General features: G+C 36.8%; 2 protein-coding genes across 3 annotated transcripts; one reads left to right on the top strand and one right to left on the bottom strand.

Annotated features, from left to right (window-relative positions):
• The first annotated feature begins 2,704 nt into the window (after positions 1 to 2,704).
• Positions 2,705 to 23,854, top strand: LOC131721977 (zinc finger protein 570-like). Of its 2 annotated transcripts, XM_059015431.1 has the most exons (3): positions 2,706 to 2,828; positions 17,344 to 17,412; positions 18,530 to 23,854. In XM_059015431.1, the coding sequence occupies exon 3, from the start codon at positions 18,560 to 18,562 to the stop codon at positions 19,532 to 19,534; it is 975 nt and encodes a 324-aa protein (XP_058871414.1). In that variant the 5' UTR covers positions 2,706 to 2,828; positions 17,344 to 17,412; positions 18,530 to 18,559; the 3' UTR covers positions 19,535 to 23,854. The 2 variants fall into 2 exon arrangements, with proteins under 2 accessions (XP_058871412.1, XP_058871414.1); XM_059015429.1 differs by lacking the exon at positions 17,344 to 17,412 and having other exon boundaries at positions 2,705 to 2,828.
• Positions 23,855 to 35,842: 11,988 nt separating this feature from the next.
• Positions 35,843 to 62,243, bottom strand: LOC117407817 (zinc finger protein 239-like). Its single transcript, XM_059015425.1, has 2 exons — positions 62,025 to 62,243; positions 35,843 to 37,459 (listed from the first exon to the last, which is right to left on the bottom strand). The coding sequence occupies exons 1-2, from the start codon at positions 62,134 to 62,136 to the stop codon at positions 36,417 to 36,419; spliced, it is 1,155 nt and encodes a 384-aa protein (XP_058871408.1). The 5' UTR covers positions 62,137 to 62,243; the 3' UTR covers positions 35,843 to 36,416.
• Positions 62,244 to 72,089: the final 9,846 nt, after the last annotated feature.

Consider the following 72,089-nt stretch of genomic DNA (forward strand, 5'->3'; position numbering starts at 1 on the left):
CATTTGTCTCTGCTTTCTTCAAATAGTTCTATTCTTGTATTACACCAATAAACATTTTTGACTTTCACTAATATTGTTTTTCAGTTTTCATCAATTTTTCCTCCCTACACGTCTTTACATTTAAAAAAGAAAACAATCCCTTGGATGTTGTTTTTCCATTAATGTCATGGTTAAACACACTGCAAATAAAAAAAAAAACAATGTTACTGTAAAATACATTGATAGATATGTAACATGTAGATATTCAAAACTATGCACGGCAAGTGTTTTTAATTCCATAGTAAGGGTCACATTAGGTGATGTACCCACATCTCTATATACATTATTCCAACAGGAAAGAGAGAATGGGGAAACATCACAAGAATGCATTAACTGCAATGGGGAATTAAAAAGGGACAATGTGTGGAATACTTCTCCCGACATTATTGTGGTATATGTCCCTCGAGCTCAGCCTAAAAATGTACTGCGCACCCGGGTTCTAGCTTCTGGTATTATTCATATAGTTTTAAGTGATGGAAAGAGAGAACATTATAATCTCAATTCAATAGTGTGTCACACAGGAGGGGCCGGAGCAGGTGGGCACTACTGGGCTTTGTTGATGATGGACAATAATTTAAAAACCAGTGATTTCAATATATCATATGACTCTCCAAATAGTAAGCAAGAGGAAAACTGCACGTTCATTTATTTTTTTGATAAATTAAAATGTTGTAAACTAACCAGTACAGCTGATATAGAACACAATGTTTCTGGTAATGGAGATGTTAATAAAGTAGCCGATGTTGACGCTGAATTACCGGGCATGCATAACATTAGAGACGATGAATATGTGCCTTTGCTAAAGTGTCTTAATTCCACAACAGTGTTTAAAGAATCTTATCACCGATTAATAATCGCAAACAAAACATTTGCATCTCGTCATTTCAAAGATGCCATTTCTAAATTAGAGAAAATTAATGCTCAGCATTTTTCAAAATCATCCTTGAACCATATCCCCTTTGATAAAATAAGTAGATTACACAGAATGTTTTGTAAATAACACCCTTTTGGCTAACTTTTTAGCTAGTGACTTGCTTCACTTAAACATGTTGTTTGCGTATAATTGTAAGAAATGTAAAGGGCAGCCCATTGCACACATTAAAGATAAATATTTACTTTTAATACAACCAAAAGAAATATCCGAAGATGGGATAAAAAATATTTATTATACCATGAACAAAAACATGGTACCTGCCAAAAATGTGGGAATGTAAATGTTGATCTTAAAACATTCCATGTATTGCATCTCCCAAAAACATTAATATTAACTCTTAATACAACCACTTCCAGACTACCTGCAAATATTTATTTTCTATTTTCAAAAAACAAACATACTTTATTTCAACTATTATGTCATGCTCTGTTAAATATCCGTTTGTTACGATATTTAAAACAGACCAGAAACAGGAATGGTACTGTAATAATATTGATAAATACAAAAGCATTGCACAACAAACGTTATGCATTCTTGTTCTATTCAATGCTAGAAAATTGTAAGATTTGATTTAAACCAACCTATTCCTCTTGAAATTAAAAACATACCATTTAATTTGACAAATGAGGATATAGAAATAATACGGAATGGAAATTGGTTAAACAACAACATTATAGATGCATACCTGTGCCTTTTAAGTAGTAATTTCACAGACAAAAGTGTGTTAACTACTCCTTCCACTTTTGTCAGTCAAAATTTGAATAGTCTCTATTGTGATTACATTGAAGTACTGCCAAAACCCTCTGAAAATGATAGGAATTGGTGGTGCTTCGAAACTGTTCTTGTTCCTGTTAATATAAAGTCATCCCACTGGATACTTATTGCAATCGATACGAGGCATGATGCAAACAAGGCGAAATGTACAGCATTAAAAATATATATATAATGGACTCATTAAAGACGTATGAAAAGGAAATTCAAAATATACTTCCCTCATTACAAAGATACGTCACCATGCAATATTTGGCACTATATGGTGTTGTTCCTAACATTGAACATTTTCAGTAGTAGTTGTGGAGTATATGTATGTTTGATTGCAAAAACATTGCTATTTAGTGGTAATCACACTGCACTGTGTTGCAATAAAATTAGGGAACTTTTAATATATGAGTTTGCCCTCCAAGGAATTATTCCTGTATAAATAAATTTTAAATTAATCAAAAAGTTATCTTCCTCTGTGTTCCATATCTCAAAATTAATATTTCAAGTGCTTAGTTTTTTCTAGTTCTCACAGTGTTTTGTTTTTTTATGACATCGTGGATCTTCTTCAGTGTTATACTGAATTTTAGAATGCCCTGAAGAAGGGGGCTGTTGAGAGCCGAGGACTTCTGGAGATTTCCTCAAATTAGAAATGAGATTTTTTCTCCCCCCAGTGCTGTTAACAGTAGTCTAGTTAGCTTAATGAAATTCACTTTACAAATGAAAGCACAGGTAATTCAATTTCAAAGTGTGGTGTCATCTTTATTTTCTGTACCCCCAGTGTGTCTACATTACATAAAAAGTAGTGTTGCTATTACAGTGACGTAAATCTTAAGCAAGTAACTTTATTTTCTGTACCCCCAGTGTGTCTACATTACATCGCACCCCACTTTCTATATGTATATAAACTATATTTTGGCTCTGGATAAGGACTTTTATTTTGATACCTTGCCTGCGCTGAGCCGTTTTGAAACCGGAAGTAATTGTCTTATTGTTATTGTTGCAAGCTTCACGGAACTTGCCAACTCAACCGGAACTTCCGTTGTTTGAGCTGTTTGGAGAAAAAAACAAGAGAAAGTAGGAGAGAAAGAGAGCGGTGAGTTATTGGAATTGAATTCACTACTCCCGCTAGAAACCCTGTGAGTGGTACAGGGGTGTGTAATGTGTTTATATTATATAGAGGACGGCAAGTTTGATGCGAGACTCGAGCAGACACTCTGAGTGCTCTTTGAAACAGACTGACTTCGGATCGTATTTGTATTCATGTTGGGTTAATCAGAGATGACTATCGGCGGCCCGTATGTAGCAATACATGAGATTTTAATTGCACTGTGTTCATACCGCTCTGTGCCAGTGGTGTCCCGTTTGAACTGTATTCTGTTAAACTGTCGGGTGTCCTGCATCGGCGTGTTTAATAATAATCACAACACAATGACCTCTGCTTTCTCATACGATCGCAATGTGCTGTGTGTCATGTAGCGTCACTAGATTTCCACACAGGTAGACTGTGACTTGTTTTCTTCAATTCATTGAGCTGTAGCGATCCTGAAGCTAAAATAACTGTAGGTCTATATAATAACACGAGCATCATTTAAAAGTTAAACATCTGGTGTATTTATTGCAGATCAAAACGACTAATAGTTTTCTTTCTGTTGTCATCTGACCAAAACGTGTTAAACAGTTTATAAGAAAAAGATCAGCGTTTACTATTTAAACACGTGATATAAGGTATAAGATATCCACTTGCCTTACTCACACTGACAATTATGAATAACCCAGGCTCCTATCTTAATATATGTGCTATATTAATTCTAACTCTATATTGCTATGGATTGCATTGTGTTCAAGTAAACTGGACTATTTAAATGCGTATGTATACAGTATGTTAATCTATATCATCTCCCATTCGCACAAAACACACACATACAAATGTAATATAACTTGTAGGATTTTGCTTTTATTTAACAGTGAACACAATCAATCAATTAGATATTAATAACCATTTCTGTTTCATGAAATCAAAGATAAAAATTAAAAGTAATTCAGTCCAAACATACTTGACAAAATTGAGCCCTTCTGATTTGTGTTTATGGCAAAACCAAAAATAAATAAATAAATACTGGTTTGCATTATTTCTATAACTTTAAATATATAATGTTTCTCATAATATCTACAGTAAATGTGTTATAAAGTTTCTCATAATATCTGCAGTAAATGTGTTATAATGTTTCTCATAATATCTGCAGTAAATGTGTTATTTTTTAGACATGACACAAAGGTGCTCCAAGTACTCAGACACAGAGTGCTTTTTAAACGTTAGTAAAATGTCAATACGCAAATATGTACCTTATATAAAGTGTCTGAGTCATAAGATGTGAAACACTGAAATGTGGGTTATTTTTCTCTATATTCTCTGTCAGTTGGCAGATTTTTATTTTTTACAATTAAAAATGAGCATCATATATGGTGTATATATGGCAGCATTAATGTAAGTTTGTGTTTAGGGTATTCTACATGCTGTGATATAAATTCCTAATGACTAGATGTTAAACACATGAAATGCATGAATGAATATTATATAGATCAGGACTCCAGACAAACTGCTTCCTTGGGAGCCAATGGGCCAACAATTGGTGCCAAATCCAATTATTATTATTATTATTATTATTATTTATTAGCAGACACCCTTATCCAGGGCGACTTACAATTGTTACAAGAGATCACATTATTTTTACACACAATTACCCATTTATTGGGTTTCTACTGGAGCAAACTAGGTAAAATAGCTTGCTCAAGGGTACAGCAGCAGTGTCTCCACCTGGAATTGAACCCATGACATTCTGGTTAAGAGTCCAGAGTCCTAACCACTACTCCACACTGCTGCTGCCCTCAATTGCTGGAGCCACTTAAGGAGCAAGTTGGTTGCCATCATATTCAACTGCTTAAAATACAACAACTTGCTCAGACACTAAAGTGATATAAAACAGTAACTTCATGTCTGTACTCACTTGTTTGTTGCCTCAATCTGCTGAATGGTTAATCTATGCATTTTTAACATCCATCTACAGAATGTATTATTATTATTATTATTATTATTATTATTATTATTATTATTATTATTATTATTATTATTATTAATAATAATAAACTCAGTACAAAAGTAGCAATATTTATATAACACAATATGGCAAGTTAAACTAATAAGTCACAAATTATACACCCAGGAGTGTACTGAAGTTAGATAGCTGCTTAAAAAAATACCAAGAGTGAGAGGATGGCTATTTAAATAACCACTCAATAGCCTATATTGAAATGGTTTAATTAGTCTTAGCAATTATTTTCCAACGTGTCCCAGTTTTGAGCTTTGGAAATCTGGTCACCCTATATATGTAATGCCAAAATATTCAATTAAATCTTTCTCAGATTTCACTTAGATTTCATGTAAAGTAAGCCAAGATATCTTTTTCTTCTAATCTCATTTTTCTCTAGTAAAAACCCAACTGTGTAAATGGGTAATTGTATGTAAAAATAATGTGATAACTTGGATAAGGGCGTCTGCTAAGAAATAAATAATAATAATAATAATATAGCCATCATACACAGACAGGTCTACACCCCTGTATGTAACACAGACAGACATATTAAAGTTAATGTTTCTTTTTTTTGCCATCACAAATATATTAGTCACTGTTTTTTTATGTGAATTAAGTGTGCTTTCAATTTATCTTTTGATCACATCAGCTCAGCTGCAGGAAAAGTAAAACGGCTGATTGGAGCATCTCGTTTGTCATGCACTGCCATTAGACATCAATTTTCATCTTGGCAAATGAGTAATAATTTACTAGGGATGTAAATCTCGTTTAGTAAAAAAAAATCCATATAAACTATTTGATTTCTGTCGGTTAACCGTTTAACCATATTTACCGTCCCAAGAAATACCCTTGAAATAAATACCCTTGAAATAAATACCCTTGAAATAAATACCCTTTCCACATACTGTATATTTAGTCTTTGTCATGCCTTGACATTTGTTTACTAAACATAAAAAGTGTCAACTTAAGAGCACAAATCCCCTTTAATTGCATCACGATTGTATCACATTGCTGATAGTATCTCCTTCATAGTTAAAATTGATCCACTGCAGGGGACACTGCACTGCACTGTGACCCCCTAGTTCTAGCAATAAAAATGACTGAGTAATATTTGTTACAGCCAACAGTAAAACAAAAAAAATCTAAATGCTGCACTGCCACGGTTTACGCAATCGTACCACAAGGACAGCTTCTTGATCCAGCTTTCGATTTAGTCAGTAAGAGAAAAGACAAATATATTTTGTCCTTGGAGTGATGTGTTAAGAATATTTAAGCGATCAAAAATATCTGCCAGGAAATCGTTTTGAACTCCCTTCACAACAAAAATCACAGCGACTACAGAAATGCATCCCGCTGACATGGCAAGTTGGTTGCTAGGTAACCAGTTCAGAACTTTCAGACAAAGGCATTATGGCAAGGGACTCATTGGGAGTACAATTGATTAAAAAGTGGCAATAATAATAATCAGGTCTTGAATTTCATTTTTGTGTGCTGGGGGGATTTCCCCCCTATGCTGCAGCCAACAGGGAGGATTCCAAAATTTTAGAGGAATGGCAAAAGAAAAGGCACTTCTGCATATAAAAAAAACTACATATATTTTACTGCATCATCATTCACACTGGTGTTGCTTTAAAATAAGCTGCTTTCAGGAGACCTAACAGCTGTTCATCACTGAGACAGAGCACTCTCCATTGCTTTGCCATTGCCTGACGTGAAGTTTTTGCAGTAGAAAAAAAGGTGCTTTTCTTTTTAACCAGTGCTCCATTTCTTTACTTTAACTTTTTCACTGTTTTCATTTCTGTACAGTATGTGTAACAAGGCGAGGAGTCCTGTACGTACGTATTTATTTGTTTATTTTTAGAACCGCGTTTCCCCCTGTCTAGCTGCTATGGAGCAATAGGCTCAAAACAAAACCTAAGCTGTGAACTCTGTCACATGTTGAGAGGCTCAACTTCAGGCGATCGTAGTTCCAGCTACGAATAAGTAATACACACAGTGAATACGTCTTTGGAAAGTCCAGTCTGTACTTCTAAACAAGCCATGTACTTCTAAACAAACCATGTAGGTGGATTGTACAGTGTCTGAGTAATAAGTGCGTAACCTTTGTTGCACTGGTGCCCCAAAATGAATGGGGCTGAGTTTTAAGAGTTAAAGCAAAACGACACCTAGATAGACTTAATATCGTCTTTTTTTAAACGGTTTACTTACTGCAGTGTACTGAGTTTCTATAATCCTAAAGATAGCGGCCGAGAATCACATACGAGAGAATAAAGTCTTGCGGTACTTAAATTTCCAGCACTACTTTTATTTATTTATTTATTTATTTATTTATTTATTTATTTATTTATTTGTTTATTTGTTTTAAACAGAACTGCTCAGACTGAGGGTCATAGTAGTCACTGACACTTCCTTATTGTTGAAGCTGACACCCTGGGATCCTTCAAGAAGCTGCTTGATGAGATTCTGGGATCAATAAGCTACTAACAACCAAATGAGGAAGATGGGCTGAATGGGTTCTCCTCTCGTTTGTAAACTTTCTTATGTTCTTATTGTTGTAGCATTTCAGGCATTTGAAATTTGGTGAAAATACATTAGCTTGGTGTCTTAAAATATCTCTGAGGGATTTTCCAGTACTGAAAGTTGCAGATATGCGGGAGCAACTTGGAAAATGCGCGATTCCAGCAATCCCGAAATTCAAGCCCTGATAATACATTAACGTACCTGCTGCTTCAACTAAAATATTTTTTTTTAAAAATTTTACATCACAGGTATTCAACACATAACTTTGTTTTGACCGCTCCATCTTTGCACTCCTGCCTTTTCAATTTTGACGACAACTGCTGTGCTCCCCAAATTAACACCGGAAATCGACAGCTTGAGACTAGTTTGATGGATGTTTTCAGTTAATTAATCATGCCTAACCGACATCATGTGTTGCCAATTAATAAAAAAAAAGTTCCAGGCAGAGGAGTTGCAGAGTTCAGAGGCAGTGCGTAACGAGCACGCGTTTTGTTGGATATTTACTTTTAAAACAATTTGTATTATATGTTAACTGTTACGTAAAAATGATATGCATTTGTTTATCGGTTAACTGTTTAACCTATTGCATCCCTGTTATTTTTTTTTAAAATGTAAAGGAAACCTGTTCTGCCTGCAAATAAAGCTGAGAAATTTAGTACATTTTTCTTGGTTGCTTGATACACATTGTTAAGATTTCAGTAAGATTTCGTCTTTTGACCTGTCCTTTTAAGGTTTAATATATGCTATGTTTACTTAAAACTTAAAACGTGTTAATTTAATTATGTTGTTTTATTAATATTTACTGGATATACTGAGCTACTTGAAATTTGCAAATCAATAACACCAATATACTGATAGCACATGCATTTCGAAAATGTTCATTATTTAAACATTTTAGTATCGTGTCAGTCCCAAAGCACGTAGTCACTGTGTAGGCTACATATATAGGCCTAATAGTCATATACCATAGTTAAGGGCATGGATTGTCAACATAGCTGTTCATGATAATAAGAACATAAGAACATAAGGAAGTTTACAAACGAGAGGAGGCCATTCAGCCCATCTTGCTCGTTTGGTTGTTAGTAGCTTATTGATCCCAGAATCTCATCAAGCAGCTTCTTGAAGGATCCCAGGGTGTCAGCTTCAACATCATTACTGGGGAGTTGGTTCCAGACCCTCACAATTCTCTGTGTAAAAAAGTGCCTCCTATCTTCTGTTCTGAATGCCCCTTTATCTAATCTCCATTTGTGACCCCTGGTCCTTGTTTCTTTTTTCAGGTCAAAAAAGTCCCCTGGGTCGACATTGTCTATACCTTTTAGGATTTTGAATGTTTGAATCAGATCGCCGTGTAGTCTTCTTTGTTCAAGACTCAAAGATAGATTCAATTCTTTTAGCCTGTCTGCATACGACATGCCTTTTAAACCCGGGATAATTCTGGTTGCTCTTCTTTGCACTCTTTCTAGAGCAGCAATATCCTTTTTGTAACGAGGTGACCAGAACTGACCACAATATTCTAGGTGAGGTCTTACTAATGCATTGTAAAGTTTTAACATTATAATAAATATTGGCATATTGCGATATTAGCTAGTATTTATCAGTAGCCTATAACTAAGTCTACATATAGATCTGGAGTTACCCGTAGGGTTGTTTCTTGTGGAGTGTCTTCCGCCCTTTGTTTTTGTTCTTCGTTCGAAAGTGCTTCAAATTCTGTCTTGTGTTTTGCCTGTAAATGTCTCCTTAAATTGCTGGTATTGCCATGATTGGTACTCACTTTATTGGAGCAAAATACTACAAAACGACACTTTTAGCCCTAGTTGAGGGAGGCGTTGTGTTAGGTGCACTGGCAGCCATTTTCGAGAATGACTTGACTGGAATTAAATATATGTATATATATGTATATATATATATATATATATAGATAGATAGATAGATAGATAGATATATATATATAGTTTAGGTGCGGTAAACCACACACCTCTCCCAGCAAAACAATATCTGTGTGGTGGAATAACCATGTGCACGAACGAGGGTGGATGATGCACACATTCATTTTAATCCAATCAATATTGATTAAGAAAAATAAACTAAATATGAATCAATGGAAAGACAAACAATGAAAACAAGTCAGGGATGCTGGGAAGTGAAAGGGGAGAAAACAACAGGCAAGTCTTCCAAAAGAGGCAGGTGATTTGGGTCATGGGAAAATTATAACTTAGAAAAGATGAACATTATAAAATTTGAGGCAAGTTTATTGCAATGATGGATTAGAAATTATATATATATATATATATATATATATATATATATTTATATATATATATATATATATATATTTACTGCTTTTTTATTTATTTTTGAATCAACAAACTTTAAATGAAACCTTATAATGTAACACACACAAGCAGCTTTGTTTAGATTATTGATGATTCATCAAACTGCCACTGTTCAATCTGTTTTGACCAAGTTAGTTAGCTGCATTTACTTACTCGGCCACAACGTGCTCCTGCAATACAAGCTTACTGTATGGAGTGTATTTTAATGATAAAAACGTGATTTAAGAGTATACTAGAATGTGCATACCTGAGCTTCGCTATACAGGGATGGGTGATACTCTCGTGGGTGGGTGAAGAGGTTGGATGTATTCCCACCTCTAGCTGTTTAACCCGAATCCTGCATGCTCTGCACACTGGTTTTCCGCCCTCAATTACAAATCGCTCTTCATTTTTTTTCATAGTCAAAATATCCGCAGATGGATAATTTTATCCGTTTTGCAGTGAAAGAGGTCACTTTCGTTACTTGTACGCGTTTGTTTACTATCCAACATTTTAGTTTTACATGTTTAGTATACACACAACTGTTTCCTCTGCTGAACAGTTTAAATGGAAAATTAAGTAGAGACAGAAACTCGTGAACTACTTTCGCATACCTTGGTAAATCGTGAACTCAGTAACCATGGTATAGAAAAATGGTTGCAGTTTCAAAAACGTGGCAATCTATACCACAGTATACCGTGACATCCCTAGCTGGAGATTACATTTTTAAGTTGTCTGTAAAACCTAAATAATAAATTACTCTGAAAAACCAATTTAAGGAAAACTAAAGGCTAGAAAAATGTAAATATGATTCCAAATAAGTTGTAGTTGCAAACCTTTTCTGATCTTTGATACATTTTAAATTGTTAGGTACAAATGTATTACCATGACAGCAGTTTTATTCTAAATTATTTTGTAAAACCATACTTAGTTACCCTAATGAATGTAATTAAAGGGAATTTATTTTGTACAAAATATTAAACATTTTAACGAAATATTCTTTGTCATGTGGTGTATACTGTTGTTCCACTAAATCACAAATAGCTGGAGATAGGGATGTCACGGTATTACATTTTGACAGAGTATACTGTTATTTCTCATTTACATTTTTTAAATTGTCTGTAAAAGCGAAATAATAAATCCCTCTGAAAAACAATTTAAGGAAAAATAAAGGCTTAGAGAAGGATGCATACGATTCAGGTAATGCATCTTTGACATTGTCTCGAGCACTTAAAATAAAAAGATTGCACAGCTCCAAAATATATGCACATATATGGTTCTTCATCTGAACGACAGCCACTTCACTGGGTGGCCCGCCTGGCTGAAAATGCCTGGGGAGAACCCTGGTCTGGAGCCCTGCTTAAGAAGCATCACATCTTGCATATTTTCTATGAATTTAAATCTATAATGTTTATCATAATTAATACAGTAAATGCGTTATTTTGCAGACACGGCACAAAGGTACTCTAGTGTTTTTTAAACGTTAAAATGGCAGTACATAAATATGTAACTTATTTAAAAAGTGTAGGATTCATAAGATGTGAAACACTGTTTGTATGTGCTAGACTTCCACAATACAGTTTTCAGGAACTTGCGTGACTCTGTAGAAATCTACCCGGAGTGTTTTTCTATCAACAGAGCTAACGTAGTGAGAGAAAAAACATTTATCAAAGTATAATGTAAAACTTGTTGTCCCGGACATCAGGCGATATGAATTGCACACCCATGAGAAGAGTTGCCAGATGTGTAAATGTAGACAACAGCACAAATGCTCCGCTCCATTTCTGATGGCAAAATGAAACCTTAATTGGCACAGAATGACCACCTTGAAGTAGAAACTGTCAGAATCTCCCAGTACTCTTTCTATTGATATACAGTGCCTTGCATAAGTATTCACCCCCCTTGGACTTTTCCACATTTTGTAGTGTTACAACCTGGAATTAAAATGGATTTAATTAGGATTTTTTGTCACTGATCTACACAAAATAGTCCATAATGTCGAAGTGGGGAAAAAAACTACATATTTTTCAAAATTATTTCCAAATAAAAAACTGAAAAGTCTTGATTGCATAAGTATTCACCCCCTTTGCTGTGACACCCCTAAATAAGCTCTGGTGCAACCAATTGCCTTCAGAAGTCACATAATTAGTTGAATGGAGATCCACCTGTGTGCCATTAAAGTGACACATGATCTCAGATTAAATACACCTGTTTCTGGAAGGCCCCAGAGTTTGTTAGAGAGCATATCTAAACAAACAGCATCATGAAGACCAAGGAGCTATCAAAACAAGTCCGGGATAAAGTTCTGGAGAAGCACCAATCAGGGTTGGGTTATAAAAAAATATCCCAATCTTTGAACATCCCCCGGAGCACCGTTAAATCCATTATTAAAAAATGGAAAGAATATGGCACAACTGCGACTCTGCCTAGAGAAGGCCGTCCACCAAAACTCAGTGACCAGGTAAGGAGGGCATTAGTCAGAGAAGCAACCAAGAGGTCAATGGCAACTCTGAAGGAGCTGGAGAGATCCACAGCTGAGATGGGAGAAACCGTCCATGGGACAACTATAACCCGGACGCTTCACAAAGCTGGGCTTTATGGAAGAGTTGCGAGAAGAAAGCCATTGCTGAAAAAACCCATATCATATCCTGTTTGGATTTTGCCAAAAGGCACGTGGGAGACACAGCAAACCTGTGGAAAAAGGTTCTCTGGTCTGATGAGACCAAAATTGAACTTTTTGGCCTTAGCGCAAAACACTATGTGTGGCGCAAAGCCAACACTGCTCATCACCCTGAGAACACCATCCCCACGGTGAAGCATGATGGTGGCAGCATCATGTTATGGGGATGCTTTTTATCAGCAGGGACTGGGAAACTGGTCAAGATTGAGGGCAAGATGGACAGAGCCAAATACAGGGAAATTCTAGAGGAAAACCTGTTTCAGTCTGCAAGAGACCAGGGACTGGGGCGGAGGTTCACCTTCCAGCAGGACAATGACCCTAAACATACAGCCAAAGTTACACTGGAGTGGTTTAAAAACAAGAACCTGAATGTCTTAGAATGTCCCAGTCAAAGCCCAGACATCAATCTGATTGAGAATCTGTGGCAAGATTTGAAAATTGCTGTTCACCAACGGTCCCCATGCCAAGAAGAATGGGCAGAAATTGCAGGATCCAGATGTGCAAAGCTGGTAGAGCCAAAAAGACTCACAGCTATAATTGCTGCCAAGGGTGCTTCTACCAAGTATTGACTCAGGGGTGAATACTTATGCAACCTACAAATGTCTTTTTTTGTTTAATTAAATTTTGTGTCACAATAAAAAATATTTTGCACCTTCAAAGTGTTAAGTATGTTGTGTAAATCAAATTTATTTAGTATATATATATATATATATATATATATATATACTACCGGTCAAAAGTTTTAGAACACCTCCATTTTTCCAGTTTTTATTGAAATGCTTCATGGCCCAGGCAAGCCTCTTTTTCTTATTTTGCCATCTTAGCAATGGCTTTCTTACTGCCACTCGACCTGTCAAACCTGCAGCTCGAAGTCTTCTCTTCACAGTTGAAACTGAGACTTGCTTACTTCGACCAGTGTTAAGCTGTGCTTGAAGCTGTTGTCCTGTGAGCTGCCTATCACGCAAGTTGTTGACTCTCAGAAACTTGTCTTCTGATTCTGTTGTGGCTTTGGGTCTGCCAGACCTCTTCCTGTCAGAGTTTCCTCCAGTTTCCAAGTGCCTTTTGATGGTGTAGGAAACTGTACTCGCTGACACCTTGGCTTTCTTTGCAATTTCTCTAAAGGAAAGACCTACACTTTTAAGAGTTATAATGGTCTGTCTGTCTTCCTTTGTTAATTGCCTTTTTCTCGCCATTATGAGAGCAATATACTACTTCCTGCAGTACAATACTGTCCAAATAATACTTAAGAAGGTGTAGTAACACAGTCTGTTCCAACACTGCTTTTATACAGACAGAGGGTTTGTAAGTAATCAACAAAAGTTGGGACACCTGTAGGAATTGTTAGCATCAACTTTCAAGGCTTAATTTACTTCCATTGCTGCAGAACAGCTGTAAGTTGTTAACCCATTACTTGTTCCCTGAAAAAGGCCTTTTTGTATGACTCTGAAATGTACATTATTTTTCAGTTTTTGTTAACCTAAACTTTTTTTTTTAACCTCTGGCAGTTTACCGCTTACCTTTGTACCATTTCAGGTTATTCACTGGACTTGAACTGCTTAAATTTCAATACAACCTGGAAAAATGGGGGTGTTCTAAAACTTTTGACCGGTAGTGTGTGTGTGTGTATATATATATATATATATATATATATATATATATATATATATATATATATATATATATATATATATATTATATATGTACTCTGAGCACACTCTTAAATGCAGGGGAGACGTTTAAGGAGGACAGAGATGTTTTAAACTCCTGTAAGTGGTTTTGCTCATGCACTGGGCATGCTATGTGTCCAGACAACTTTTTAATATTCAAGAAAATCACACAGAATCATTTCATTTGAAGTTTTAACGAGTAGTAGTAATGCCCTTTCGGTTTTTGCTTGTGTTAAAAATTTGATTGCTTGGTTGCGCAGACCACCGTAATTAATAATTATTTAATTAATTAACAGCATTAATACTTCAATACAGTAATACAGATATGGTTAATTATATGCCTAGCCCTTAGGCTATGCATGCATAAAGCTAAAAACACCCACAGCTAATTTCTAGAACATTCAATATATCACTCTCTACAGCTAAAATATAAATCTTATACCTTATAGCAATGCATTCAAACCAAAAGAGATATGAAATTCAAATATATGCTTACCTTCCAGTATATGGAAGAGTAGTGTAGGATATATGGAAAATAGGAACTGTCTTCAACAGGCAGAGGCTTCTGAACAGCAATCAGTTTTTCAGAGACCCTCAGAGCACGGACCATGTCAGCTTGCAAGATCAAGATCAATGGTATTGAATGGGGTCTTGCTCTGAGCTTATATAGGATTTTCCCTCCATTGAATACATCAGGAGTCCCAATTAAATCTGATCATCAATCTGCCTTGACAGTTCCTATCTTTCACTCAATGATACATTCTAGAAGGATCCGGTCAACTCCCCTCAAAACTAATTGGAGACGATTTCGTTCAAAAAATATTGGAACGTGATTTGGCTCCCTTTTTCTTAACCCCTCCTTTCTCTAAAAAGTCAGGTGAAACAAAGTTCACAGGATCCCTACAATACAATGCAATACAATACACGTTTATATGTGTATTAAGACATGTTGTTTTTTATATATCTAACATCACCTTTCTGTGTGATTATATTAACCGGAGCCTACTATATTCCTTCTGAGTAACATATCTCATCACCTTTTCAGTTTGGTTTACTTTCATATACAGATATGTTAACAAAGTGTGGAACAAAAATACTGTAGGGGTTTATGACAAGCCTTTGAATAAGCATACAGGAGTTAGTTCAGTCATTTCTATTTGAATTTAAGCTATATAGAAACCTGTTAAATAAAATAGCGTTATATTAACTTGTACCATGCTTGGTCTAAAACTGACCTCTCTTTGTTTCTAAAAGTTGCCTGCTTAAGCAGGTTTCCACACACCTTGTTTACTTGCCAAGCCTAGTGTTTTTAATTAATAGGAAACTCCACTGTAAGCACTTTTCCAAATTCACTGCATTGTCATTTTTGGCTCGTAAACATTATCCTAATTAAAATGACTACCTATGTGATAAGGACTGATACCGTAGATGACTTTTCTATTTTAATCAAATACTCATTCGGCTGCCAAGTATTCATTCATTTCTATGATGTCATGAAGAGGGTTAACTTTGGAAAGACCTTGGATTCAAAATTGCTGACAACCAGTGAATCTCATTTTTTAACGAGCCAACACAGAATCCTGCTTTGAGGTGCCAAAGGCCAAGCCTTATCATTTGAAGGTCTAATGCCCTTCCGGAATTATACTGTGTGTCTGAGACAAACATTTACAGAAAAAATGCAGACCTTAATATTATTTATTTCGCTCTTAAACTCTACAGCTTTCCCTGCAAACAAGTACCTCTGTTTATTACTGCAGTACAATCTTTATATAAACTAAACATGTGTATTCTTTGGTTTAATTGATAATGTTCAACCAAACAAAAAGTCTTTTGGACATTCCAAATATTGGTTTAATTGAGATTGCAATATCCAAAAGACCCTCTGCGTAGCTGGAGAAACTGAACTAATTCTTAAATTGATTAAATGAAATTAACATTATTGCAAACGTGTCAACAATATGGCTGCAATAATGTCAACGCCATGCTTCTGTTATGATAAACTTTTACTATGTTCTTTCAACAGTTTATCTTTAAATGGCTTTCAAAAAATACTTCAGTATAACAGTTACTCCTAGAAATTGTAATATTATTTTACTCCATTGATAAATCTTTCAAGATTTTAATGGAAGCTCCAGTTATTTATATCTAAATACAGGTTAGCATTAATATACCAGCATGCCATGGTGCTACAGCGACAACTAAGTCTGACCTTCTTCACTGTTCATGCAAAATCCAGTCAAAGCCTGTTTTAAGACAACCGTTTCGCCAATTTTAAGGTTGATTAATATGAAACACTATCGTAAGCATTTTTCAATACTCATCATTTCAAACCAATATCTAACTTAACGTATTAACACGTCCTACGCTTTCCATCTCTTCCTGCCAGGTTCTAATTCATTTCTGTTATAGATAGAAAATGATTATTGTAAGATAAACTCCTGTCCTATAAATACCGAAAGGTATTTCTGTTCGTTAATATTAATGAGATCACTCATTATAGAGAGGATCTTAAAGAAAAAGGGCTTGTAACCAGGAGGTCCCCGGTTCAAATTCCACCTCAGCCACTGACTCATTGTGTGACCCTGAGCAAGTCACTTAACCTCCTTATGCTCCGTCTTTCGGGTGAGACATAATTGTAAGTGACTCTGCAGCTGATGCATAGTTCACACACCCTAGTCTCTGTAAGTCGCCTTGGATAAAGGCGTCTGCTAAATAAACAAATAATAATAATCTTAGCTGTTAAATTGCTGACCATCAGAAAAAATCCCTGCTTCATCGGCCAACACCAATGAATCATCTTCAACACTGCCTGTACCACAAGCAGGTGAGAACAAGGTTACAACATTAGTTTGTATTCCTTTAGTAAGTTTACTGTTAGAGTTACAGTCTATACTATTTTTTATTTTATTGTTTTGCTCTTTTAAATACAACATTCTAATAGCTGTAATTTAAGATTTACTTCTAATTCAGGGGTTCCTTTTAGATCAAGTCTTTATACTTTTTCCAAATAAGATACATGACTGCCCATTTATTTAAACTATACCTTTGTTTAGCTCTCAGAAAGAGCAGCAGTTTTAAGACTTTAAATTGTTGATTCAAGTATTCTGTTTTCGTTACTTTAGAATACTTGCTTTTAAAATCAGAGACTGTCTTTAAGTCAGGCTCACTCCTTTCTTTAAATAAGACACTTGACTGTGAGTATGCTCTCACTGGTTATCCTGTATACTCATTTTCTTTTTTCCATTACAAGTTTTTTTATTACTTTTCTACTTTAAACATCTACACTAACAGAACATGTATATGTTTATTTCAAAGTATGTTTTTTTCTTTTTTTACTCAGCTCAGCAGTTTTATCCAGAAAGTTAGATACCAAGGTCTGGCACCTAAATCAAAAAGTTGCCTACTTCTGGTAAGGGCCTGCCAAAAGCTGGTCAGACCGACCTTTCTCTGCATGCTTTTTCACACTGTACATAAATAACTGCTACTTAATATTTTCTACCGAGTATACAGGTCTATTTGAAACAAACTACATACAGTATTACTATGATTATTGACCTAAGAGTATATCGTATTCCTTCAATCAATACTTATTTGTTTAGCCCATTCAATTAATGTCTAACAAATCAGCCCGTTCCCAGCAAAATTCGAGCTCTGCGCTAGGCTCAGCTCAGATCGGTTCTGCAAACACCACAACAGGCCTTTTCATCCAATTCTTCACATCGCAGGTGTGGGCCACCAGGGTCTTAACTTGATACCTGCAAGACACTTGTATACGTTTGGCAGGAACACCTTCTTCACATTCTAGCTTACCCAAATGAACCCATGTGACTGGATGACCACTGTCACAACCAACACATTCAATTCTCTTTACATCCTGTGGGTCTACATTCAAGTATGAAAATGACATGCCTTCAGGACTATTACATTCAAACAGAATTCAACAGTGTCTGACTAAGTGACTAGAGGCTGGGCAAGATTTGGACAATGGTCCTGGCTCTATCACTGTTCTCCTGATACATTTCATGTTGCTCACAGAGGGTAATTTTAGGAGGCACTCCCTCCATCCAAAATACAGGAGTGGGCCAGAATTCACTATTGTTCATATAATTTGGTTTCCAAACTAGTTTCTCTTGCACATTATCAGTGGCTCCATAAAATAACCATTTACCCTGGCAACTGAGGCCTGCCATGCAACGGGTCCCAGTGATTTATAGCACAAAAGATCTGACACAAATGACAGGCTTGCTGTTGATTTAAACACTTCCGCCTCTGTGTTCTGGGAGGGGAAATGTCTTCACACAAGGGGTGGTTGATATGATGTCATCGGGCACGCACTGCAGTTCAGGGTGCTATGCACGCACATACAGGGCCACAGCCAGCCTAGGACTGTGCTCAAGTGTAAACGGGCTCAAATGATAAGAATCTTTGAATCTGATTGAACCTAAGCTAGTTCAGGTCCGAGTTGTAAGTGTAAACACACCAATAGAGAACAGATCACAATACTTAATTTAATTTTCTGTTTTCAGGTCTGCCTTGGTGAAAGTCAAGGAACAAAGATGGAGGCTGTTTACATTAAACAAGAAGAGGTTCTGGAATTGATACCTGTCTGCATTAAACAGATGCCTGAACTGGAGCCTGTCCACATTAAAGAAGAGACTGAACTGCAGCTTGTCCACATTAAACAAGAGGAGACTGAACTGGAGCCTGTCCACATTAAACAAGAGACTGAACTGGAGCCTGTCCACATTAAACAAGAGACTGAACTGGAGCCTGTCAACATTAAAGAAGAGACTGAACTGCAGCTTGTCCACATTAAACAAGAGGAGACTGAACTGGAGCCTGTCCACATTAAACAAGAGACTGAACTGGAGCCTGTCCACATTAAACAAGAGACTGAACTGGAGCGTGTCCACATTAAAGAGGAAGAGACTGAACTGGAGCCTGTCTACATTAAAGAGGAAGAGACTGAACTGGAGCCTGTCCACATTAATGAGGAGTCTACTGACTTGTTGTTTAAGGATTCAGAAAACATATTGTGGCCAAAGACATCACATCACTGTACTGAATGTGGGAAGAACTTCAGTCAGTTAGGAAACCTAAAAACACACCAGCGAATTCACACTGGAGAAAAGCCGTATCACTGTACTGAATGTGGGGAGAGCTTCAGTCGTTTAGGAAGCCTAAAAACACACAAGCGAATTCACACTGGAGAGAAGCCATATCACTGTACTGAATGTGAGAAGAGCTTCACTCACTTACAAAACCTAAAAAGACACCAGAGAATTCACACTGGAGAGGAGCCGTATCGCTGTACTGAATGTGGGAAAAGCTTCAGTCAGTCAGGAAACCTAAAAACACACCAACGAATTCACACTGGAGAGAAGCCGTATCACTGTATTGAATGTGGGGAGAGGTTCAGTGTGTCAGGAAACCTAAAAACACACCAACAAATTCACACTGGAGCCAGCTTCCCTCCCTCCCAGTCCCTCGCCTCTCCACCCTGTTTGTTTGTGTGTGTGGTGATAATTTAATGATACAATAATTGTAACATTAAACTCTAAGCTGTTTCATGACAAGTAAACATGTATTTGGATCTTAAGACACGCCTTTAGCTTTGTATAAATAATATTTTACAATAAGTGATCTAGGGTGTTACCACATTCATATTCAAGTGCAATCAAATATTACACTGAACATATGAATATATATGTTACAGTAATCATCGAATTCTGGCTATAAATATGATTGATTCATTCAGCATATGATTTAAGGTTTAGACAATATTCAACTTTGATTCAAGTCAGTGTTATCTCATATCAGTGCTTGTGTTAACATACAAAAACAAAGTGACAAATCTCATTGAAAGCAATTACCTTCTTTTGTTTAAAAAGTTAAGTAGATTGTGTTAGATTTGTAACAGTTTGTTATAGGTGTATATTATGCTCGATTTAGACAGAATTAATCCTACAATCGATTTATGTACCATGGAAATTCATGTTATTTATTTACCAGTCCTTTATAGGTGGAGAAAGTTGAAAGAGTCTCACAGTGAGGAATTACTGTATATAATGTTCTCCTCGTGGTTAAGTTCAATTTAGAAACCTGAGATCTGAAGTGCAGTCCTTTCCATTCAGGAGTTTTTGATGAAAAGCAAGGTGGCTTTTTCTTCAGGACTCCATATCCCACGATGGAACAAAGCCACTCATCAAATGGTTTCCTCTTCCTGTGTTCTTCAATGAGGTTTGTTCCCAGTGATGCAGCAAGAAAGCGCTAACGAGAACAGATTTAAAAAGCATGTAGTAAAGGGAGAGTCTCTGCTGTAATGTGGAGAATTCCTTATAAAGATATCTTTGAATATTTAGTATAACAAAAGATTTATTAATATCGAAGAGCTGCTGACCAGTATAAAGTAATTGTATATAAAGAAGGTAGAGTCTCTACAGTAATACAAAAGTAAAAATGTCTTTGAGCAAAACATTCAGTTTTAATGGCTTACCAAAACAGTTTACATACTTGACTACTGCTCATTTGAAGTCATCAAAAAAATCTCTATTTGTTTAAAAACATGGTCATAAGACAGACAAACAAACAAACAACGTGTTCTGACACAAAACGTGTCTTCATCAGGTTCACATTAATTGTGAATTAGAGGTTGGCTTTACATTTATATGAATCAATTTAACAATTAGTTAAATATGTTAAGCATGTCTAAATGAGAATTTACTTAGTCAATAAAACATTTAATAATCATATATAGACGTGCTCAAATTTGTTGGTACCCCTCCACAAAAAACGAAGAATGCACAATTTTCTCTGAAATAACTTGAAACTGACAAAAGTAATTGGCATCCACCATTGTTTATTCCATATTTAAGAAATCAGACTTTGCTTTTGATTTTTTATTCAACATAATATTGTAAATAATAAAACAAATGAAAATGGCATGGACAAAAATGATGGGACAAATAACCTAATATTTTGTTGCACAATCACTGCAATCAAACGTTTTCTGTAGCTCTCAATGAGACTTCTGCATCTGTTAACAGATAGTTTGGCCCACTCTTCCTGAGCAAACTGCTCCAGCTGTCTCAGGTTTGATGGGTGCCTTCTCCAGGCTGCAAGTTTGGCTCTTTCCATAGATGTTCGATAGGATTCAGATCAGGACTCATAGAAGGCCACTTCAGAATAGTCCAATGTTTTGTTGTTATCCATTCTTGGGTGCTTTTAGCTGTGTGTTTTGGGTCATTATCCTGTTGGAGGACCCATGACCTGTGACTGAGACAGAGCTTTCTGACACTGGGCAGTACGTTTCACTCCAGAATGCCTTGATAGTCTTAAGATTTCATTGTGCCCTGCACAGATTCAAGGCACTCTGTGCCAGGCGCAGCAAAGCAGCCCCAAAACATAACTGAGCCTCCTCCATGTTTCACTGTAGGTATGGTGTTCTTTTCTTTGAAAGCTTCATTTTTTCGTCTGTGAACATAGAGCTGATGTGACTTGCCAAAAAGCTCCAGTTTTGACTCATCTGTCCAAAGGACATTCTCCCAGAAGGATTGTGGCTTATCAATATGCATTTTAGCAAATTCCAGTCTGGCTTTTTTATGTTTCTCTTTCTGGAAGAAGTGGGTCTTCTTCCATGGAGCCCACTTTCGCTCAAAAAGCAACGGATGGTGCGATCAGAAACTGACGTACCTTCACCATGGAGTTCAGCTTGTATCTCTTTGGCAGTTATCCTTTGTTCTTTTTCTACCATTCGCACTATCCTTCTGTTCAATCTGGGGTCGATTTTCCTTTTGCGGCCGCGCCCAGTGAGGTTGGCTACAGTTCCATGGACCTTAAACTTCTTAATAATATTTGCAACTGTTGTCACAGGAACATCAAGCTGCTTGGAGATGGTCTTGTAGTCTTTACCTTTACCATGCTTGTCTATTATTTTCTTTCTGATCTCCTCAGACAACTCTCTCCTTTGCTTTCTCTGGTCCATGTTCAGTGTGGTGCACACAATGATACCAAATAGCACAGTGACTACTTTTCTCCATTTAAATAGGCTAAATGACTGATTACAAGATTGGAGACGTGTGATACTAATTAAATAAACTAATTAGTTTGAAATATCACTATAATCCAATTATTTATTATCTTTTCTAAGGGGTACCAACAAATGTTTCCAGGCCATTTTAGAATATCTTTGTAGAATAAGCAATAATTCATCTCTTTTCACAGCTTCTTTGCTTTATTCTATGACATACCAAAGGCATGCAAGTATACATGATAAAATAGCTTTTAATTTCATCACTTTTCAGGAGGAATGAAGCATTATTTCAATGAGCTGTAAGGGTACCAACAAATTTGAGCACGTCTGTATATATATATATATATATATATATATAAATGATATAAAACATCAATCAACAATTTCAATGTTAACAAGTTAATTGCACTTTAACAATCAAATGACAAGTCGTCTTTAATAATTTAAGCGATTACACATCTTTTACAGTATACCGATCAGTTAGGCAATCAATTAATCTAGTTATTTCAGAAGCAATTAAAAAAAATTATATGAAGAGTATACTATTTAATTAGACAAACTTGTTATTAATAGGTTCATCATCCCAAACTTCACAGATAACTTGTCATTTGTATAGTCAATCATGTGTGGTCTACAACCATCAATGTAGAAATGGAATACTGACATAAACCCTTTGCGGTCCATTTATTCAGTGTGTCTCAGGCACGTTGGTTCCAATTTATTTTCACACGCTCAGTTTATTTTAGACACGCTGTTTAAAAGTATTTTTTTCACAGTAAAACAGGTTTAAAAGGCACTGCATATCAACAGGACACCAGTCTCCAGCCCCGCCCTATCCTTTGTTCTCTGTATTTTTCACATACCTCTTCAAAGTCGTGCATACCGATAAATCATCTAGTTTTATCACCAAAGTCATTATTTTATTACTATAAACATCTCAAAAAGCTCTGCAAATGTCTGTGATATTCTTTGAGCGCTGGATGCAGAAGCAGCTATCTTGTTTGTTTATGTCCGTGTTATCTCTGAGGTGCCGGGGCTTGTGTATTGCTCAAATCTGCCCCTTTTTTTTGGCTTCTCTCAGCTCCTGTCTGTCTCACTCAACCATTGAATGGTTTTCTCTGCTTTTTCCAGAGAAAAACGACTAGAGACCTGTGTTTTACGTCTTTTTTTATGGTGTCAGATGGGGTCCGGCATCAGACCGGAAAGGGAAAATTGTAATGTCGGACCTGGTCCGACATAGGACCACAAAAGGTTAACAACAGTAACATTAGCAAGAGGTCACCAAATATATGAACAGTTCACATTATCAGTAATCGTACCAAAACTCAATTCATTTTATACATTAATCAATTTCAATTAACAGTTATACATTAAACACTCCTATAAATAAACAACTATAACTACTTTAATTTAGTTCAAGATCTTCTTAGTGATGATTTCGAGATAAGGAACTGAGATCCAGGGTTTCGTTTAACCCATATGGTTCCATTGATTTTAAGGCAAAAACCCAAAAAAGACTTCTCAAAAGATGTTTAATTATGTTACCTCCTCTTTAAGGGATTGTTTCTTTTGATTCCATTTTTTATAATGTTGAGCTATGGTGTAATCCATGTTATTGTGTCGAATTGCAGCTTTATGTTCACCAATCTGTATTTTCAAATTCCTTTTTGTTTGTTCTATATAGGCCAATTCGCACAGGCATATGTAAATAACAGCATGTAAATAACATCAGTAGTATTACAGTTAATGAATCCTTTAATGGTGCATTTTTTACCTGAATGTGGATGATTAAAATGTTTGTGTTTATATGTATTTGAACGAGCACTTTGGTTTTAAGTAACTTCTGTATTATTTTGTTTATTTCTTTGTGTATTTTAGCATACTTTCAGATTTAGTACCAGCAAAGTCTTTTTATTCGTTTGAAATAAGATTTTTTCTTCAAGATGTCGTTTTCTTGTTGTCCAGTAGCTGTGTTTTAGTTCCATAAAGTTGAAATGTTACAGCAATGTTGTTGAGCCTTTTCAGTCCAATTGTACACACTTAAATGTTTTTGTGTAGCTTTTCCAAGAGACAGTTTCTTTCTTAAGACATTTTCATTTTCTGAGTCAGATTTTCTTTTGAGAGAGTTTTTCATTTGAGAGTATGAAATACCATCATGCAGGTATTTTTATAACACTGCACATGGGCAGGACATGGTCAAAATGATCATATCACGGAATAGTTCTTATTAGCATATTTCTCAAAATCATTTCAATAATTGGCTGTTTTGGATGTTGTCAGCATTACATCATAAATTCACTCCCATCTTCATTTGGACAAAGAGTCATAAATCTTACAAAATGCATTCTGTTAAAAAATACTTAATCACATTTCTATTTTCCTGATGTGTTTTCACACAATGCAGTACCAAAATAAGTTATGTACGTACAATAATTACACTATGTAACACAATTTTTGTTCCTGGGTAGTAAGTGTTATTTCCTAATTGCTTATGCCTCAAAAGTATAGAAAATGGCTATTATTCCCCACAAACTTTGCTTTTGTGACCAGGACAGTGATATTTTGAAATTTACCTATTTCCAATGAGAAAACGGGCGAATTTGTGTCTTTTCGTTCACATAAAGTCAGAAAAAAACAACATATGAATCCAAATTAACATGTATTTATACTAAAATAGTACAAAAATGACTACAAAAGATTTAGAAGTGAGTAGTTTTTCGAGATTTACGATTATACTGTAAATCACTTTCACAAATCAGCCCCCAAATGTAGTCTCCCATCATGTTCTCGTTATACTGTCCTTGGTAGCGGCGTTCAAAGTCCAGTATATACTGGTGGAAGCGCTCGCCTTGCTCCTCCGAGTATGCTCCAAGCTGCCATTTTGTTTTTTATTAGTTACAAAACCACTGCCAAAAAATGAGTGACATTCCACCTATTTCCTTTAGTATATTTGGGGATGAAACTCCAGATAACTGGCACAACACCAACTTTCTGAGTGAAGACAGCAGCCCATCTGAAAAAAATAAATAAATAAAATAAATGCACCAGCAAGAGTAGACACATCACAGTAGATGAGGAACAGCCAAACGAAATAGAAGAAAACAAAGATTGAAAAAACACACAAAAAACTACATCCTGGGCTGGTTAATGGACATTCATTTTATGGAAATAAGTCAAAAAATCTCAACAACATTAAGAGAATTTTATGCTAGTGCAAGAAGTTCAACTAAGGACCAGTATTCAGTCTCCAGTTTTATAACGCTGAGCTGGACTAAATACATATTTTAACAATAGGTGTTTGAACATCTTTGCTGACAGTGAGTTTAAAACCAGCAGTAATGTATTCCTGTCAGTCAGGAAAACACTTAGAAAAGCAGGTGAAGACAAGGCCAGACACCACCCCCTGAATTACCGGCCTGGATTTGAAGTGTCTGCAGGAAACTGAGGTACTGTCCCCTGACACCATGGTCGACTTGACGCATTACATCTGGTTCGATCGTCAACTTAATCTGGCACGACTTGGATGCGAGCGTGTCCGACAACTAACAAGAACATATTTTGAGATCCAAAAGGATGAAAACGTACTAGAGTATGTGTGCCTCGCATATAACGAGTTTACAATCTCACTTCAAGATCCGGCTTCAGTCTCCATTGCAGCTGCTCCCTTCACTCCTAGTGTCATTTGAATCTCCGACCATCATTACTGCTTGTGCTCAGTCCTCTAGTTTCTAGTGAGATGGCGCTTTCGATGCAGAAATTCACAATAAACAAACACGTGCAATTTATTTTTTAATAAGCGAACAATTAATATTATTATTATTTATTTCTTAGCAGGCGACCTTATCCAGGGTGACTTACAATTGTTACAAGATATCACATCATTTTTACATACAATTACCCATTTATACTGTTGAGTTTTTACTGGAGCAATCTAGGTAAAGTACCTTGCTCAAGGGTACAGTAGCAGTGTCCCGATGATATGTACCACTTCTGTCGTGGTATATCATGGGAACCACATGGCCCATCGTTTATACCTTACACACACACACACACATACAGTGCCTATAGAAAGTCTACACCCCCTTGAACTTTTTTCACAATTTGTTGTGTCAGTGCCTCAGAGTTTCATGCATTTAAATGAGGATTTATTTTCACTTATCTGCATACCATAATCCACATTGTTAAGGGGAAAAAAGTTTTTATTGAGAAAAAAATATATATTAAAAATACAAAACTGAAAGATCATAATTGGATAAGTCTCCACCCACCTGAGTTAATACTTGGTGGGAGCACCTTTGGTAGAAATTACAGCTGTGAGTCTGTTGGGATAGGTCTCTACCAACTTTGCACACCTAGATTTGGCAATATTTGACCATTCTTCTTTACAAAACTCTGTCAAGTTCCTTGGGGAGTGTTGATGGACAGCAATCTTCAAGTCATGCCGCAAATTTTCGATTGGATTTAGGTCGGGGCTCTGATTGGGCCACTCAAGGACAATTACCTTTTTGTTCCTTAGCCACTCCAGTGTAGATTTGGCTGTGTGCTTTGGGTCGCTGTCATGCTGAAAGGTGAACTTCCGTCCCAGTTTTAGCTTTCTTGCAGAGGGCAGCAGGTTTTCCTCAAGGTCTTCTCTGTACTTTGCTCCTTTCATTTTCCCTTTTATACTGACAAGTGCCCCAGTCCCTGCCGATGATAAACATCCCCATAACATGATGCTGCCACCACAATGCTTCACAGTAGGGATGGTGTTCTTTGGGTGATGCACTGTGTTGGGTTTGCGTCAAACATAAAATTTTGCATTTAGACCAAAAAGTTCAATTTTAGTTTCGTCAGACCACAAAACTTTTTGCCACATGGCTACAGAAGTGTTTTTGCATACTTCAAACGGGATTCAAGGTGGTCTTTCATGAGTAAAATACAGGCCAGATTAGTGGAGTACTTGGGATATTGTTGTCACATGCACACTTTGACCAGTCTTGGCCATAAAAGCCTGTACCTCTTGCAAAGTTGCTATTGGCCTCTTGGTAGCCTCTCTGATCAGTCTCCTTCATGCTCGGTCATGCAGTTTGGAGGGATGGCCTGATCTGGGCAGGGTCTTGGTGTTGCCATATACCTTCCACTTCTTAATAATCATCTTGACCATGCTCCAAGGGAAATTCAAGGCCTATAATATTTTGTTATACCCATCCCCTGATCTGTGCCTTTCAACAACTTTGTCCCGGAGTTCTTTTGAAAGCGCCTTGGTGCTCATGGTTGAGTCTTTGCTTTGAAATGCACTACCCAGCAGAGGAAACCTACAGGAACTGCTGAATTTACCCTGAAATCATGTGAATCACTACAATTTAACACAGGTGGAGGCCACTTGACTTGGTGTGTGATTTTGAAGGTGATTGGTTACACCTGAGCTAATTTAGGATTGCTATTACAAGGGGGGTGGACACTTATCCAACCAAGCTATTTCAGTTTTTATTTTTAATTAATTTTCTACAAATTTCTAGAATATTTTTTTTCACTTAGAAGTTGTGGGGTAGGATGTGTAGATCAATGAAAAAAAAAATATTTTAATGCATTTTAATTCCAGGCTATAAGGCTATAATGCATTTAAATTCCAGTCTATAAGGCAACAAAAGGTGAACATTTTGAAAGGGTGTGTAGACTTTCTATAGGCACTGTATGTATGTATATATATATATATATATATATATATATATATATATATATATATATAATTTCAGAGAAGGTGGAACTGCACTGTACAATAATGAAGGTTGATAAGAAGCAAAAATATTTTAAAAATAACATTTTAATAAAAATAATGTACACAAAAAGTTTACATTTTTTGTGTACATTATTTTCATTTTTATTTTATTTTTTTATATATATATACACACACACACACTGATGCACAAAATAAATGCAACACTCGGGTCTAATGGATTTAATGAAATATTTTAAACAGAGATGTCAAACCAAATCACAGAAAATGTGAACAAAAATACAGATGAAAGAATCATAGGTTTTCAGTATAAAACGTGACACAGTGTCAAAATGAAAACATTACAAAGTTAGTGTCGGGTATGACCTCCCTGAGCATTCACACAATCCTGGCAGCGTTGACGCATAGACTCTGGATAGACTGCTATGGGATGTTCCACCGCGCTTCCTGTGCAGCTGCAATTGGGGCAACCTTGGCCCCCACCACTTTGACAGTTGTGCCTATTTGCTTGGTGCTGGCCAAGGTTACCCTAATGACTTCTTGAAACTTGGCTTGTGTTTTTGATATCTGTACTTAAATGGCTGTGCACTTTTGATAACTTGGCATTTTTTCACATTTCCAATGTTTTTTTGTTAACATATTGAATGACACACTGCTTTGTACTTTTCCAAATACCTAACGAAAAACTGACAACATTTGAAAAATATTATTTAATATTTCAAAATCTAACATGAACTATTTTATTAATATTAATGTTTCCGGTCGACTTGCAATATCATTTTGTAGTTTCTTTGATTAGATGATGGTAAATAAAATACATAAATTATGTTCATATGTGTTCTTTTTTATTATGTCTCAATCCTAGATAAAACAGAGCTGCCTTTGTGTTGCTGTTTTAATTGGTGTTGAGGTAAAGCCCACTACAGGGTGCTTCATGTGGACAGCCTCTGGAAACACATTTAGAAGCACACTGCTGGAGTTTGATTACTATATTTTTTGTAATCACACCACGTACCGTACATTACTAAGAAAAAGGGGACAAGTGAAATAAATATAAAAAATAATAAATATTTACACTTCAAGGTTTTTATTCTAAATATTTGAGCTGATCCAGGAGCATCTGTTCAAACCAACTTTAATTTAAAGAAGAACAGTTGTGAATTACTTTACACGTGAATCTATAATCTAATAATATGTGAAAAACAAAGCAGATCACATATGCGCACACACTTAGCCTGACATGCGTAAAATGGCTTGATATCCCCAACCATTTGTTTTTTCACAAATTATTATTAGGATTCATATGTAAAACAGAGACTGTGAAAGAATTCACTATTGCTATTCTTTACATTAAAGTTGGCTTGAACACTGTAGGTGCTGTGGTTAGGGAGATAAAGCCATTTCAGTATCATCCATAAATATCATATGGGAGTGTGACGAAGTGCCCGCCCCTGTGTGTATTTTCTGTTATATGTTGCGTGGGGTGTGTTAAATGTTGGTGTATAGTCATTGGTACACGGGATATAAACGGGTCTGTGTAACACAAGAGTTTAAAATGTATATTTATATTTAGGCACGAGGATGGCACAGCACTTCACATGCAAGTAAAATGTAATATGTGAGCACGGGGAATTGCACTTTATTGATTCACGTGCAGTTGTACCACGACAACAATTGAATGATTGATTAGCAGTCAAGTCTCGGTACAACTGCATAAAAGCAGCATGTTTTCACTCACTCGGGATTGGGTGTTCGAGAGTGGAGAACGGGAGAGAGAGAGGAGTTAAAATAAGTAATAATAATAACAAGTGTTTTGTACTCACCATGTTTGGTTGTCTCCGTGCACCGTTTGTTAAGTGTTTAGTACGTTTTGTTTGTCTGTTTATTTTGGCTACAAGTGCCGTGTCCTGTTTTGTGTTTAAAACCTTTTATTTTCTGTTCTGTTTAATTATTAAATGCTGAGCGCGATCATGCGCTCAGCTTCACCAAAACCCCAAGTCTCGGTTGTTTGTTTCCTGGATCTGGTCTGACGCCACCCACTCCGGCCGTCTTTGTGACAGGGAGATACTGAACTTGAAGAAGGAATCTATGAAAAAGACCTAGGAGTTGACTCGGAAATGTCTTCATCTAGACAATGTGGGGAAGCTATAAAAAAGGCCAACAAGATGCTCGGATATATTGTGAGAAGGATTGAATTTAAATCAAGGGAAGTAATGTTAAAACTTTACAATGCATTAGTAAGACCTCACCTAGAATATTGTGTTCAGTTCTGGTCACCTCGTTACAAAAAGGATATTGCTGCTCTAGAAAGAGTGCAAAGAAGAGCAACCAGAATTATCCAGGGTTTAAAAGGCATGTCATATGCAGACAGGCTAAAAGAATTGAATCTATTCAGTCTTGAACAATGAAGACTACTCGGTGATCTGATTCAAGCATTCAAAATTCTAAAAGGTATAGACAATGTCGACAAAGGGGACTTTTTTGACCTGAAAAAAGAAACAAGGACCAGGGATCACAGATGGAGATTAGATAAAGGAGCATTCAGAACAGAAAATAGGAGGTCATTTTTTACACAAAGAATTGTGAGGGTCGGGAACCAACTCCCCAGTAATGTTGTTAAAACTGACACCCAGGGATCCTTCAAGAAGCTGCTTGATGAGATTCTGGGATCAATAAGCTACTAACAACCAAACGAGCAAGATGGGCCAAATGGCCTCCTCTCCTTTGTAAACGTTCTTATGTTCTTATGTCCTTATGTAATGACTTTGACAGACTCACTGAGAGCAAAAACTGACCCAAGACTGTGACAGCTACTGGAAGCAGGCTGATCTTTAGGATGCAAATTGAACATTTGTGAAACTGCATGTGTGTTAAAATGTTGTAATACTCTGTTTTAAAGAATACAAAGCCAACAGAAATACTAAACACACTGTTAAAACACACTGTTCATTCAAAAAGTTATAATATGCTCTGCATTAAACTAAAGTTATGTTAGAGCATTATATTTTCCTGTTTATTCTGTTATGAAATGAGCTAAGCTTGTTTTTGTCTGAGCTACTGGTGCCAAGGTTTATAACCTTGAGGAGAAATGCAGAAATGAGAATCTCATTTAATTAACTCAACTGTTCACAGTCAAGTCTATTATTTAAAGAAATAAGCTTGATATGAAAGTAGTGTTTAACCCTTTGCAGTCCATTTATTAAGTGCGTGTCAGGCACGTCAGGTCCAATTTATTTTCACACGCGCAGTTAATTTTAGACGCGCTGTTTAAAAGTATTTTTTTTTCACAGTCAAACGGGTTTAAAAGGCACTGCATATCAACAAAGCACTCACTAGGCATCTCCAGCCCCGCCCCACCCTTTCGTTCGCTATAGTTTTCACATATGCTAATAAATAAATAATAATAATAATAATAGTCGTACATACCGATCATTCATCTCCTGATCACTCGTTTTATCACCAAACTCCTCAATAATGCAATCCAAGTCATTATTTTATTACTATAACATCTCAAAAAAGCTCTGCAAATGTCTGTGATAGTCTCTGTGCGCTGATGCAGTATCAGCCAGCTTGTTTCCTTATGACCGCCCCGTTATCTGATGCCAGGGGCAAGTATGACTAATCGTGAGATACGCCCTTTTTTTTTGTTTAGTTTTTTTCAACTTGTCTCGGCTCCTGTCGCTCCCACCCGGCCATTGAATGGTTTTCTCGGCTTTTTCTGGAGAAAAAACAACTAGAAACCCGTTTCTTGCATTTTTTTTTATGTCAGACAGGGTCCGACAATGGACCCGATAGGAATAATTGCAATGTCGGACCAGGTCCGACATAGGACTGCAAAGGGTTAAGCTAAACACAGGCATTGTAGAATAATTCAAACAGAATATTAGTGTAAATGTTTTATTTTAACAGAAGAACTGTTAAGTTTGAAAATAAGGGACTATAGTGTAGAGATTAACTTAAAGGAAAAATTCAGTTAAAGCATTAATTTGTTAACCTTGTCTTTGCTTGTTTGCTTGCTTGCTTGCTTGCAGACCCGGGGGGGGGGGGGGGGGGGGGGTAATTGAAAGAAATAACTTTTTGGCAACTATTGCAAGCTTCAATGTTTGGGTGGTTTGAAATCCAAGGTTTCTACAATGATTGACCTTTTACATATAAGAAATACCTCCTGGTACAGGAAAGGGGAATCAGTGGTGAACTATATCTGGCATCATTAAATTACAGAAATTAATGGAGACCTGATAAAAACAAGTGAGGGGCAGCAATAGCATAGGACCATGTTATGCCATACGTCTGAGAAAATGCTTACAAAAGACTCTTCTATTAATGATGGCTAATTGATCTTATAGGTGTTGCCGGGTGTTTTGAAAATGTTATTAACTTGATGGACAGGAGCTCTATTTTGGTCTCATGAAACCATAGAATCTTCTTCCACTTGGTCTCAGAGTCTCCCACATGCCTTCTGGAAAACTCTATCCGAGATTTGATGAGTTTTTTTCAACAATCGCTTTCTTTTTGCTACTCACCCATAAAGGCCAGTTTTGTGAAGCACCCGGGCTGTTGTTGCCATATGCAGTGTCTCCCAGCTCAGCCGTGGAAGACTGTGCCCTTCTCGCCCGGATACTTAGTTTTTGAGGATGGCCTGTTCTAGACAGATTCACAGTTGTGCCATATTCTTTCCATTTCTTAATAATGGACTTTACTGTCCTCCGGGGGATATTCAATGCCTTTGAAATGTTCTTATATCCTACCCCTGATTGGTGCTTTTGAAGAACCTTATTCCGGATTTGCTTTGAATGTTCCTTCGTCTTCATGATGTAGTTTTTGTTAGGAAATGTACTAACCAACTGTGGGAGGTGTATTTAACCTGAAATCATGTGAAACACCTTAATTGCACACAGGTGGACTCCATTCAACTAATTATGTGACTTCTAAAGACAATTGGTTGCACCAGAGCTTATTTATGTGTGTCATAGCAAAGTGGGTGAATACTTATGCAATCAATTATTTTCTGTTTTACATTTCTATTTAATTTAGAACAATTTGTAGATTTTATTTTTCACTTTGACATTATGGACTTTTTTGTGCTGATCAGTGGCAAAAACTCCCAATTAAATCCATTTTGATTCCATGTTGTAACACAATAAAATGTGGAAAAGTCCAAGGGGGTGAATACTTTTGAGAGCAACTGTAAGAATATTTAATAAAAATCAAAAAATGTTGCCCTAAAAATTACTTTTGCTTTTTTCAAATCTAGTTCGACCTCGATTATAAATTCAACAAGGCCCTTCACGATGCCTGTATTCGTGTAATATCCAGACTTCTTGGGGGTTGGAGGCACTCAACTTCATCTCGTGCCGCACAACACATGGAGGCATCCGTCTATTCGACATATACGGACACCCTGTCGGGCTTTATTGTATACTTATACCATAAGCCTGGCGATATCTGGTATACATGTTTGTTATCCCACTTGAGTCATAACATGCTTACCAGGACTGCTTCCAATGTGTCTTTGCTTCCATTCGAATCCAGTGGTGTGCTGCTGAAATTCAGGACGGAGCTGTGTTTCAGTATTCAAATAATATTGCCACCGATGTGTTTTATAACAACTTTAAAATGTCTTAAATAATTTCTGATTTCAATTGTTGCTTTGATTTGAACCCCGAATTCCTTCTCGACTCTTGACCGGAGGGTCGTGGGTTCAATCCCAGGTGGGGGACACTGCTGCTGTACCCTTGAGCAAGGTACTTTACCTAGATTGCTCCAGTAAAAACCCAACTGTATAAATGGGTAATTGTATGTAAAAATAATATAATTGCATGTTAAAATAAATAAATAATGTGATATCTTGTAACAATTGTAAGTCGCCCTGGATAAGGGCATCTGCTAATAAATAAATAATAATAATACCGATCAGCCTGTGGGCCCTTCATTAACACCGGTAACTGTAGGAAAAAATACAGACCTGGCTAATGAAAATGAACCATCACAATCAGTAGATTGACTAAGTTTCCTCAGACACTGAAAACAAAAACAAAAAACACAGAAAACAAAACAAAAAATGACGTCCCTCTTAATCTATGGAAGAAGACTTTTACGAAGAGCCCATACACAGGGTTCGAAATTCATCCTTGTCTAAGCATAGTCTGTTGACAATGAAAGGAAATATCCGCAAGGTCAAATAATCCCTTAATTCATTGATTTAAAATTAATGTGCACATGTTCTTGCTATGTATTTTAAATACACTTATTAGGAATCAACAAAACTATTTTTTTAACCCTGAGTAGTAAGAACGTACGAGTACGTTCACTGCTCTCTGGTCCCCAGGGAGTAAGAACGTACCGGTATGTTCTGCAACTTTGAACTTGAATTACTGAGCGTACAAAACTTCTGCTAACAAGATATTGTAACACTAGGTTTCTGTAACCTTTTATTGGTCTCTTGTGCCCTCTGCTAGATATTGACTGGATTACATACAATAAACCACCAGAAAAATGACAGCGATGTCTATAAACTGGCAAAAATTGCTCAATGAGAAAGAAGTATTAGAAATAATACTGAATTCAGATTCCGATTTAAATACATACAATTCTTCCACTGAATTGGATGTCAGCGAGTGTGTCAGTGAAGAATATTTATCATCAACATCACGCGACAGCAAAGAGGCAGTGCCAAGCTCTGTGCGTTGCTCCATGCTTCAAGGAGTATCATACACTGAAGCATTAAACACTCTCACTCCCTCCACCCCAACAACCTGTTTACCAAGATATGATTTATTCATGTCTCTCTCTCGCTCGCTCTCGCCCTCTAGTTTTTTTTGTTAGGACATGTTATGGCTGTTCCACCCAGTTGTTTATTGTTTATTGTCTACCTGTATTTTTTTTTGTCAAAACCTTTCCTTATGACAAAATAAAACATTATATTTGTTTTATTTACGGTAAAAATTATTTGTCTGTATTTTGTCAGTGTTTATTACATACACATAAACATATAGCTTTCAGCTTGTTTGTATTCTGTACTCGTAATATTAAAGTGCACGCAATAGATAACAAAAAAATAGAAAATCACTCCTGTAGGACCAGCAGTGCATTTTAGAAATCACTACTCAAAGGGTTAAATAATGCAAGTCATTTATAGAAAACAAATCTATCATTACACATGTTAATAATAATAACAGTTAGCTTGTCTTGTTCTTAAAATACAACTGCATTAAAAGATAATACAAATATGTATGTGTTGTTCTCTCTGCCTCGCTTCTCCCACGCAACTCCACTACTCCGCTCACTCCACTGGCTACCGATCACCGCTCGCATCCAGTTCAAGACTCTTGTACTAGCCTACAGATGCCTTGACCAGACTGCACCCAGCTATCTCCACTCGACCTCTCCGCCTGCACTAGAAAACTGGCTCTACCTCCTCTACGCTCCCCTGCCTCCAGAGCCCGCTCCTTCTCCACCCTCGCTCCTTAAGACTCACCTCTTCAGACAGCACCTGTAGAACTCCTGTTTTTCCCCCTGGGACACTATCACCCTTCCTTAAATGCGCTTTATTTGCTCTTATCTGCCCCTATTTTACTGCATTTAATCCTGTACTTCAGAATACTGTAATTTGCCAAGTGTTTAATCTGTAGTATTTTGTATTTAATCATATCCTGATGTAACTATCACTGTCACTGTTATCTGCTGTATTATTGAATTGTATTTTGTCACACTTATATTTCGCTTGAACCAAAGTCATTGTATTTATCTTGATCTTATTGTATTACTTGTATTGTAACACTTGAAATGTATTTGCTGGATAAGGGCGTCTGCTAAGAAATAAATAATAATAATAATAATTATTTTTATTATTTATTTCTTAGCAGACACCCTTATCTAGGGCGACTTACAATTGTTACAAGATATCACATTATTTTTTGCATACAATTACCCATTTATACACTGGAGCAATCTAGGTGAAGTACCTTGCTCAAGGGTACAGCACCAGTGTCCCCCACCTGGGATTGAACCTACGACCTTCCGGTCAAGAGTCCAGAGCCCTAACCACTACTCCACACTGCTGCTTAATAATGAAGGTAAGAGTACAAAATCAACAGAAGAAGATTGTTTTTATTGAAAACACAATGATTACATAGTTTACTATTTTTCACACCGTTAAAAAAAAAATCAACATACTTTTATCAAATACATTTGAGGATTAAAATACAAGCAAACATTTGACAGCTGCTTTGGCACACACTCATTCTGTCATGTAGACTAAAGCATAATTACATCCCCTTAGGTAGGCACAGAAACGGGTTTCTTTAAAAACATTATCACTGGAGCATCACACAGGTTTGATTGGTATAGAGCAGTGGCCCTCACTTCCAATGAGGTCCTGAATGATTTATAAGAAGGTTGATTCATTAATTTACAATCTGGTTGAAACAAAGACCTGGACTGGAGGGGCCGAAAACAAAGACTGTTGTAATACTGCTGAATATTGATTTCTGTCAGTTTCAACTGCATTTTAAAAACTGGCATTTACACTTTTTCAATGGACTGGTGTAAGCAAATGTCTTGCAACAATTTGTACAGTGATACGGCTTCTCTCCAGTGTGAATTTGCTGATGTTTTTAGGCTTCCTGACTGACTGAAGCTCCCTACATTCCGAACAGTGATATGGCTATTCTCCAGTGTGAATTCGCTGGTGTGTTTTCAGGCTTCCTAACTGACCGAAGCTCTCCCTACATTCAGTACAGTGATACGGCTTCTCTCCAGAGTGCATTCGCTGGTGTATTTTTAGGCTACCTAGCTGACTGAAACTCTTCCCACATTTCTTACAGTGATATGGCTTCTCTCCGGTGTGAATTCGCTGGTGTATATTTAGGTTTGCTGACACACTGAAACTCTCCCCACATTCAGTACAGTGATACGGCTTCTCTCCAGTGTGAATTCGCTTGTGTATTTTTAGGCTTCCTAGCTGACTGAAACTCCTCCCACATTCAGTACAGTGATACGGCTTCTCTCCAGTGTGAATTCGCTGGTGTATGTTTAGGTTTGCTAACACATTGAAACTTTCCCCACATTCAGAACAGAGATACGGCTTCTCTCCAGTGTGCATTCGCTGATGTATTTTGAGGCTTTCTAGATGACTGAAATGCTTTCCACATTCAGTACAGTGATGCGGCTTCTCTCCAGTGTGAATTCGCTGGTGTCTTTTTAGACTTCCTAACCGACTGAAGCTCTTCCCACATTCAATGCAATGATGTGGCTTCTCTCCAGTGTGAATTAGCTGGTGTCTTTTTAGGGTTCCTAACTGACTGAAACGCTCCCCACATACAATACAGTTATGCAGCTTCTCTCCAGTATGAATTCTCTGGTGTGTTTTTAGGTTTCCTAACTGACTGAAGCTCTTCCCACATTCAGTACATTTATGTGATAACTTCGGTTGGGATATGTTTTTGGAATCCTTAAACAAGTCAATAGACTCCTTTTCTTTAATGTGGACAGGCTCCAGTTCAGTCTCTTCTTCATTGTGGACAGGCTCCTGTTCAGTCTCTTCTTCTTTAATGTGAACAGGCTCCAGTTCAGTCTCTTCTTTCATGTGGACAGGCTCCAGTTCAGTCTCTTCTTTAATGTGGAAAGGATCGAATTCCAGAACCTCCTCCTGTTTAATGTAAACAGAATCCATCTTCGTTCCTTGGCTTTCACAAAGATAAGGCAGTCCTGAAAACAGAAAATGAAATGAAGTATTACGATCTGTTCTCTATCAGTGTGTTTACACTTACAACTCGGTCCTGAACTGGCTTAGGTTAGATCAGATTAAATAATTCTTATCATCTGAGCCCCCAGTTTACATGAGCACAGACCTAGGTTGGCTTGGCCCCGTATGCGCGCGCATAGCCCCTGAGCTGCAGTGCGTGCCCGATGACGTCATATAGACCAGCCCTTGCGTGAAGATATTTCCCCTCCCAAAACACAGAGGTGGAAGTATTTAAAACAACAACAACTGTAATTTGTGTCACTTGTGCGTTTCTACTTCAAGGTCGTCATTCTGTGCCAATTAACCTTTGCGGTCCTATGTCGGACCTGGTCCGACATTGCAATTTTCCCTTTTCTGACCCTGTCCGACATCATCAAAAAGACGCAAAAACCAGGTCTCTAGTCATTTTTTCTACGGAAAAAAGCTGAGAAAACCATTCAATGGCCGAGTGAGATCGATAGGAGCCGAAAGAAGCCTGAAAAAAAGGGGTGTATCTCATGAATACAGATAGCCCCGGCATCACATAGATGACACGGACATAAACAAACAAGATAGCTGCTTCTGCATCCAGCGCTCAAAAGAATATCAGACATTTGCAGCGCTTTTTTTAGATGATATAGTAATAAAATAATGACTGGATGGCATTATTGAGGAGTTTGGTGATGAAATGAGTGATCAGGAGATGATTTATCGGTATGCACTACTATGTAGAGGTATGTGAAAAATACAGCGAACAAGGGGTGTGGTGGGGCTGGAGATGCAGTACTGAGTGTCCTGTTGATCTGCAGTGCCTTTTAAACCTGTTTTACTGTGAAAAATACTTTTAAACAGCACATCTAAAATAAACTGAGCGTGTGAAAATAAATTGGACCTGACCCGACTGAGGCGCGCTGAATAAATGGACCGCAAAGGGTTAAGATTTCATTTTGCCATCATAAATGGAGCGGAGCATAGAAAATGTGCGGGACATTTCAAGAAACAGGTGTTATTGTCTACATTTACACATCAGGCAAACAACTCTTTTCTCAAATGGAAATGTAAACAATAACTCCCATTTATTTTCTTACTCATGACAAGTATTCCATGGATACAAAGAAAGAAGGCAGGTGGCAGAGCATTCAGTTTTAGAGTCCCACAGTTGAATCGTTGCGACGAAAAAACATATATCTCCAATTTTATAAAAAATGAGTTAAGGATTTATTCTGATTGCCAGACAGTCTCTACCCGTATACACCATCGTTTGGTTTTCTGACGCTACTGCAGTTTGCTACATAGCAACAGAAATGTGTGTAATGTGGAATAACCGTGTATGTGAAGGACAAACATGGCGGACCGACACATTCATTTACTATCGCAGACAAAAACAAACTTAGTATTCGGGGAAAAAAAGAACCGAAAAATGAATTGGTGGAAAGACAAGGAAAGAAAGCAAACTCAGGGATGCTGGGAAGCCTTACCTCAGCAGAAACAACAAGAGGAAAACAGGCAAAGGTTTTCCAAAATAGATACGAGTTAGTTTGTGGAAGAAACATATATGTGCAAAACAAAATGTATTACCATGACAACAGTTTATTCTGAATTATTTTGTAAAACTGTTTTTATTGTTGCTCTAATGAATGAAATGAAAAATCAGGCTATAGTTCGGAAAAATATTAAATATTTGGATTAAATCTTCATTGTCATGTGATATATAGGCCTACTGTTCTTCCACTGATCACAAATAGCTGAAGATGCACTGTTCTTCCACATTACATTTTTTAAATTGTAAAACGTACATTTTATATCCCACTGAAATAATTTAAGGAAACTCAAAGGCCTACAGGAAGATACATTTAATTCAGGTTATGCATTTTAGGACACTGTCTCAAGCATGCAAACAAAAACTCAGGAGATTCTGTATGTGGCAAAAAGTTTTGTGGTCTGACAAAACTAAAATTGAACTTTTTGGCTTAAATGCAAAGCGTTATGTTTGGCACAAACCCAACACAGTGCACCACCCAAAGCACACCACCCCTACTGTGAAGCATGGTGGTGGCAGCATCATGTTATGGGGATGTTTCTCATCGGCAGGGACTGGGGCACTTGTCAGGATAGAAGGGAAAATGAATGGAGTAAAGTACAGAGAAGTCTTTGAGGAAATCCTGCTGCCCTCTGCAAGAAAGCTGAATCTGGGACGGAAGTTCACCTTTCAGCATGACAACAACCCAAAGCACACAGCCAAAGCTACACTGGTGGCTAAGGAACAAAAAGGTAAATGTCCTTGAGTGGCCCAGTCAGAGCCCTGACCTAAATCCAACCGAATATTTGTGGCATGACTTGAAGATTGCTGTCCATCAACGCTCCCCAAGGAACTTGACAGAGTTTTGTAAAGAAGAATGGTCAAATATTGCCAAATCTAGGTGTGCAAAGTTGGTAGAGACCTATCCAAACAGACACAGCTGTAAGGTGCTTTCACCAAGTATTAACTCAGGGGAGTGGAGACTTATCCAATTATGATCTTTCAGTTTTGTATTTTTAATATATCATTTTTTATAAAATTTTTCAATAAAAACTTTTTTCCCCTTAACAGTGTAGAGTATGGTGTGTAGATAAGTGGGGAAAAATCCTCATTTAAATGCATGAAACTCTGAGGCACAACAAAATGTGAAAAAAGTTCAAGGGGGTGTAGACTTTCTATAGGCACTGTATATGGTTCTTTGTCTGCATGATTCAGTTATGGAATGACCTGCCAAGATTTGGAAGGGAGGCACCATCTCTTGCTGCTTTTTTTTTAAATTTAGGATATGTATTTTAAAAGGGAACATTTTAACATTCTATTTTATACTACCTATTTGTATTTATTTTTACGGAACTGGCATTTATCACTGCTTTTTAAAGTAAATATTAAATTATTAAACTATTTACTGTATGTAATGTAAGGGGGTATTTTGTCATCTTATCTTACTATTTCTCCTAATTGTTTTGTATGTTATTAACTGTTATTTTTAGTTTGGAGGCGATTTATCATTAAAGGCGCTATATAAGAAATAAAGATTGATTGATTGATTGCACGCACAGACTGGTGTAGCAGATATTTACTACAGGTTAGGTTAGTATATAAATTAATTCTAGCATTGCAAATTAAACTATTATCTAACTCTTAAAAGGTCAGTTATTGTTTAAATAAAAAGTTAGTCACTGAACCATGTAATGGAGCAAACCACTATAAACAGGGCTTGAATTTCATTTTTGTGTGCTGGGGGGATTTCCCCTGCTATGCTGCAGCCAATGGGGGGATTCCAAGATTTTAGGGGAGAATGGCAAAAAAAAGTACTTTGGCATGTAAAAAACTACATATATATATATATATATATATATATATATATATATATATATATATATATATATATATATATATATATATATATATATATATAAACTGCATCATCGTTCACACTGGTGTTGCTTTAAAATAAGCTGCTTTCAGGAGACCTAACAGTTATTCATCCCTGTGACACAGAGCACTCTCCATTGCCTGACGTGAAGTTTTTGCTGCAGCAGAAGAAAAAGGTGCTTTTCTTTTAAACCAGAGCTCCATTTCTTTTATTTAACTCTTTACACTCAGCCCTATTTCTGCCTGTTTTTCACTGTTTTCATTTGTGTATGTTTAACTGCTGGTAACTTATATAATGAAAGGCCACAACATTACCTTTCATATTATGTAAGTTGCAACAGGATCAGGCATACTATATGTGGTAAAGATGAGAATATCCCAAATATTTTCCAAAAATAAACATGTTTGGTCACTGCTATATATATTATAATCATAGATGGCTAATAAAAAATTGCACCTTGAACCTCAATATGAAGCTGAGCTTCTAAGCTTTCCAACGATACCACCCCTTTCAGTCTAGCTGCTACAATGACGGAGCAATAGACTCAAAACTTAGGACTATATAAAGAAGGATAGGACAGTCAATCCTGTGATGCTGTTCGGTACTCAATTACAGGCGCCATTTGTGGATCCCACTCAGTACTGAATACATTGCGACAATGCTGTGTTGCAGCGCCAGGATATACCCGTATTTAAATAATACAAAATATCGTTACTATAAAAAGTGACACATGCGAATTAATGCTTGATTATATCAAGAAACATTTTGCCAGGGCAAACGAATAGGTTAAAAGCATTGCAAGTGCACTGTTAAAGTGCTCTACGGGCTCCAGAAATGCTCCACTGTTTACTAACTCTGCCCACTTGTGACATCATTTTCCTATCATTCTTTATGTAGTCCTAGCTCAAAACAAAACACCGTGAACTCTGTCACATGATGAGAGGCTTCACTTCAGGCAGTCGTAGTTCCGGCTAGGAGTACCGCATAAACACACTGAATACGTCTTTGGAAAGCCCAGTCTGTACTTTTAAACATAAAGCAATAAAGTGATGAAAGTGACCTGTAGTTTTCCATATTATTCTATTTTACATATTTAAAATAATCATGTGCAACCGTATACCAGGCATCTAGTAATTTAGCAGTCATTTATTAGTTTAAATTGGAGGGCAGTTTGTATGGACATTTTGAATACTTCAATCTGCAGTCAAGTTACAGTAACATGGAAAAGTTGGCAAGCATATTCTAGTTTATTGTGATAAATGTTCATTCAAAGTTTCATCATGTGATGCACTATAATGGAAACATTGTCAGTGAGAACTACTTTCAGCACATGGTTATTTACACACATTAAAAGGTGAATGGAGACGGTATTCTTCTCCGCTACCAGTGGTAAATGCACCAATTAGCAGTACAATGCTCCCCGGGCGGCGCTCGGCCAATTATGTGCAGCCCCCGGGAGCCCCTGTCTACGGTCAGCAATAGAATAGCCTGGACTTGAACCGGCAACGTCCAGGCTATAGGGAAGATCCTGCACTCCACGCGGAGTGCCTTTACCAGATGTGCCACTCGGGAGCCCCTGGGAGGTTTTTTTTTTTAATGTTCTGACAGCTCACTGGGCAGAAAGATGCTTATTTGACTACTGTCAAAGTGAGTTCCCGTATAACACACGAGTACATCTAGTCTGCAGGATCGCTGCAAGCACACGAATCTTGCCAAGTATGATAATACAGTACAACGTTGCATATCCAACCCCCTGTGGACTGGGGTATAGGCGGATCTGTGAAAAAAACAAAAACAACATGCAAACTGCTTTAAACATGGGGACATTATTTGCTTTAACCCTTTGCGGTCCATTGTCGGACCTGGTCCGACATTGCAATTATTCCTATCAGGTCCATTGTCGGACCCTACCGACATCATTATAGAAACGCAATAAACGGGTTTCTAGTCGTTTTTTCTCCGGAAAAAGCCGAGAAAACCATTCAATGGTCGAGTGGGAGCGACAGGAGCCGAGACAAGTCGAAAAAAAAATAAAAAATAAAAAAAAGGTGTATCTCATGATTAGTCATACATGGCCCTGGTGTCAGATAACGGGGCGGTCATAAGTAAACAAGCTGGCTGATAGTGCGTCAGCGCACAGAGAACACGGACATTTGCAGAGCTTTTTTGAGACGTTATAGTAATAAAATAATGACTTGGATCGCATTATTGAGGAGTCTGGTGATAAAATGAGTGATCAGGAGATGATTGATCGGTATGTACGACTATTATTATTATTATTATTTATTTATTACATAGGTGAAAGCTATAGCGAACGAAAGGGTGGGGCGGGGCTGGAGATGCCTAGTGAGTGCTTTGTTGTTATGCAGGGCCTTTTAAACCCGTTTGACTCTGGAAAAAAATACTTTTAAACAGCACGTCTAAAATTAACTGCGCGTGTGAAAATAAATTAGACCTGGCGTGCCTGACGCGCATTTAATAAATGGACTGCAAAGGGTTAAAAGTAAGCCAACGTAAACGAGATTAATTAGGCTACAAATACACAGTGCTGCTGTTATAAGCCATCTCCACGCTAAAGCTTTAAAAAAAAAAAAATACAAAACAAAAACGGTAAATGTACAGTAACCTGCAAATGATTGATTCTTTAACTCTAGAAGTCCCTGCCTCCCTGGTTCTGCTTTCTTAATATCTCGGTTACGGTACTTTGCGCTCTTTCTTGATATTGCCAACAGCCAATAAGAAGCTCGGCTTAAATATTGCTTCGGCTATTTTAAACAAACGGCCGGTAAGCATTGCGTTTATGAAGCTTGCTTTGTTTAATTTAAATACATTTAAAAGTTACAACAACACGCTGCCAATATCTGCAAGCGTGCGATCCATCATATAAACACATTGCACAAAAAAAGCTTTCTCGACTGGTGTACTGAAACGTCACTGCTACACGCAGCTGACAGACACGTGCACACAGCCCGCCTCTCTTAAAGGGGAACCAAAAGGCTGATTGCTAGAACGCTTTCTTTCTGTTTCTATTGCAGAAGCTGCATGTGCTGCCAATGCCATTACTCTCATAATTGAATTGCTTAATTCAAAAACAGTATTTTAAAATATGAATACAACAAACCATATATAGTATAGGGCTGTATTTTTGTAAATAGTTTTTAAACAGTTTTTTCTTTCAAGTTTTACTTTGCAAAAACCATTACATTTGGTGTTATTTGAAAGAATGATTTGACCTGTTTAAAATAAAAATAAAAAAAAACTTGTAATTATTGATTTTTCATGGTCTTTGAGTTGTTTATTTGATAAGACACAGGCAAAAATTTCGAGAAATCTACAGAAGGGTTCTATAATTATTGTGCAGTCTAAATGGTTAAAAACTAATTTTATTTCAGTCCACAATCACATTTAAAAATAGATATCTTCTTCTAATACAGCACTAATTCTAGTGCTGTATTAGAAGGTTTGAAGGTTTGTTCGCTAGCCAGGAATTCGAAGATTGTTTTACACCTTTGAAGGTTCGTCAGACGCCATTCACACTTTGTATGTTTTTTTTGTTTTGTTTCTGTTAACAGAATCATTTGACAGTGTGTGGATACCATAAATAACACATTAGATGTCACTTGCATGCACAATTCAATCTTTTTATTTGTATAATGCTTATTACTTAAACAAAAGTTGTTGTATTAAAATCCAACCAAATTGTTATACGTAGCAGCTCTATAGCAGGGTATGTACCTGGGGCAGTACCTCTAGCGGTTGTAGTGCTTCATTAAAATATGTACTGAATACCTGGTGTACAAGACAGTGTAAGAGAAGTGCTATGGTATGATATGTTTGAAACATACAAAATATATAGTAACACTAAATTTTAATTTCGAAAAAACTGAGCAGCGTCCGTCCCACCCCACTCCAGCTCGTGTTAACCAGAGGCAAATTTCTTCATTCTCCATCTCGACAGCAAAGCGCTGTATAACGTAAGCTGTATTGAAAGAAATGTCTCGAAACCCCTCTGCTGTTTGGGATTTTTTTTGTTAAATGCCCAGACAACCAAAAAAAAAAGTTGAATGCAAACTGTCCAAGCGACTGTTGATGTATCGTGGAGGCACATCCAATCTCTGGGGTCACTTTACAATCGTACATTCATATTATTATTATTATTAGTAGTAGTAGTAGTAAAATATGACCGATAACCTGCTTGGAACGGTGACTGTTAAATTAAGTTTGTTTTGCCTCAGTCCGCTGCAGTTCGTGCTGCTGCAATGCAAGCTTACACGCAAGCAGCATCAATTACATGTAAATAAACAAGGTGTTTTTTATTTAAATTATTAAAACAAGATTACTGTTCTATATAATGTATTTTTAAACTACATATGAATGTTTTGTTCAATTTATATGGCTTACCTGTAAAATAATAGGATTTTTAATCAAATACAAAAGTAGCTATGGTGACGTCACCAGTAAATTATGCAAATTAGTACCATCGAAGGTTCGAACCTTCCTTCAGTAATGTCTTCCAAACCTTCGAAGGTCAAAATGTACCCTTCTTGCAGCCCTACGCAATTTCATGATAAAGTGACCATGGCCATAAAAAAAAGTTGCATTTATCAAAAAAATCTTCCTCTATTGTTACTAAAGGGTGTATATTTATGCAGGCTGTATTTTTGTTCAGGCTGTGCCTTACCTTTACAGCCTTAAAAATTACCTCTAAAAAAGTCCAACTTTCAATATTTTAGGTATCAATGGTAGGATACATGTTTTAGTTACACATTTTGACTATGGGTATGTAATACCAAGTAACTAATATTAAATTAGGATAAAGGAAAACATTCATTAGAGGTTTCAATGATATTATTAATTAATATAAAAAGTATGTGTGTGTGTGTATATATATATATATATATATATACACAGTGTAATTATATATATACACACTGTATATATATATAAATAAAATCAGTGATCAGTGCCCCCCTGAAATAAACTGTCCCGCAGAAATTCTCTTAACGCGCCAGTATGTCCCCCTTCCCAGGCGAAACACAATATCAATACGCAGTAAATTAATGCATTTTGTATTAACATGACATGTCTGTCGACAGGCTAATCTGTTTTACTTGTTTGTTTACACTTGCGTTTTCATAATTAAACTCCCGTGTTTTTATTCCCCAGTCCAATAGAATGCGCTCGCATCCTCCCTGGTTACAGGCAGTTTCACAGTAAAGCCTGGACGACATCAGGCTTGTTAACAACATGGCCCGGTGCAAATATAACCTTGTATCCCTGTTACACCCGACCATTATTTCTGGAAGAATAAGTAATCAGCTTCAGCAGTGACTTTTGAAATGCAGGCTATGGTATTTGTGCTTCAAAATACTGTGTGCAGTAGATTTGCGAAACGAAAACCGCATCATTGACTAAAAAAAAAAAAAGCCTACGGTAACGTTATAAAATATGTGAAATTTGTTTATACAGCACTGTATATACATCTTGCACTGAGAAAACACCACTGGAATCCGAATAAAGGAAATTATGTAATACAGTTCACGTGCAGTCACGGTTTTGTTAAGTAGCATTTTCAAAACCATGTCATTATGTGAAGTATTGAACAGTTAAAAATATAGCAAATCCACAAAACCAATGAAATACATATTGTATATTTGACATTTTATTTTTAGTGTTCTGTGTAACACGGGCCATCGTTTAACCTTGGAAAAAATTCAATACAGTACCTGAAGCAGATATGCGTTTATCATAGCAACAACACCAACGTGTGTTGTAAAAATACAGCAACAATTGTTTTGAAAACTGTCCAAAATATTTACTAGGGGGCTAAGAATGAAAAATGTAAACAAAAAAAAGCAATTTTTTATATGGAAATTGTCAAAATAAAGGGGAACCTGGAAGGTAAAAATTTACCAGTCATGACAATGGCATTTAAATACTACTAACACTAGACTCATGTGCTGTGACAGAGCGTTCAAAGCACACATGACTAATTTACATATTAAATATGTACGTTTTAAATAAGCCCTGTTGTTTAAATGTCATATAAACAGTTGGTCTGTCTGGGATAAAAAAAAAATTACATATTTTAAAAAACTAAAAGTCTAGTCTTTAACTCATTTTATTTCCTGTGTGCGTTCATGCCTGCAAATTGATATTTACTTTTTTCAATGACCCGAGTAAAGTTTATTGTAACTGAAGTACTACATTTCAAAATACAGAATGTATGGCCAATCAGAAACCAAAGTAATGCCATGCGGTCTAGTACTGCCATGTATTACGTCTGGTGTGAGAGTTGAGTTTTTAGCTTTCAATCCAGTGAAAAAATATGGATTGTTGGCTCAATACTAGAACATTACTAGCAAAGGGCAATCCAGACGAAATACCGTCAGAGATTAAAATGACAAAAATGTCTTGCGACTGAAGCTCTCTCCAATTTCCCTGCCATCATCAGTGATTTGTGTGGTAACAAGCAGGGACATCCATCACACTGATACTAGGCAAGCGTTTTATTATTGTTTTTTAATTAGCATCAGTACTGTACGTTTTAGTCACCAAGAATTTAAAAATGCCAATAATATGTTTTCGTAATGAGGTCAGCTGTAGAGATACATGGATAGTAAACTTTTCTTTGCCGCCTTTTCTGTAATTCTATTATCAATAAAAAATACATGATTTCCACTTGCTATTATGGAATAGTCCTGTCATTTCTGAGTGATTTGAGGCTAGCACAGAGGCTTTGTTGATTTTAATTAATTAATATTTACAATAAAATGATGATGTTTCCAACAACTAGAAACCTGTTTGAGGGACTATGTTTAGCCAAAAGTAAATATAGTATGTATTTATTATTTTATAATACTGTAGCTTTTATAATTGTATCCATCACACACTCCAAGGCTTGTGCGTTTTGTTGTATCATGTTATTGTACAGACCTTTTTTCTGTTTTCATTTTATGACTATCTCAGTGGACTACATTTTTTGGAAAGGGGTACGCAGCTTAAAAAGATTGAAAACTCCTGTTCTAATATGATTTGGGACAATTAATATCCTCTAATCACTGTGACACATTTCCCAATATTTTCCCCAACAGTGACAGTGAGTATTGTAGAGACACCTTGGTTGTATCTACAGCTTTACAGTTTATATATATATATATATATATATATATATATATATATATATATATATATATATATATATATATATATATATATATATATATAATGACATTATTCATTGGGCAGACACATGGCAAATGAAATTTAATAGAGAAAAGTGTAAAGTATTGCATGCGGGCAATAAAAAATGTGCATTATAAATATCATATGGGAGATACTGAAATTGAAGAAGGGAACTATGAAAAAGACCTAGGAGTTTATGTTGACTCAGAAATGTCTTCATCTAGACAATGTGGGGAAGCTATAAAAAAGGCTAACAAGATGCTCGGATATATTGTGAGAAGTGTTGAATTTAAATCAAGGGAAGTAATGTTAAAACTTTACAATGCATTAGTAAGACCTCACCTAGAATATTGTGTTCAGTTCTGGTCACCTCGTTACAAAAAGGATATTGCTGCTCTAGAAAGAGTGCAAAGAAGAGCAACCAGAATTATCCCGGGTTTAAAAGGCATGTCGTATGCAGATAGGCTAAAAGAATTGAATCTATTCAGTCTTGAACAAAGAAGACTATGCAGCGATCCGATTCAAACATTCAAAATCCTAAAAGGTATAGACAATGTCGACCCGGGGGACTACTTTGACTTGAAAAAAGAAAAAAGGACCAGGGGTCATAAATGGAGATTAGATAAAGGGGCATTCAGAACAGAAAATAGGAGGCACTTTTTTACACAGAGAATTGTGAGGGTCTGGAACCAACTCCCCAGTAATGTTGTTGAAGCTGACACCCTGGGATCCTTCAAGAAGCTGCTTGATGAGATTCTGGGATCAATAAGCTACTAACAACCAAACGAGAAAGATGGGCTGAATAGCCTCTTCTCGTTTGTAAACTTTTCTTATGTTCTAATGATAATTTAGTCCTGCTGACTGAATTACCAAACAGTTTTTTTCACTGAAACCTTATCATCTTGTCTCTGTGTCCCATATGCAAAATGTAGTGTGTAATCATAATTTTATTTGTATTTCGTGATTTAAATAATTTTTAAAAAATGTCCATTTAAAGTTTCATTTTTAAACAAGATTCTAATTAATTTTGATTACAGTTCAGACACCACCACATCCATAATGCTGGACTTTGGGTTGTATTATTAAAATATTAAAAACCTGATATATTAATACATATGAGTTTGGGGAGCAGCCAAATCTTACAAAATGACATTAAATGTTTTCGGTGCAGGTCCCACAAATCACAGACCTTTGAGAACATGTAAAGTTACCCAGCAATGCTTGTCCATTTGGGCAACAAAATGTTCATTTCATAATGAGGTTCAATGGCGCTGTTAGCCATATAATATATATATATATATATATATATATATATATATATATATATATATATATATATATATATATATATATATATATATCAGTATCCAAACATGATTTTGGGGGGGAAAATAAAAATTTAACATATACATCCCTACCACATATAGTATGCCTGATCCTGTTGCAACTTACATAATATGAAAGGAAATTCTGTGGCCTTTCGTTTGCTATGTTACATGCATGCAGTACAAACTATCCAGTAGTTAAACATACATAAATGAAAACAGTGATAAACAGGCGGAAATAGGGCTGAGTGTAAAGAGTTAAATAAAAGAAATGGAGCTCTGGTTAAAAAGAAACACCTTTTTCTTCTGCTGCAAAAACTTAACGTCAGGAAATGGCAAAAGCAACGGAGAGTGCTCTGTCTCACAGTGATGAACAGCTGTTAGGTCTCCTGAAAGCAGCTTATTTTAAAGCAACACCAGTGTGAATGATGATACAGTAAAATAGATCTTTTTTTATAAGTGCCTTTTTTTGAATCCCCCCCCCATTGGCTGCAGCATAAGGGGGAAATCCCCCCAGCACATGAATATGAAATTCAAGCCCTATATATATATATATATATATATATATATATATATATATATATATATATATATATATATATTAGCTCAAAGAGCCAGCTGCCCAACGTTTCGATATGTTGTACATATCTCTCTCAAGGGAGCCTGTGTTTGAATCAAAACATTGGAGGTATTTATAGGTTTTTGACGGCATGACAGCTACTTGTTATTGTTTACATTCAAATCCATGATTTATTCTTACATGATGTAATGGTGTTCTATATATTGTGACACAATTTTTACTTCTATTTTTGAATCTGTATTAATTCTAATTAACATTACTTTATATAAACTTATTTTTTTATTATATCATGCAATGCTGTCTCTGAGGATCAGTCTAGATTTGGCCTCCCCAGCGCATCAGCATGCATAACTTTTGAATGAATTTTGTTTATTTATTTAAATGTTATATATTTATTGAAGTTAATTAGTTCATTCTTTTCTGTTGAGTCCCGCTGGCATAATCGTGTTCAGTCTATTTATCCATTTACTTTCTTTTATTCTTCTATATGTCGCATTGTCTAATTTGAGCTGTTCTAATACTACAAACTTTACATCATTTATGTCATGTTCTTGACTGGTAAAGTGCTGTACTATTGGTTCATTCATTTTTTTATTTCTAATTAATGAAAGGTGGTTCTTAATTCTTTTATATAAAGTAGTTCCAGTCTCTCCAACATATTTGATTTCATCACATTTTTCACAGGCTAAATTTTTACAGTAGGTATTAGTTTTTAGTGTATATGTGGTGTTCTTATGTTCAATTATATTTCTACTTTTGTCTATGTATTTACACACTTCACATTTACTGGTGCACATGTTCGTAGAACCTATTTTGTCAATTATTCTTTTATGTTTACTGTGAACTAAAATATCACCTAAATTAGCTTCTCTTTTGAATGCTACAACTGGGGCCTTAAGAAATACTTTTATAATTTTTCTGAATTATGTAGAATCCGCAAGTGTTTCCAAACTATCTTAGAAATATTGGGCAAAAGTTTAGAGTAAGTCATTACTAATGGGACTCTCTTGACCTTTTTATCTCTATTTTTATAATCTAGTAGATCATCTCTTTTTAGTTTATCCACTTTTCTTAACTCCATCTCTATAATTCTTTCTTTGTATCCTCTTTTTTTAAGATTTGTTTTTAATACATTTCTTTGTTTTACATAGTCACTTTCTTTTGAGCATATTCTTCGTATTCTTATTCCTAGACCCTTTGGGATTGCCCTTTTAGTGTGTATCGGATGTGCAGAGGACATGTGTAAATACTGATGCATGTCAGTAGGTTTACAGAAGAGGTAAGTCTCAATTGAACCTTCTTCAAGTTTTACTATGGTATCTAAAAATTCTATTTCTTTCCTTGTCCATCGAAGGTCCACCTTAATATTACTGTGTATTTCATTTGCCATTTTATATACTGGAAAAGAGACTCTTCTCCATGTGTCCAAACCCCAAAAATATCATCTACAAACCGAATGTATTCTAAAGGTTCTCTTTCTGATTTTCTAAGTAATTGTTCTTCCCATTTCCCCATGTATGTACTGGCAAAATGCATTCCTAATTTAGATCCTATTGCTGTACCATCGTTTTGTTTGTAATTCTTATCAACAAATGTAAAATAACTGTTTTCTAAAACTATGTTGATCATGTTCAGTACCTCTGCTGTAGGTATTGATTTATCTAGTCTATTATCTAGTGCTTTTTGACAAGCTTCTAAAGTTTCTTTACGAGGGACACTTGGGTACAAGGATTTTACATCCATGCAAAATAAAATTGTATTCTCTGGAAGGTTGTGTTTTACTGATTCAGGTGTTTTTAAAAATTGTGTTGTATCCTTAACATAGCTTGGTAATTTCTCAACGTGCGACCTAATTTGTTTTTCTGCTATTTCAGCTATTATGTGTGTTGGATTATCAATCGTGCTGACTGTCATTCTCATAGGGTGGTTTTCTTTGTGCATTTTAGGCTTTCCTCTTGCTAGGCCTGTTCTTGCATTATGTGGCTGCATGTATTTTATTAATTATTTTGATATAATGCCTTTATTGTATAGTCTCTCCGCAATTTCCTTAACCTCTTTTACAGATTTATTGATCTTATTGCTTTTAACTTCTTCATATGTATATGTGAATTAAATAATACATTCTACAGATTTCATATAGTCATCTGTGTTCATTATCACTATTCCTGAGCCTTTATCTGCTGGTCTTATCATTATATCATCATCATTTAACAACTCAGTCATAGCTTGTTCTTCAATATTGGTTAAATTAAGTTTACATCTTTTCTTTAGTCCTACTATTATTTCTTGTTTAACTACTTCAATATACATATCTAACCATTTATCTCCTCCATCCGGAGGAGTCCATGTGCTTGTACTATTAACTTTAATCCCATGCTCATAATTACACTCTGAATCCGAGATATTTTCATTGAAAAAATATTCTGCTAATCTCATGCGTCTCTCCCACTCCTTTAATTCAGTGTCCAGTTTATCTTTATCGATGTATCTTTTAGTCGGTATAAACTTAAGTCCTTTACTCAGTACCGCTTTTTGGGATGTGGTTAAAGTTTTACTTGATAAATTGAATACTATGTCTTCTGTCTTCTCTTTTGTGTATTTGGTACCATGTTTATTTTTGGGTCTCCTATCTTTCTGTTTTGAATTCTCTGTCCTATTCATGTTTAATTCTCTATTTTGCATTTTATTATTTACTTTAACCTGGTTTATTTTTACTGTTTTAGATTTATTTTGATTATATTTCTTAATTATGCCACAGTATTCAGATTTTCTTCCGGTTTCATTGTCTTTAAATACAATAACTGAGAAATGGTTATTGTTGTATAAAAGATTAATTGGATTGTTCTTATTTTTAATATATTCTATTGTGCCTTCGTATTTAAAACAGTCCTTATTCTTTAAGTCTATGTATACGTGTATGGGCCTATTTAGGAGGTCTACAGCTGCCAGAACTTCTGCCTCTGTAGCCCAAGAATCTATACTCCTGTCACTTAATTTCATTTTTTCAATACGGGTCACTGAGTCGATGTACATTTCATATTGTTTTATATTGCTTTCCATTAGTTCTGTTATATCATGTCTAATTGTTCGATGGTCATTTTGTGAACCGTATAAAACTACACTTAAACATCTAAAGAAACAGTTCCCGTCCTTCTCTATTTGAACTATGTTGTAGTTGTCCTAACTTATACTCGCACTGCTCAAGCATTCTATTCGAAAGTTTTTCAGCAGTGTTTTCCTTATTCTCGGAATTGTTATGATTTGAAATTTTAATTTTTTCTAGACCTATTCTATTTTGTAATCCCGGCTGACCTATTAATTTGTGTAATTTCATTATCTTTTTGTTGTTCAAATGTTCTAGTGTTTTGTTCTCAAGGTTGTCTATTTTACGAAGTAACTGTCTCATTTCTGATGGAGGGAACATGCAATTTATGTCATTTATTACTATCTCTATTTCATTACTTATTTCTCTAATTCGTCTTGCCGATGTCAATTTAGATTCCTGCATTACCTTAAACGAAGTCTCTTTTAATATCTGATTTACATTTAATCTTTCTGCTTTATATATACAAGTATCTATAAAGTTTTGATGAGAACGATACTTAGCTCTCTGTGCCGTCAGTCTCTTAAGTTTATTATCCACCTGTCTCGCCCTCCTGGATTGGTGTAAAACTCCAGTCCGCCTCTCACTTCCTCCATTCATTTCCTTTGTAGGATGATATTATGTATAAAACACAATAATATATTTTAGCTCAAAGAGCCAGCTGCCCAACGTTTTGATATGTTGTACATATCTTTCTCAAGGGAGCCTGTGTTTGAATCAAAACATTGGAGGTATTTATAGGTTTTTGATGGCATAACAACTGCTTGTTATTGTTTACATTCAAATCCATGATTTATTCTTACATGATGTAATGGTGTTCTATATATTGTGACATCATTTTTACTTCTATCTTTGAATGTATTAATTCTAATTAACACTACTTAAATATAATGAGGCTATATTTGCATTCTGAGTCTTTCAAAAAAGGCATAATACCACAGTAGTGACATCAAAATGGCATATTCATCTCGAAGATTATACTTGACCTTTGACCATTCCTAATCTACATTAATGATTAAGATTCTGGTATAGTAAGCAAACTCGTTAAATTTGCAGACGACACAAAAATAGGAGGAGTGGCAAACACTGTTGCAGCAGCAAAGGTCATTCAAAATGATCTAGACAGCATTCAGAACTGGGCTGATAAATGGCAAATGACATTTAATAGAGAAAAGTGTAAAGTACTGCACGCAGGCAATAAATATGTGCATTATAAATCTCATATGGGAGATACTGAAATTGAGAAGGACTCTATGAAAAAGACCTAGGAGTTTATGTTGACTCAGAAATGTCTTCATCTAAGAACATAAGAAAGTTTACAAACGAGAGGAGGCCATTCAGCCCATCTTGCTCGTTTGGTTGTTAGTAGCTTATTGATCCCAGACTCTCATCAAGCAGCTTCTTGAAGGATCCCAGGGTTTCAGCTTCAACAACATTACTGGGGAGTTGGTTCCAGATCCTCACAATTCTCTGTGTAAAAAAGTGCCTCCCATTTTCTGTTCTGAATGCCCCTTTATCTAATCTCCATTTGGGACCCCTGGTCCTTGTTTCTTTTTTCAGGTCAAAGAAGTCCCCTGGGTCAACATTGTCTATACCTTTTAGGAATTTGAATGTTTGAATCAGATCGCCGCATAGTCTTCTTTGTTCAAGACTGAATAGATTCAATTCTTTTAGCCTATCTGCATACGACATGCCTTTTAAACCCAGGATAATTCTGGTTGCTCTTCTTTGCACTCTTTCTAGAGCAGCAATATCTTTTTTGTAACAAGGTGACCAGAACTGAACACAATATTCTAGGTGAGGTCTTACTAATGCATTGTAAAGTTTTAACCCTTTGCGGTCCATTGTCGGACCTGGTCCGACATAGCAATTATTCCTATCAGGTCCATTGTCGGACCCTGTCCGAGATCATTATAGAAACGCAAAAAACGGGTTTTAGTCGTTTTTTCTCCGGAAAAAGTCGAGAAAACCATTCAATGGCCGAGTGGGAACGACAGGAGCCGAGACAAGTCGAAAAAAAAAAAAAATAAAGGCGTATCTCATGAATAGTCATACATGGCCCTGGTATCAGATAACGGGGCGGTCGTAAATAAACAAGCTGGCTGCCTGTGAATCAGCGCACAGAGAACACGGACATTTGCAGAGCTTTTTTGTTATAGTAATAAAATAATGACTTGGATCACATTATTGAGGAGTTTGGTGATAAAACGAGTGATCAGGAGATGATTGATCGGTATGTACGACTATTATTATTATTACTATTTATTTCTTACATAGGTGAAAGCGATAGCGAACGAAAGGGTGGGGCGGGGCTGGAGATGCCTAGTGAGTGCTTTGTTGATATGCAGGGCCATTTAAACCCGTTTGACTGTGAAAAAATAATACTTTTAAACAGCGCGCCTAAAATTAACTGCGTGTGTGAAAATAAATTAGACCTGGCGTGCCTGACGCGCATTTAATAAATGGACCGCAAAGGGTTAACATTACTTCCCTTGATTTAAATTCAACTCTTCTCACAATATAGCCAAGCATCCTGTTGGCCTTTTTTATAGCTTCCCCACATTGTCTAGATGGAGACATTTCTGAATCAACATAAACTCCTAGGTGTTTTTCATAGTTCCCTTCTTCAATTTCAGTATATCCCATATGATATTTATAATGCACATTTGTATTGCCTGCATGCAATACTGTACACTTTTCTCTATTAAATTTCATTTGCCATGTGTCTGCCCAGTGCTGAATGCTGTCTAGATCATTTTGAATGACCTTTGCTGCTGCAACAGTGTTTGCCACTCCTCTTATTTCTGTGTCGTCTGCAAATTTAACGAGTTTGCTTACTAAACCAGAATCTAAATCATTAATGTAGATCAGGGGAAATGCCAAGAGGGATGTGGGGAAGCTATACAAAAAGGCCAACAAGATGCTTGGATATATTGTGAGAAGTGTTGAATTTAAAACAAGGGAAGTAATGTTAAAACTTTACAATGCATTAGAAAGACCTCACCTAGAATACTGTATACAATTCTGGTCACCTTGTTACAAAAAGGATATTGCTGCTCTAGAAAGAGTGCAAAGAAGAGCAACCAGAATTATCCTGGGTTTAAAAGGCATGTTGTATGCAGACAGGCTAAAAGAATTGAATCTATTCAGTCTTGAACAAAGAAGACTATGTGGTGATCTGACTCAAGCATTCAAAATCCTAAAAGGTATAGACAATGTCTTTTTTCTTTTTTCACCTAAAAAAAGAAACAAGGACCAGGGGTCACAAATGGAGCTTAGATAAAGGGGCATTCACAACAAAAAATAGGAGGCACTTTTTTACACAATTGTGAGGGTCTGGAACCAACTCCCCAGTAATGTTGTTGAAGCTGACACCCTAGGATCCTTCAAGAAGCTGCTTGATGAGATCCTGGGATCAATAAGCTACTAACAACCAAACTAGCAAGATGTGCTGAATGGCCTCCTCTCGTTTGTAAACTTTCTTATGTTCTTATGGCATGATATATGCTCATGTAAGGTCAGTGTTTTGGGTGTCCCTCATGTAGCGTGGCTGTGCCGACCCCTGCGTATGATGATGTGAGTGTTATTTAAGTTGAACTAATTTCTGTCCGGTGCTCCTCAACAAGTTTTTTTTTTCTGTGGCCAAAAGTTTAACCAATGTTGCTTTAAAACCTGCTGAATAATGTTACACTAACATACTGAATTACATACCGCTTTGTAGTTTTATATATACTTATCGAAAAAATGACATTATGGTTTTCGGTAGAAGTTATAAATTATGTTCATGTATTTTTTTTTAATGGTCTTATCCTAAAAATCTAAGTGATGCAAAACTTTTGTCCATATTTGATTGGCATATGATGTGCTGCGTTGACCACGCAAATACCACCACATGACTGAAAAAATACGCGCCAACTCATAAAATGTGCTCAGAAAGTATTTCCATTGCATTTATGCGCATCATTTATGGGATGGGGTAAAAGCCGGAACACTACTTTAATTAATTCAACTGCATTAAAAAGCAGCGTAGAAAGTTACACACACGTGAGAGAATATTTTAGCAATCAGAACCCGTTCTGGCCCAGAATCCTCTTTTTATCACCAAAAAGCACTGGGAACAGTTGCTTCCGAAGGTGCAAAGACTGAAAATTATACACATAATACAACTAAGTGAAAACAACATAACACTGCTGAAAAAGCGACCGAACCCACCTTTAACTGAACATTCCACGCAATAACCAGCTGTATAAAGAAACCCACCCGCAACACGGGGTTCTGAAGCTGCACAGAGTATGAAAATGATACACATGTACAACTAAGCTGGAACATCACAACACTGCTGGAAAAAAAGCAGCACCGAACCCACCTTAAATTGCCCATTCCACATTATAAAGTGTAATTATAAATAAACCGGTCCGGGACACTGGGTTCCGAAGCTGCACAGAGTATGAAAATGATACACACAATACAACTAAGTGAGGATAAATTAATACTGCTGAAAAAGCTGATAGAACCGACATTTATTTGCCCATTCCAGGTAATAAAATGGTGTCTTTTTATTTAGTTTTTTTTGGGGGAACTTCACTAATACTACATTTATTTACATACACTATATATATATATATATATATATATATATATAAGAAAAGGATATTTCAGGGACTTAAAAAGGTAGAATAATTGATTACTTACGATTGTAAGTTGCCCTGGATAAGGGCGTCTGCTAAGAAATAAATAATAATAATAATAATAATAATAATAATAATAATAATAATAATAATAATTACAAATCAATTAACAGGACGTTTCGGACTACAAGTCCTTCATCGGCTGAATACAAAAAAACAGTGCTTTAGTTGATAAAAAACAAACAAGTAGTCTTTTAAACAAAATTCCAGGATGATGATGATGATGATGATGGTAGATGATGATCTCAGAATAGAATGTTCATTCCAAATGGCTCCAAAGTGCCTAGTTTGAAATGTCAGCATGGGAATAAAATGGAGCCCTCCTATGCCTGTCTTTTTATGGGATGGATCGAAAATAAAGTTTTTCAACAGTACAAGGGACATGCACCAATGTTATATCTTAGATACATTGACGACATATTGGGCATTTCCGATAACACTAATGAAGATTTAATGGATTTCATACATTTTATTGTCAAGTCTCATCCAACATTTCTAAACAAATTTCTTTCTTAGACATTACCATCACAGTTTCTAATTGTACCATCAATACTACAATCGTCTACAAAGAAAGACTCTCATTCATACCTAAGATACAACTCCTCACATCCCAAAGCTTGTCGCAACTCCATTCCATACTCCCAAAAACTAAGACTGAGACGCATTTGCAGTGATGATAGTGATTTTTTGAATAACACAAATGACATGTGTGCATTTTTCAAAAACTGTGGTTTTCCAGACACTATACTTAGAGAAGCTCAGTTAAGAGTATCGACAATAAACAGAAAGGATGCCTTGTACAAAACCAAAACACAGAATACCAACAATTGTATTCCCCTTGTTCTTACTTATCAACCTATGACTAAAAAAGTAGAACACATCATACAAAGAAATTTTAGCATTCTTCAAGATGACCCTTCTACAACTCCTATTTTCAATAACCCTCCTCTAATGTCATACAGAAGAGACAAAAATCTAAGAGAGCATGTGGTCCACAGTAGCATTCGACCCAATCTTAAGGGTACGTTTCCATGCAATAGGTCACACTGTGCAACTTGTAAATACATTCACAGCATCACAGTAGTTAAGGGAGCAAAATCCTCATTTACTATCCATGATACTTTTACTTGCATTAGTAAAGGAATAGTATATTGCATTGGCTGCATCAAATGTAACAAGCTATATATTGGTGAAACAAAACGATGCTTGGCTGATCGCTTCATGGAACATCTGAGAAGTATACGAATTAACACCTCTACCTTTCCTGTCACCAGACATTTTAACAGAAATGACCACACTATAGAAGACATCACAATTTGTGGGATGGTTCAATGCTATGGAACTAATATGGTCAGGAAACAAAAGGAATGTGAACTTATTTTCAAACTAGGCACTTTGGAGCCATTGGGAATGAACATTCTATTCTGAGGTCATCATCATAGTCGTCATCATCATCATCATCATCATCATCAACATTCTGGAATTTTGTTTAAAAGACTACTTGTTTGTTTTTTATCAACTTCTTAAAGCACTGTTTTTTTGTATTCAGTCGATGAAGTCCAAAACGTCCTGATAATTGATTTGTAATCAATTATTCTACCTTTTTAAGTACCTGAAATATCCTTTTCATTTTTTCTTATTGATCATTTTGGTACACAGCTTTCTTTTTCCTGTATGTAAAGTTTTCCTTTTTCTCAAACTTTACATTATATATATATATATATATATATATATATATATATATATATATATATATATTGGTGTTTATTTATTTTTTATTTTATTTTAGCATAACCACATTTTTAACATTGTTTTTCTCTTTATTTATGGTGGAATACAGTGAGGCCTTATTTCTACTTTACAGTAAAGGAGGTGATTAGAAAGTACTGATTAGAACAGAAACCTCAAAATGGAGTTGAGGTAACCAGTGGTGTACCACAGGGATCAGTATTAGGTCCTCTGCTATTCCTAATCTACATTAATGATTTAGATTCTGGTATAGTAAGCAAACTTGTTAAATTTTGCAGACGACACAAAAATAGGGGGAGTGGCAAACACTGTTGAATGATCTAGACAGCAACCAAACGAGCAAGATGGGCTGAATTCTCTCATTTGTAAACGTTATGTTCTTATGTTCTTATAAAGCTGAATTATTTTCATGTAGAAAAAACTTATTCAGATTCTTATTCAGATATTTACACATATTTCTGAAACTAATGAACGCAATACAATTACAGTGCCAAGGCAAGCAAACACACTACCTTACAATTATGCATTTTACAGCATGTAACGAAAAATGGGCAAACAAAGCAAAACAGTGTAGATTTTAATACTGCACAGGATGCCTTCAAATACAGCACCCGCGATGCAATTTTACTTTTCCCCCTTTCAAAAATAGAATTTTGTTTTTACATTGCATCGTACTCATAAATAAAACAAACAAACCAACAAACAAACCGACAAACACACAAATGAATAAATAAAGACAGTTTTTTTTAATAAAGGTAGCATGCTTGGAACTGGGTTACTCTGGTGTTATGGCTGCACGGTGTATCACTGACAACACTTTGGGCATTTGTATCGATGACTTGCTCCGGGTCACAGTGTGTCGGGATCTGAACCGGGAACCACCTGGTATGAAGCCCTTTTCTTTTCATTAACCGCTGGACGACAAAACCTCCTGTTACCCAAGCATAATCGAATACCAAGCAAATTCACCTTTTTAACTCTAAACTCTCGCTCGCTCTTAGCCAGTACCTCACCATTCTTATACATCTATTAGTGATGCATGGGCCAAGAAGAAGCGCATGGGAACCCAGGAGCAAGCTGATGTTCTCTAACCCCTATACTCTCATCATTCAGTCTACAACATCATCCAGTGTACCACAAACTTACCAACACAAGCTTGAATGGTTGTCAACGCTAAGCACATTCAGCAGAGAAATGAGTACAGAGTTCCCAGCATACTGCATGGACTATTAAAAAGATTATTAGAAAGTAAAAATACAGAATTTTACACGTGGTTTCAAACAGCACCCGACAAAAGGTTCCACATCTAAGACATAGAACCTTTTTTGCTCAATTTTGTTTTCCTGCGAGTTCAACACATAGCTAAAATTTGCTTCTAGTGCTTAATCAGTAAAAACAAGATCTGGTCAATAACATGATATTCTCTGTCATCACTGAATCATTAGGCAAATGTAGTGTTCCGATCCAGTACAGTATTAAAGTAGTGATCAGTGCCTCTTTGACGGTGTTTCTATCAAGGCTGAAAAGTGTACTAGACTGTAAATATCAACGAACATCCCCTCGGCTGAATACCCACTCTTGAATTTGCAGTAGATCAATTCAAATCAACCCATTTCATGCAGGGAATGTGCAATTAAAGGTCGGTTAACACTTCAGACAGTTTTTGTAAGTATGTTACTCACTGTATTATGTATCAGCTGTATCTTTTTTTCGTCCTCTGTGCAGCTTTATTAATCTGGCTGTTTATTGCACAGAATGGGCAGTTAAAGGTGGGTTTGGTGTTTGTTCTTCAGCAGTGTTATGTTGTTCCCACTTCGTTGTATTATATGGATCATTTTCATACTCTGCAGCTTCAGAACACAGTGTCCGGTTTTATTAATACAGCTGTTTATTGCACTGAATGGGAAAACAAAGGTGGGTTTGGTGTTTGTTTTTCAGTAGTGTTATGTTGTTCTCACTTCGTTGATTTATGTGGATCATTTTCATACTCTGTGCAGCTTCGGAACACAGCGTTTTAATCCTCCACCCCTACCCAACGATTTTTTTTGTTTGGTCGCATTAACTTAACCGAATTTTGCTTGTTTTTCTTTGGGCGCTTGTTCAGCACAAGCGCGATTAAACATGTCGCTGTTTATCTTGTATTTAAGATTAGATTTATCTATTATGTAAAAATGATTATATATTTAAAAACATTACACATAAGTATTAACGTAAATGTACGGTCGTTTTGGCTTTATTCTGAGTGGAACATAGTAAAAACAGAACTGGACTACAGTTTTTGAGAAAGGCGGGAGTTGATTGTTTTAGTCTCTTTCTGTGCCTATGCCGTGCCACGCTGACTGCAACGGGGGGAGGGGAGGGGGGGGGGGGGTGAATAAAACCAAACGCGCTGCTTTAGAAATACAACACATATAAAAACAATGCGCGCCTGTCCGTACAAAACCCAGCCCTTTCAAAGTAATGCAATATAGCCGCTTTCTGCAGTTTTAAAACATATAACACAACTCAGCAAAGCCCAGCTTACCTCCTATCTGCTCTCCCTCAGTGTCTCTACCTTCCACACAGAACGGGGGAGAGGCTACGGAACAAGGAATATACCAATCGCAAAATACATACAGTTGAGTGCTGTTTAGCATTTCCTCTAATGTGGACCGCAAACATGAACTGTGATATCAGAAATATTTTACGTAAACGAGCTGATTGTAGCTCATAGCTTTTCCTGTGAAAAAAAAAATTAATTCAGGTAACACCCCTCCCCTTGCAGCAGTTGGTATAACCCTGTATTACTAACCGGGAGAGAAGAGAAGGGTATATTTGCAAGACGGACGACACACGCCTCACACCCCAAGCCTGGAACCCTTTAACTCCGCCTCTAACGCCACCTCTACAGTGACGCAAAAAGAAAGGCGTCACATTTGAGAAGGAGAAATATATGCACGATTGTTGCAAGCACAGTTGCATTTAAATTTTGACAGAAGAGGACACGCAAGGTATGTTTAACTTGTTAAATTCGCCTTTGTGTTTAATTATCCATGAGTAATATATATATATATATATATATATATATATATATATATATATATATATATATATATATATATATATATATATATATATATATATATATATAATGTATGTGTGTGTGTGTAACTTGTATCTATATACATTAGAAACATTTGTTAGTGTCCGCTGAAATTTCTTAAATCACATATATTTTAATGTGATTTATTTTCAAGTACTTATAAAAGTTATAATTAATGTTTATTAAATAACAATGACTTTGCTAGAGGGTGTAAACACACTGGTTACTTACGACTATAGCTAGTTATAACAAAAATCTCTGTTACATAACGGTAAAAAACGCCAATTGGACAGATATTGTTTTCCACTTAAAAGTAACAAAGATTCAGGTTAGCATGCGGTACATCCTGTGTTACACCAATGATTTAACTTTCATTTTTATAATTATTATTCATTTGGTTACGTCGTTTAAGTGTATTCATTTGTCATCTGTGTGTGTGTGTGTGTGTATATATATATATATATATATATATATATATATATATATATATAATATGTTCCAGATGTGCAAAGCTGTTGCAAAGCTGGTAGAGACTTACCCAAAAAGACTCACAGCTGTAATTGCAGCCAAAGGTGCTTCTACCAAGTATTGACTCAGGGGGTGAATACTTATGCAACCAACAAATGTCTTTTTTTTTTTTTGTTTAATTAACTTTTGTGTCACAATAAATATTTTGCACCTTCAAAGTGTTAAGTATGTTGTGTAAATCAAATGGAAAAAATCCCAATTAAATGCATTTTAATTCCAGGTTGTAACACTACAAAATGTGGAAAAGTCCAAGGGGGAGGTGAATACTTATGCAAGGCACTGTGTGTGTGTGTGTGTATATATATATACAGACGTGCTCAAATTTGTTGGTACCCTTACAGCTCATTGAAATAATGCTTCATTCCTCCTGAAAAGTGATGAAATTAAAAGCTATTTTATCATGTATACTTGCATGCCTGTATATATACACACACACACACACAGACGTGCTCAAATTTGTTGGTACCCCTCCACAAAAAACAAAGAATGTTCTCTGAAATAACTTGAAACTGACAAAAGTAATTGGCATCCGCCATTGTTTATTCCATATGTAATAGAAATCAGACTTTGCTTTTGATTTTTTATTCAACATAATATTGTAAATAAGAAAACAAATGAAAATGGCATGGACAAAAATGATGGGACCGCTAACCTAATATTTTGTTGCACAACCTTTAGAGGCAATCACTGCAATCAAATGTTTTCTGTAGCTCTCAATGAGACTTCGGCACCTGTTAACAGGTAGTTTGGCCCACTCTTCCTGAGCAAACTGATGCAGCTTTCTCAGGTTTGATGGGTGCCTTCTCCGGACTGCAAGTTTCAGCTCTTTCCGTAGATGTTCGATAGGATTCAGATCAGGACTCATAGAAGGCCACTTCAGAATAGTCCAATGTTTTGTTCTTATCCATTCTTGGGTGCTTTTAGCTGTGTGTTTTGGGTCATTATCCTGTTGGAGGACCCATGACCTGTGACTGAGACAGAGCTTTCTGACACTGGGCAGTACGTTTCGCTCCAGAATGCCTTGATAGTCTTGAGATTTCATTGTGCCCTGCACAGATTAAAGGCACCCTGTGCCAGGCGCAGGAAAGCAGCCCCAAAACATAACCGAGCCTCCTCCATGTTTCACTGTAGGTATGGTGTTCTTTTCTTTGAAAGCTTCATTTTTTCGTCTGTGAACATAGAGCTGATGTGACTTGCCAAAAAGCTCCAGTTTTGACTCATCTGTCCAAAGGACATTCTCCCGGAAGGATTGTGGCTTGTCAATATGCATTTTAGCAAATTCCAGTCTGGCTTTTTTATGTTTTTCTTTCAAAAGTGGAGTCCTCCTGGGTCTTCTTCCATGGAGCCCACTTTCGCTCAAAAAGCGACGGATGGTGCGATCAGAAACTGACGTACCTTCACCTTGGAGTTCAGCTTGTATCTCTTTGGCAGTTATCCTTGGTTCTTTTTCTACCATTCACACTATCCTTCTGTTCAATCTGGGGTCGATTTTCCTCTTGCGGCCGCGCCAGGGAGGTTGGCTACAGTTCCATGGACCTTAAACTTCTTAATAATATTTGCAACTGTTGTCACAGGAACATCAAGCTTGCTTGGAGATGGTCTTGTAGCCTTTACCTTTACCATGCTTGTCTATTATTTTCATTCTGATCTCCTCAGACAACTCTCTCCTTTGCTTTCTCTGGTCCATGTTAAATGTGGTGCACACAATGATACCAAACTGCACAGTGACTACTTTTCTCCATTTAAATAGGCTGAATGACTGATTACAAGATTGGAGACATGTGTGATACTAATTAAAGAAACTAATTAGTTTGAAATATCACTATAATCCAATTATTTATTATCTTTTCTAAGGGGTACCAACAAATGTGTCCAGGCCATTTTAGAATATCTTTGTAGAATAAGCAATAATTCATCTCTTTTCACAGCTTTTTTGCTTTATTCTATGACATACCAAAGGCATGCAAGTATACATGATAAAATAGCTTTTAATTTCATCACTTTTCAGGAGGAATGAAGCATTATTTCAATGAGCTGTAAGGGGACCAACAAATTTGAGCACGTCTGTATATATGGTAACAATATCCTGGGAGACAGCCAGCATGGTTTTAGGAAAGGGAGATCATGTCTAACTAACCTACTTGACTTTTTTGAGGATACAACATTGCTAATGGATAATTGCAAAGCATACGACATGGTCTATTTAGATTTCCAGAAAGCTTTTGACAAAGTCCCGCATAAAAGATTAATTCTCAAACTGAACGCAGTAGGGATTTAAGCATGCACATGGATTAGGGAGTGGTTAACAGGTAGAAAAGAGAAAGTACTGATTAGAGGAGAAACCGCAAAATGGAGTGAGGTAACCAATGGTGTACCACAGGGATCAGCATTAGGTCCTCTGCTATTCCTAATCTACATTAATGATTTAGATTCTGGTATAGTAAGCAAACTCGTAAAATTTGCAGACGACACAAAAATAGGAGGAGTGGCAAACAGTGTTGAAGCAGCAAAGGTCATTCAAAATGATCTAGACAGCATTCACAACTGGGCTGACACACAAACACAGCAGTCTCGACCATACTGACTGCTTCCTTTTTAAACCCTGCACCTGGTTCTAATTTACAATCATCACCAGGTGCAGGGGATAATTACTAATAAACAATTTAAAAATTAAAACCATAAAAACAAAACAATGAAATTAAACCAATGTGTATTTGCACATGTTTTTCATGCTGGGAGGATATTAACCCCCTCCCTGCTATCTTACAATATCTATCTATCCATCCATCTATCATAATGAATAAGGAATAAAACTTCACTCTAGCTACATATAGTAATACTAGCTAGTTATTTCAATATTTAAATACAAATTGTGTAATGCAAATAATAACAGCAACACGTTCAATACAGACTATTAAAATGCAAATATATAAATAGGCTACATCTTAGATTATAAGAACCCAGAAAATGATCAATACATTAAAATACTATTTACATATTGCACATCAAGACAATACACTTAGAATGATGAATGGATTATGAATGTACGCACGTAAAGTATAAACTCAATTTAAAACGTTAAGAGTAACGTTAGCTACTAATTGGTGGTGCACTTTGAGTTGTGAAAGTGACCCAGAAAAATGTATTTTGTAAATAATCAAAAGTCAAAACTACACAAGAACAACACTGTCCAATGTGTAATTAATTATAATAATTATATTTAAATTCCATAAGAAAGCAAAAAAATAGACTGGAGACCGCATGGGAGAAGCGAGGCAGAGAGAACACCAGGCGAGCAGCGGAGTTCTGGATGAGCTGGAGCGGACGGGTGGTGGACGCAGGGAGGGCAGCCAGGAGGGAGTTGCAGTAGTCTAGGCGGGAGAGTACCAGGGCCTTGACCAGGAGTTGGGTGGCGTACTTAGTGAGGAAGGGTCGGATTCTTCAGATGTTGCTCAGGAAGAATAGGCAAGTGCGTGCCAGAGTGGAGATGTGCTGGGAATAAGAGAGGCAGGGGTCCAGGGTGACTCCGAGGTTCTTAGCTGAGGAGGAGGGAGAGAGTGTGGTAGATTCCAGAGGAATAGAGATAGAGAGATCATAGCAGGGGGAGGAGGAGGGAAAGAAAAGGAGGTCAGATTTACAGAGGTTGAGTTTGAGGCGATGCGAGTGCATCCAGGAGGAGATAGCAGACAGACAGGTAGAGATACGGGAGGAGATGGTGGAGTCAGAGGTGGGAAAGGAGAGGAAAATCTGAGCATCATCAGCATAGAAATGGTATGAGAAACCATAGGATGTGATGAGGGGGCCGAGGAAGCAGATGTAGAGAGAGAGGAGAAGCAGGCTAGAGCAGTGCCAGAGATTCCCAGGTCAGCGAGAGAGGGGAGGGAGCAGAGTAGATAGTCGAGTTCATCAAGAAATCGATCGAGAGGTCCAGGGGGATGGTTCAGTACAATTAGCAGGATTTTACAGGGAGAGGTTAGTTGGACGGCATGAAATTCAAAGGTATTAACAGAGAGTGAGGAGAGGTCGGTGGGGACAGAAAAGTGTAAGGAGGGAGAGAGGAGAAGATCAGTCCCACCTCCCCGTCCTGTGAGATGCGGGGTATGGGACAGGACATAGAGAGAGGACAGGGCAGCAGGGCAGCAGGAGTAACAGTGTTATCAGGGGACAGCCAGGTTTCAGTGAGAGCAAGGAAATCGGACAGGTGAGACAAATAGGTACAGTGGGAGTGGTGGGGTGGAGGGTATAGACCTGACTAGTAGATGGCATCTTCCAGAGCGTTGTTAGGTTTGGATCTATTCGAACAGTGTCTCGGCACAGTCCTCCCCTTGCCGGACTCTCACAGCTAGACTCCCGGCTCTTTTGTTGAGGCTCTTCTGTGTGCTGGCACGGAAATGGCCTGCCTGATTAATATAACAACTGGGTGGGAAAACAACTAAACTGTGTGGAAACCAATCAAATAGGAAATCAACTTCTATTCAATTTAACCACACTCACCTGGTACTAATCACACGCTACCTCACCTAATTGCAGCAGTGTGGCGTAGTGGTTAGGGCTCTGGACTCTTGACCGGAGGGTCGTGGGTTCAATCCCTGGTGGGGGACACTGCTGCTGTACCCTTGAGCAAGGTACTTTACCTCGATTGCTCCAGTAAAAACCCAACTGTATAAATGGGTAATTGTATGTGTAAAAAATAATGTAATTGTATGTAAAAATAATGTGATATCTTGTAACAATTGTAAGTCGCCCTGGATAAGTGCGTCTGCTAAGAAATAAATAATAATAATAATAATAATAATAATAATTCAAACACCACCTTACAATGTTACTGAATGTAGTTAATTGAAAATTACTTGAAGCAGAAACTTACCTATCTGCCTCAGACCCCTGTTACCTGTAGACTGACCACTAGTAGATTCACTCGGCTTAAATAGGTTCCAACGTTGGCTAATATAATTGTAATAACTCTAGCTAGAGGAATAAATTATGCAAGGATAAGTACAGTAACCTGCCTACCTTATCAGCTTCAGGTGATCTCTCTGGAACAAAGAACAATTGAATAGCCTGATTGGCTCTCCTTGTTCTACAGTTATGAGCATGGCCTTCTCCCGCTTCATTCTGTCTAAGGTCACAAACTCCGCTGTGAGAGATAGAAAATTCTTTTCTGCACACAGTGCACCAGGCTTTGAAAATATTGTCATGAACTTTGTTCACCCATGTAAAATCCTTCTCCCATTCATCTCTATTTTTGCATCTTTTTTTTGTTTTAGGTGTTACCGAATTTGCCATTGTCCCCGAAATCGGTCAGCTATGTTATATGTTTCATAGCTACATAGCTGACAGTGGACCACACCACCCAATAGGAACTGCCTCGCGCTAGTCGATCCTTTTCGTGCATGTGACAGGATGCCTTCAGCGATGACGTTAGACCAGAAACACAGACTCATGAAGTAGCGGATGAGAGCTGAAATGCTACGGCGTTCAGCTATTTTATTAAATAAACAAAACAAATGATTTGAACAAACAAGACAGAAACAGAAAGGGAAGGTTGGCCAAACAAATAAACAAATAATTATTGTGCTGGGATAAACCAGTACGCTTAGCAGGTTATTTATATGTTTCGTTTTCTCTCTCCTCGCTATCTCTGCTCTCACTCCTAACACACTCTCCCTGGAGGATAGAGAGCTGCATGTTTATATACAGTGACCATCTCCCGATTAGCAACAATTAATCAATGAATTAACTCGGGAGATGGTCACCGTCTGCACGAGTTTAATAAGGATGCGTGACTGTCAGCTAGCTAAATAAATCACTAGCTGATCAGTCACACATCCTCACAAGGTTAAAATATAAAAACAATAACAAATACGCAACACTTATCTGCACCACAAACAATAATACAAAATCATAAAAACACAGTGCACATATAAATATAGGGGTGGGACACTCCGCCACAGTGCAGTATGTGTAAAATAAATAATTGTTAATCAAATGAACTTGCCCTTCCCTTAATTACCTGCTAACTGAGATGGATCCGGTTCTGGTAGGAAGTTGGTGCTTCACCAGAGATGGAGATCTCTGACTTCTCATGCTTGAAAAATACATTTGATTCAGTAGTGCAAAATAGGGAACAAAATGCGTTCTCTATCGATTTGAAACTGAACGCAACATTTTATTTACCAATACGGGACGATTCTGTATTATACAGAACAGGTGGCAACCTTAAACACAACGACTGTAATGCTGGCTCCGGGGATCAACCACAGTGCGGTCTCCCCAGCGCATCAGCATGACAACTGTCTGGATTGAGGCTGTGTGGTCCAGTGGTTAAAGAAAAGGGCTTGTAACCAGGAGGTCCCCAGTTCAAATCCCACCTCAGCCACTGACTCACTGTGTGACCCTGAGCAAGTCACTTAACCTCCTTGTGCTCCGTCTTTCAGGTGAGACGTAATTGTAAGTGACTCTGCAGCTGATGCATAGTTCACACACCCAAGTCGCTGTAAGTCACCTTGGATAAAGGTGTCTGCTAAATAAACAAATAATTGACCTAAGTAGGGTACATCTCTGGGGTCTTCAAGTGGGCACCTTCCATCCTCTGTGTTTCGTCGACTAGCCCACTCAACTGGGCCCAGCTTACTTACCGGTACATCAGTGTTTCTTTCTTTGTATTTTGCTTTAAATCCCCAACCAGAATCTTTTCGTCTCAACCACAGCCAGTTGCTGCTCCTCTCTGCTGCTTCAGATAAGTTCTTCACTGTGCAACGCAACTCTTGGCCACTGAATCAGACGTCTCTGAGAAACCAGGTTGTAGAGTGTGCCACAAATCCTCGACAACCCACCTCCACTGGGTAAACCCAGACTCTCCATCCTCGCTGTTCTGCTTCAGCGACTATTGAGCATACCGCAGTTTTGTCCTCTCATACGCCTCATCTACAGCATCCTCCCATGGCACTGTTAACTCTACCAGGTGAACAAGGCGTGCTGATCCAGACCACAAGACAATATCTGGTCGAAGGTTAGTGGTGGCAATCTCAGGTGGAAAAGTATGCCGTTGACCAACATCTGCCAGCATTTTCCAGTCTCTATCAGCTTCCAGTTGTCCTGGGCGAGGATTAGTTTTAACACCTTTTCTTGGTGGTTGCTCTCCTGGGTGGAGGAATGTTGTCTTTTGTGTGTAATGTTTTGATGGAACTGGTGGCATCTTATTGGTCATGTTACGCTGGTCTTCCAATGCTAAGGCCAAACAACACAGCACCTGGCCATGGCGCCAAGTAAACCGTCCTTGGCTAAGAGCCACCTTACACCCTGTCAAAATATGCCTTAATGTTGCAGGTGATGAACACAAAGGACATGGGTGATCCTTTCCTACCCAGAAGTTTAGATTCTGTGGTGATGGGAGAACATCATAAGTTGACCTGATGAAGAAACTGATTCTGCTCTGTTCCATTGTTCATAGGTCTTGCCAGCCAATCTTGCGTTGTTCCACACTCTCCCATCGCATCCATTCTCCCTGTATGGCCTGGGAAACAGCCTTTGCGCACCTCATCCTCTCCTCCTGCTTTTGCATCTCGTTAACTACCAGCTTCCTCCGTTGAGTTGGGGCTGCCTTGTGCCATGTAGGAGGAGCTGAACTGAGATCAAGACCCTCTCTTCCATGCTAAACTTGCCACATGATATCACCTATTCGGTGGGCAGCCTTTGCATCTTCCACAGCTTTCTTTGCCGCCCACTTTCTTCCAGTTTTCAACACAGGTGCTGCCTCCCTTACGCATTTATCGCGTGACTCTACTAATGTCATTTCCAGTCGGACCTTGGCACATATAAAACACGACTTGGCAAAATAACAACCGTATGTATAGCATATAGCACGGCTTGCATACTAATAGCCAAAAATAAGTGGCATTTGACCTATTTCCTTTAATATACAGTATATGGGGATGAAACTCCTCATAACTGGTACAAACAGTCCATCTGAAAAAAATAAATAAAATAAGTGCACCAGCAAGAGTAGACACATCACAGTAGATGAGGAACAGCTAAACGAAATAGAAGAAAACAAAGATTGAAAAAACACCCAAAAAAATCTACAGCATGGGCTGGTTAATGTACTTAAAGCAAAAAAAAATGGTCATTCATTTCATGGGAATAAGTCCAAAAAACTCAACAACATTAAGGGAATTTTATGTCAGTGCAAGAAGTTCAACTGGGGACCAGTATTCAGTCTCCAGTTTTATAATGCTGAGCTGGACTAAATACATATTTTAACAGTAGAAGTTTTAACATCTCTGCTGTGGGTAGACATGCCTTGAATTAGTCTTTTCAAATAACAAAGACAGAATAACTAAAACAGAGGTCAGAGAGCCATTGGCAAACTCAGACCACAACATGGTCTCATTTGAAGTGTTTTTTAAAACCCCCAAAAGTAATGACTAAAGCTAAGGTTTACAATTTTAGAAAAGCAAACTATGAAGGTATGAAACAGAGACTAATAGAAGTAGATTAGAGTAAAATAGAGAAAACATCCACAGAAAAAGGATGGCTGTTTTTTTAAAAATGTAGTACTAGAGGCACAACACAATTACATCCCAAAAGTAGACAAATCTAAATCTAAAACAAAATGGCCAAAATGGTTTAATAGAGCAATTAAAAAAAATATTAAGCGAAAAAAGGCACTTTACAGAGCGTTTAAAAGGGACCAAAAACAAAGCACACAGAAAGAGTACTTGGAACTGCAAACACAAGTCAAAAAGGAAGTTAGAAAGGCAAAGAGAGAGATAGAAATCAATATTGCTAACGGGGCTAAAACCAATTCCAAAATGTTTTTCCACTATTACAACAGCAAGAGAACATTCAAAGAGGAGGTTAAATGTCTAAGAGACACAAATGGCAAAATCATAGATGAAGAAAAAAAATAGCAAATATATTAAATGATTACTTTTCACAGGTTTTTACAAAGGAGGACACAGACAATATGCCCCACAT

Source organism: Acipenser ruthenus, chromosome 50 (genome assembly GCF_902713425.1).
Source record: "Acipenser ruthenus chromosome 50, fAciRut3.2 maternal haplotype, whole genome shotgun sequence".
In the NCBI taxonomy this organism is placed as follows: Eukaryota; Metazoa; Chordata; class Actinopteri; order Acipenseriformes; family Acipenseridae; genus Acipenser; species Acipenser ruthenus.

What these genes read in the sequence shown, in the direction of transcription:
- LOC117407817 (XM_059015425.1), bottom strand. Translation starts at nt 62,136, where the DNA reads ATGCTAAACAGCACTCAACTGTATGTATTTTGCGATTGGTATATTCCT. An exon ending in TGAGGGAGAGCAGATAGGAG is followed by an intron (nt 37,460 to 62,024) that starts GTAAGCTGGGCT and finishes TTCTGTTTTCAG; the next exon opens with GACTGCCTTATCTTTGTGAA.
- LOC131721977 (XM_059015429.1), top strand. Translation starts at nt 18,560, where the DNA reads ATGGAGGCTGTTTACATTAAACAAGAAGAGGTTCTGGAATTGATACCT.